Below are 72,089 nucleotides of genomic sequence, written 5' to 3'. Positions count from 1 at the left end.
GCGAAAACGAAGAAATCTGTGATTTCACGAATTGAAAATTTCATAAATTTTATATGAACAGACCAAAAGTTTAAAAACAAATGTTTATCGAGAGTAAAATTTTCGTGATTACTACGGGCACGCGAAAATTCAAGTATCGCGAAAATCAGTGCTTTTACAGTATTCAACAAATAAAGAAGCTACTGTTATTTTAGGGTCATTTCACGGTATTTTTGACATTTATGTAGTCCGTAACGTGACCTCTTTTTGCCATTAACTTTTTAATTTACTGTTTGATTTGCAAATTAATTTAATTTGAGCTGGTGTATTGGTAGTAAAAGCTCAAAATAAAATAATATGCTAATCAAACAGTAAATTAAAAAGTTATGGCAAAAAAAAGGTCACGTTACGGACTCTAGATAAATGTCAAAAATACCGTGACATGATCCTTTAGTAAGACCCCATTTGAAGTACGCTGTGCAGTTTTGGTCGCCTTATCTGAGGAAAGATATTTGTGTATTGGAAAGGGTTCAAAGAAGGGTAACTAGACTAGTAAGGGGACTTTCAGATTTAGATTATGATACCAGACTTAATAGGTTTAATATGTATAGCCTGGAGCAAAGGAGGATCAGAGGGGAAATGATTCCGTTGCTTAAATTTATCAAAATGAATGATGTTAATGGATTAAATTTTAGCACCGAAAGCAGGACGAGGAATCATTGTTTTAAGCAATTCAAAGCTCAAGCTAACCTGGAAATAAGGAAAAACTACTACTGTAGTAGAGCTGTGGGCACTTGGAACAGCTTACCGGAAGAGGTAATTATGAGGAAGGGGGTGTATATAGCTTTAAGAGGGCCATTGATCTTCATTGAGGATTAATAAATTGACTAGGACCAGCCTAGCTGGGCCAAGAGCCTGCTGCTGGTCGTCACATTTGTATTTATTTGTATTTGTACATAAATGCTATAAAGGGGATGATATTGAACTGCACTGGCCGGTTTACAATAAAAACAAGCACTGCAGTGTTTTAAAAAAGGATGATAACAAATATTTTTGGAAAAAAATAAATGGTAGATAATTGTTAGTAATACTCCGTGATCAAATAAGCTAATTTATCAATCTAAACCTTTTTTTGTTGAATCCTCAAACTGTGTGTGTGTGTTAGGGTGGCCAAAAAAAATTCGAAAGTTGATTTTTTAAATCGCACACTTTCTTTTATTTCTTTATACTTCAAAACAATTGTAAAAAAATAGTTTCATATAATTTGAACAACGGCAACCCGTGCGATTCGTGTCTGTAAGTGTGAATTAACATTTGCAATGCTAGGTCAAATAATTATAAAAAAAAAAAAAAAAAATAGAAACTCGAAATTTTTGTTGGTAAAACGTAGCCCTTATACCCCACATGCACCACCAAAACATTTATTCAAATTAAAAACTACTTCTGTATCCTGCACTTGACCTAAAATTTTTAATTTTCTTCAAAAAATTGTTTTTTATTCTATATATATTTTTTAAATGTAAGGTAAATTTTACGAAATTATAGAACTGAAAAATATAAACAGTAAAGTAAGTAGTTGACGTTAAATAGAAATTTTGCTGCAATATTTAGGTCTCCCACGTAGTTCTCAAAGATATGGATTTTGTTCAAGTTTTAAGTTAAAATTTTCATTTTAAATATATTATTTTTTTTTTTATTATTCATTTGCAAATGTTGATCTGAAAATGTGCTCGCAAACAATTTTTTAACTTTATATTTTATTTAAATTTGTATGATTTTTTTAAAGATAATAGAAATAATAATAATTTTTTGAAAAAAATGAAAAAAGCCAAGTGTGGGATATCTCAATGTTTTTTTAACTTTAATAAATGCTTTTGTGGGACATGTGGCGTATAGGGTCAACGTTTATCAACAAAAATTTCGAGTTCCTAAAAAAACTTTTTTTTTTCGATTTGGCCTAGCATACAAGCAGAATACTACTAAATTTGCTACGTACGTCGCAGAACAGATGCCTGAGCTGCAGAACAATTCTGTTCAAATGTGAGAGGAAAACTGATACATTTTCTGCAAAATTCAATGAAATTTCTGCAGAAATCGCGGTGCAGAAATAACTGCAGAAATCGCGGTGCAGAAATAACTGCAGAAATCGCGGTGCAGTAAATCTGCAGAAACCGCGATGCAAAATATCTGCAGAAACCGCGGTGCAGAAAATCTGTAGAAACTGCAAATTTTCTACAAATATCTTCCAATTCAAGATGGAATTTTGCAGAAATTCTGCAGATTTCTTAAAGTTAAAAAAAAAGTCTAAAATCTCGCAAATTACGATAATTTGGCGGAAAGTTCGCGATGTTGAATTCGATAAGTCCTTTGTAGCACTTTCCCAATCGATCTTCATCCACTGCAATTTCGGCCGTACACGTAAACTCCTGTTTGTGAAAATTGCAACAACCTGAAGGAAGCATCATAGTTGAATGAAATTTAATACTCAGTTGAGTGGTAATGGTACAAATAAATGACTACATTTTCAAACCAAATAAACAATAAAAAGAGATAAAAATTAGAATTTTGTGTGGCCACCACGCTCCGCAATAAGAACTGCTACACGACTCGGCATATAGTATATCTGCCTGCGGAAGAGTATTCCATACTGTTTGTGTGCGCAACCGATGTTCGTCTGTCGAAGTAACAGGACGAGGATTACGAGCGAAACGCCGCCCAACGAAATCCCACACATGTTCAATCAGTGACATATCTGGGGAATATGCAGGCCAAGGAAGAAGCTGTACCTGCTGCGAGTCAAGGTAGGATTTGACAGTCCTGGCGACATGTGGACGGGCATTATTCTGCTGGAATACAGCCCCTGGCAATCCTTGCAGGAATGGAATAGCTTGGAGCTGTAAAACTTCGTTTATGTATCGGGTACTGTTCAAATTGCCCACAATTCGTAGCAATTGTGATCGTTCATGATATGCTATGGCACCCCAGACCATAACTCTGGGTGTTCGTCCACTGTTGCATTCGGTAATGCACTCCGGAATGTGCCGTTCACCGGCATAACGCCTGACACGAATTCGGCCATTATGGTGCCACAAATTGAAGCGGGATTCGTCAGAAAAGACAACCTGCTGCCAATCAGCACGCCAGCTCCTATGCACATTGGCCCATTGTAGCCGCAGGCGGCAATGATTTTGCGTGAGAGGAATCCTGTATAAAGGAATTCTTGCGCGCAGCCCACGCTGCAGCAGACGTCTCCGAATTGATGAAGCACACAAAATGAAACACCTGTAGCTGTTGACTACTGTGCTGCCAATTGTCTAGAAGAAGCTGGTTGGTCCGTCAGCACCATACGCACCAGGTGTCTGTCATCGCGAGCTGACATCACATTTCGGGATCCACTCCCGGATTTCCGAGCTGTCCGACCCTTGTCCGTCCACTACTTCCAAACACGCATGATTGTGCTGCTGTTACGCTGCACACGAGCGGCCAATTGCACGATAAGACAACCCACTTTACGAAGGCCAACGATTCTGCCCCGTTCAATCTTCGAAATTTGCTCAAATTTCGCTTTTTTTCGTCGAAGAGACATAGTAAAGATTCAGTTAACGTTTACTCTATCATATAACCATCGATAATCATACACGCCTCGCTACAGCCGTCTATTTACAGTGGCTCCCAAAAGTGTTTGTACACCTTGAAATTTTTTAGTAAGACCAAAATAACGGGAAACTGAATTCGAATATGAAGTCCAATATTTTTTTACATCATTCCTACATCATTCTAAATAAAACCCTGTAGTTTTTTTAAAAAATTGACTGATCTTCTTTTTGAAATGAGTCAAAAAACGAAAAGACAGAGAAATATACGCCACGAAAGTCATCGTACACTCAAACATTTTCGAATGCATTCGTGATTAAAATTATCATATGTCGTTTTTTTGTTATTTTTACATTGTGTTGACCCTTAAAAGTCATTTGGCTTAATTTTTTTTGTTTATTTATTCCTTATTATTGTGCTTATTACTTAAAAATGGCTGGCATTCGTAAAAAACCACAAACACTATTCGAAATTTGAATTTTTTTCCTCGCAGTAGCGCTAAATTGGTTTGAAATGTCTCTAAATTAGTTATTTTATTTCATTCTATCGTAAAGTGCTTGATAAAATGCTTTAAAAAAATAATAGGACCGAAAATAAGGTAAGAAAATGTCAACCAGCAAAGTTGACAAAGCGTGATCGGAGTTTTACAATTAAAAAATTTATGAAAAATACACATTTGAGTGTTGTGAAAGTTTTTTCAGAGTTAAATGAAAATTTTTACATTTAATTTTCCCCTAAAATTGTTCGCCAAGTTCTCTGATTAGATGGATTTAATGGGACCTCTTCCCGCAGAAATTTTCTTGACCGTGCGAAAAACAGAAAGCTTACGCTTTTCGTCGCAAAATCAATGATAAATAAGCTCAAAACGTTTGGGAATTACGTCTTACTTTCATATAAAAATAAATTTAACATTTTTGGTTAAATTGCTGTATAATTGTAAGTAGAAGAAAAAATTTGGAACTTAATCTTAAGAACTTAGTTGGACCAGTTAATCAGGACGGTGAAGGTGTTCTTGTGTGATGGTGCATATCAGCATTAGGACTTGGTACTTTGGAATTTTTTGATGAAATAATGAATAATGCTGTTCGTTTAAATGTTTTAAAAACTAATTTTAAACTCTTAGCCAAAAATTTGATTATCGGAAATTACTTTTTTTTTTTTTTTATCAAGATAACGATAAGAAGCACACGGTTTTCAACGTTTGCCTCTATTGCCTCAAAAATTGTCCTAAAGTTTAGGAAATACCCCTTCAATCTCCAGATTTGAACTTAATGTAACATATTTAGAGATATCTGTAGGCTAGATTACGAAAATACGGCTTTGAAACGAAAATAGAGCTAGAAACAGTAAGACTCGAAGTGTGGTTGAACACTTACTCAGAAATTACGCAAAAAAAAAAAAGACATAAAAAAGAATGAAATCTATTCCAAGACGTTTAAAAGGTGTTGTTGATACTGAATGATATTCCACTAAATAATAACTTAATAAAAAGTTAGATTATTCAATAATATATAGACATTTTTTAAAGTGTACGAAGACTTTTGTGACATAAAATTTCCGGCACTTTTTGGTTTTTGATTTAAAAAAAAAATAAGTTTCAATATTTTTTAAAGAAATGTCATGTAGTTCTGTTGAAAATTGATCATAGATCTTATAATTAAATACCTATTCCGAAATATTAATTCTAACCAATGGAGAGGGTCCTATTTCAGTGAAAGTCGTAGGTGTACGAACACTTTTGGGAGCCACTGTATATTCGGTTCGATCCGCCGTTCAGAGGACGCTGCTCAGCATGCGCATGCGCTACCGGTCTGCAATTCTAATCATTTGCATATCATGCCCTACTTTACCTTTCCAGCAATTTTCAGCTCACTCGCCTAAGTCCTTCGTGGTGTTGCAATTTTCACAAACAGGAGTGTATAATCATTATGACAATATTCCTAAGTAAAGTCGGTCATTGTCTAGCATCTCGGTGACATATTATATTGGGTTTAGTATTTAAGTGGCTTAAAAGGTTAAAGATGTTTTCCGTCCACATTCAAAGTTTTTTCGTGCATAATATTCATGTACTTAGAAGTAGACTCATTGAACTAAATTAATTCTAAAAAAAAAAAAAAAAAAAAAAACACGCTCATTTAAAAATAAAGTCATTAAAACTTTGTTATGTAACATCGAAGGCGGCGGGAAGGCGAGTGCTATTCAATTTCCCATGCCCCCTCCAAAAGATTTTTCTTTATCCGCCCCTGACCAGGGGGGGGGGACGTGGGTTGCTCATCATAAAATACAATTTTTATATTGAAGAATTGAAAAGTAATTTCTGACTGCTTCCCGATCATTAAAAGCAGTAAGATATTTTGTTGAAACCTATTCCGCTTGGAAAAGCTCAAATATACTCTGCTTTTTTCCCTTGATTTTAACGGAGGAAAATCAAAGGAAAAAAGCAGATTAAATAAAGATCTGTATCCGTATCCGTTACTTTTTTGACGGATCTTAAACGGATCTTTTCTATTCTAAAATTTTTTTTATATTTGAATAAAAGACTCTTAAGTTCCGTTTAAATTAAGTTTTATTCCCCATTTAAATTATAAGGTATCATTTCAGAAGCCAACAACTCTCTGAGACATTTTTTTTTTAACTTTTAGTTTAATATTAGTTTTTTGTTATTGCTTTGGGGATTCTGTTATTTTTCATTTTGGTTTTTCTCGGCATCCTTCAAAAAAGGTGACTGGAATATCTTCCGTAATAAATTTTACACTTGGATAGTTGAATTGGGCCAAAAAAAAAAAAAAAAAGAGATCCGTATCTGCGGATCTTGACACTAATGATCCGGATCCGAGGATCTACTTTTTTTTCGGCACATCACTAGTTTGTAAAATGAGGGTGTGCACCTCGAAGCGATTTTTCAAAAATTCGATTTTGTTCTTTTTCTATTCCAATTTTAAGAAAATTTTACCGAGCAAATTATCAAAACGTGAACGAGTAAATTACCTAATTATCATAACGTGGAACTGTAACATGGGCGAGCAAATGACCAACGCAAATTGGCGAGAAATTTATCATCCATTATTTGTAAATATACAGGCGAACCAAATGACCTTTTAATTTTCTACTACGGGCAAAGCTGTGCGGGTACCACTAGTTGAGTAAATAAATGAAAAAGCACATGGGAGAAAATGTGTTGAAACATGCAACGGAAGTCATTCGTTCAGTGAAAAAACTATTTAAAAAAATTAAATCATTATTGATTTTTATTGATCTTTTTTCAAAATTTGTTATATTTTTCAAAACCTCAAAAAATTGTTTTAAAATAAAATATTTTAAAACTGCTCTAGACCTAAAAAAGCGCGTTTTTTTTTTATTTTTTAGAACGACCCGATGGAATCAGATTGCGTAGTGCGGCAGTATTTGTATGAGTACAAAAACGATAATTTCTCTTTGGTTGCGTTCATATCCTACACACACACACACACACACACACACTCGTGATTGCGAAAAACATAATTTGAATTCAAGATGTCATACTTCAAATTTAATCTTTTAATTTACCACCGAAACTGCTTTTTTTTAGTTTTTTTTTTCAGCGCTCGATTTCTCTACCTTATGTTCCCAAAACATAGGTTTTTTTTTTCTTACGCATGGTAAAAATTAATAAAATTCAATTCAAATATTACCAGTCTTTAAAAATTCAATGAAAAGCACTTTAATCTTCAAAATTGATCAACATTTTGTTGATCGAAAACATTACTAAGAGAAGTAATTTTTGGGAAACAAGTGTCTAATTCATTAAAACTTGCTTTTAAATTTCAATCAATTAGTAATTCATTTTTTACATGAAGAATAATGTTGGAACTTTTAAAAATTAAATATAAAATCAAGTTTTATAGAAGGATAGAAAATTAAATGCTTATTCAAATAAAATATGAAGATTAAAAAAAAATTCAAATTTCGAAACAATAAAAAAGTGTTTTAGGTCAAAAAAATAAAATAAAATAAAATAAAATAAGTAAAAAAAATACATAAATAAATAAATAAAACATGATGCTCACCATGATTTTTTTTTTTTTTTTTTTTTTTGAGAAGCACGTGTTCGGTATTGGCATGCTTCCAAAACATAGATTTTTTTAAAATTGAGCGCTGTAGAAATTTAGTAAATTGAATTGAAATATCAGAGATCTTTGAATTCAATTAACTTCATTAAAACTAAGGAAAGTTGTTTTGTTTTCAAAATAGACCAAAATGTTAAAGACTGAAAAATATTAGTAAAAGATTTCTCAGTTATTACTCGTATCTTCTAGCACTGGAAGGTCCAAAGAGCAACGGAGAATGGAAAATTAAGTATTGATCCTAAAAAAATTGTCAATTCCACCTTGCTGCAGAGATACGATTAATGCAGTGGTCGGCGACGGGGGAGGGTTTTGGGGCTCTAAAGTTTCATTAACTCACATAGTAAAATATGCACTATAGGGAAATGTATCAGAAAGGATTCAAAAAAGAAAAAAAAAAACATCGAAAGATTTTGCCGAATCCTCCCCCTCCCCCCTCGGAAGAATCCCACCGAAACCAGGAGCGTTGCAATGGGGTCGTTTTCAAAATTTTAAAAGTATTTTTGTTTCTGAAAAAAACATAGGATCTAACTATTTTTTAAATAATGTTTAAGTTTAATATTTTAAAAAAAAATACTAAAATCGGTGCTCTTTCATCGTTTAACACTTCGGCCGATGACATCACAAACAGTGGTGCCCATCCTCCCCCCCCCCAGCTCAATGGCGCAAATCCCCCCCCGCCAAAGAAAATTTTTTCGCTTTCGAATTGGGTTAAACATAACAGTTTTTAGAGTGTTAAATTTCTAGTCAAATTCACGGGGGGCGGAGGGTGCGCTTACAAATACCATTCGAACTGAAATGTTGTTGGATTGTTACCCGCCCCGCCTTGCCTTCCCTAATTTCAAAACGTGGACCTTGAGTAAACAAGTTTTGGGTACCCCTGAATTTTGGTACACCTTTTTTTTTTTTTCAAACGTATGAATAATTAGGGACAACTTTCTGACTTGATATGGAGTCATTACTAGATGCATACAACATGAACCATGAAACGGAAATTTATTGTCAATTAGATTGGGCGTCCGGGGAGTTTCTTCCCCGGAAAATTTTCCAAATTGTAATTTTAAAACCACAGTTTTATACAATCTCTGGTGATGTTAGGAGAATAAAAGGTTTGGTGGCCCTTTCCCGGTAATTTTTCAATATTGAAACTTTAAAAGCGCAATTGTAAATAGTCTACCGTTGTGTTAAGGAGGGATTTCCTTTGTTTTCAAATTTGTAGTTCTGAAAACACAGTTTTAGACTATCTGTTTTAATGTTTAGGAAAGAAGAGATTCTAGGGCTCGCCCCAGGAAAATTTTCAAACTTAAAAACGCTACCTATGGTTGGGGGACAAGCAGTTTTCTGTAATTGAAGTTCTAAAATCGGAATTTTAGCCGACCTTTGTGACGTTAAGAAAAAGAGTTTTCGGAAGCTCTCCCCGAATTTTCTCGATATTGAAGCCCTAAAACCAAATTTAAGACGACTTTGTAATAATGTTGACGAGAGTGGGGAGGAATGAGAATGGCGCTCCACTTAAATTTCCGAACTTGTAGCTTTAGAAACGTATTTTTGATATATCTTGATAATGTTAGTGGAAAGTGAATTTCGATGCCATTCCCCCGGCAATTTTTTGAAATTGATACTCCAAAAACGCAATTCTAGGCTTGTCTTTGATCGTGTTAAGGAAAAAGAGGGAATCAGGGGCTCTCTCCTATAAATTTTTCAAAATTGCATTACTAGAAACGCAGTTTTAGATCACTCTTGATGATAAAGAGGGTGTCATTCTGGCGTTACAGTGGGAGCGCTCTCCTGGAAGTTTTTCAAAATTGAAGTCGCATAGCCAAAAAAAGATGGATCACACACACCATGACAGATATTTTTCGGAAATCCTCAAAAATGGATTCAACTATTCTGCACACATCGAAAATCATCAGAACTCGAGAATTTTAACAAATCAAATATCCTTCTATACATATCAGATATGGAAGAAAGTAAATATGATTTACGAAAAATAATTTAAACACCTTAAGAACAGACTGTTCTACTTCCATCAGCGAAACCCAACATCACTGAAAGTTTCAATAAAAATCATCTAATGATAAATTGAAACAATCAGTTTAAAAATGGTAGAGAAGATGGGGGTAAAGTGAAATGAAAAATTCTTCATAAGCTTAAGCTAGTTAATGAAGAAAATATATTTATTGTGGATTGAAGGGACTTCAAAACTAGTTCTTAATTATTGTTAAGGTGCAAATGAATCAATGAAAGACTAGAGCATACTGGTCAGAATTGTTACAAACAATAAAACATTTTTGACCTCCCTCCCTCTCATCATTGTCACAGTATTCATCATGCAGAGTTGTGCTACTTCCAGAAAATTTATAAGATATTGAAAAGAAATCAAATCTTCTGATCCAGTATGAGGAGATAATATTTCCGGGCTTATTGGCCGTGGTCTAATTGGAGTAAAGATTGGGGAAGTAGGGATTTTTTGAAATCCCTAAGGCTTTCTTATTTTTGCACTAATTATTATTATTTTTTTTTTTTTTGCTAAACGATCACTATAACCATCTCTAAAAATCTGTGCATTCATTTGCTTATGAGTTTATTAGAAAATTTTCTTTGATTAATTATGTAAAAAATCAAAGTTTTTTTTTTTTTAAATTGGTTTTTAAAGGTTTAGCACGCTCTAAGCATTTGAGTAATTTATAAAATGCTTATCCAATGCACAGATTTGTCAAATATGTTATCCCAATTGCAAAAAGTATTACTTTAAAGCTGTATCTTTAAATAGAAGAAAATCCTTAGGGATTCTAATGACATGAAAACAAAAAATTCCATCATCGAGAAAAAGCAGTTAAAAGTTTTTCTTTTGCATAAGAACACGTAGCGAGCATGGCTTAAAACCACTCATAACTTTTTAAATATTTCAACTAAAGCAATGAAACTTTTTCCCTGTGTTCAGAATAGTTTTTAGTTTTGAAATAAGCAATAAAAATTTTTTTTTGATTGTTTCATCATTTTTGAGGTACTCACTGTAACCCCTTAAAAAAAGAAAAAAATAATATGTTCTTTGTTTTAAGATTTTTGAAGATGTGTTGTTACTATTTTAAGTCCTCCCAAAACTGGGGGGCATTGCCCCCCCCTCCTATAAATCCACCCATGCCCTTCTGAACTAGTCAAAAAAGAAAAAAGAAAAAAATGCTTTTTTAATAAGTTTTTGGAGGATGTGTTGTTACTACATAAAGTCCTCCCAAAAATGGGGGGGGGCATTGCCCCCCCCCATAAATCCGCCCATGATCTTCGGTAATATTTGGAGAACGAGTTTCGGGACACCTCAGGGATTTTTTTTTTTAAATTAAAGTCCAAAGACGAAATTTATTCGACCTTGATGATGAATGATTAATTGAGAGGGCATTCGGAGGTTACGTTGAGAGCACTCTCACGGCTTTTCGAAATTGCAGTCCTAAATACTTCGGGGTAGGGGGTGGGCCATCTTTAATGACGTCAGGCTAAGGGATGGGGTTTGAGAACGTTTTTACGGAATTTTTTCAAAACCTAAGTTTTAAAAACTCACTTCCAGGCCAGCTTTGGGGACGTAAAAAGAAAGGCTTGGAGTTCCCCACTCTTCTTTTCAGTTTGGCTACGTTCCTCCCATCTTCATTGTAAATTTCAATAATTGATAAACTTATTGCGGTAATATTTTTCTCCAATTTTCCTTTGCCAAACACGATTATTTGCTTGGATTTTCCATAGTAAAGTTTTCAATTTCCCGCCTAATATTTTTGTTTTCTTGCAATATAAGCGTTTTCGGACTTAGAAAAAGAACTTTTAACATTTTGAACGGATGTGGTAACTTTCTGCGATACCTTAAGTCTCTATTCTACTTCATTTTATTTTAAATATGCCACCTGCATCTCTTGATTAAGCTACTTACGATTTTTACATTCAAAAATTTAGAACTTTTGGCGTGAGTATTCATTACAATACATTGAATCTCTCTTTTCATTTAACTGTTTTTTTTTCTCTCTATTTCAAATTTATTTCGGCGACCCATACATTTTTCTCCACTTAGCAATGATTTTCAGAACAATATTTTTCATCAAAAAAAAAAACTTTAATTTGAATTCCGAAACTTTGAATTCAAATTATGTTTTTCGCAATCACGAGTTGCGACAAGACTCTACACTGTAACAAATTTCGGAAACGTTTCTGGATATATCGGAAACGTTTTCGAAATAGTAGGAATCCTTCATCCAATAGCGAACTCCTCAATATTCAGAAAGCTTTTTGTTATTTCAAGATATCTAGAAGCGGAAGTGATGACGCAACGCTTCGAAACCTACTTCATCCTTCCAACCAGGCGCCAATGAGTCGGAAATAACGAGAACTTCTTTTTTTCTTATCTATGGTTGCTGCAGTCAGCAACTGTTTAGCATTGGATTGCTTGTTATTTCATGTCTAGAGAGTAGTAAAATGTGTCGAAACTAATTTTACGCCTTTGCATTTTGGACTGCCCTTGATTTTTAGACGATGTACGCAGCTATTAAGTTAGTTAATAACCATTTGCTTCTTTACAATTTCCAATGCGACCATAATTAGATATATATTGTGTGTTCAAGCGTGAATAGTTTCAACACCCGTGTTTATACTTAATGAAACGAAACCCTTTGGATTACTTATTCAGTTGTAATGGAGGTACTTAGATTTTCTTCCGCTCACGTTCACTTGTAAGTATTAATGAATATTTTAAAACATGTTGTTATATACATTTATATTTTTGTTGATTTGCATTTGATGAGGCTCCAACTGTAACTGTTTTTGGGTTTATCGAATTGATTTAAAGTTATCCTACATATACCTATGTGCGCGGTGTACTATTTGTTGTAACCAACTGAAACTGATGAATTACGCAAAAGAAGTAAGATTTATATTTGAGAAGCAATCGCAGAAAAGTTATTTCGAAATACTTGGATGTACATACATTTTGGTTCAAAAAGAAAAAAAAAATCAATTGTTTAATTCATTAGAAATATGGTAATGCAAATATTTTCTAGTATTGTAATATGCTTCACAAAAAATGTGCCGGTATAATTTATCTTTTTTTATTATAATTCATTCATTCATTAAAAAATATTTATACCATTAGAAAATGACCATGTTATCTATTAGTAAGAACATAGTTATGAAATTAATTCATCTACTTATTCATTTTGTTAAATGTGGTTAACAATAAAAAAATTTCTTGACATTAGTTCCGAAAATAACATTTCCTTCGTGGATATACTAGTTTTTAATGTAGGACAGTCAGGAGGAATGAGTCAGTGGCAAAAATGGAACAGCTGCATTTACATGCTGAAATAAAAAGTAATATTATTTCATGTCATCGTTTTAAAAGTGATCAGTTTTTAAATACTATGTTATTAATATGCAATGCACATATGGTGAGAGACTGTGCCATTGACATTTTCAAGGGGTTGCTTTTTTTAAGGTGGGGGGCGCTTTATATCATTTTATGGGTGCACCATCACTCTTATGGTGTGGGGGGGGGGGACTCTCGTATATATGAAATGGAATAATCATGTAAGAGGTGAATGTTTTAATAAATAAAATATATAATGCATTTTGCGCACACTCTAAAAATAAAACCAGTAACCTATTTTGATTAAGTATCTATATTTGTGATAAACTGGAAAAGGGCAAGAACAGAAGAATAAACCCGAATGGTTCCAGCAGGGGGACTTTGGTGTCATATTTAAATTCATCAAATTCTTTGTTGGTACTTTTCGATACACTTTGTTCGTCAAAGAAATTGACTTGACGTGAACGAATTTCGGAACGCAAAGTGTAGGTAAGTTCTGTCAAATTTTATCCGAAAATAAAAGCTATCAAGTTTGATACAAGATATGTTTTTAAGTTCTGCATTAAAAATACAATATGTTGATAATTTTGTCTTGAAAATATTGAGAGAAAAACTGAAGTTTAATATTGTTTAACAAACAATCTCACTTTTGAGAAAGTACTCCCCTTCCCTCCCCCGACGATTTTGTGATTATGAATGAAACTACTATATTATTTCATAAATTTTCAAAAATTTATAACTGTGCATATGTTATGCTGTTAACCATGCTATTTGTCATTAGAAATTCAGAAAAAAAAAAAAAAATCCACGAATGATTCTAAAATTGCTTGTTTCATTGCTCTTAGATATGAAAGAATTGAAACTGATATGGCATGCAATACTATAGTAAAGAATTATTTTTTAGAAAAAATCACGGAAAAAGGATTCCGAAATTCTCAGAAACGTTTTTGAAAATTGTTTGGAGAATTCCGAAATACTCGGAAACGTTTTCGAAACTTTCATGAACCACAGCTGCACAGAATACTCAGAAACATTTCTGGAAATTACGGAAAGAGGATTCCGAAATACTCAGAAACGTTTCTGAAAATTACAGAAAGAGGATTCCAAAATACTCAGAAACATTTCTGGAAATTATAGAAAGAGGATTCCGAAATACTCAGACACGTTTCGGGACATTACAGAAAGAGAATTCCGAAATACTCAGAAACGTTTTTGAAAATTTCATGAACCGCAGCTGCACGATATACTCAGAAACGTTTCCGAATTTTTTTTACAGTGTACTGGTTAGAGTTATTGTTTCTAGAAATGGCTCCTTCGCCCAAGCATGTTCCTCCTCCTGGGTGCTTACGTGTATAGAGTTGTGTGCGTGTGTGTGTAGGCTTACGTGTGTGCACGTAGGCGTGTGTATGTGTGTAAAGTCGTGCGCGCGTAGGCGACTGTGTATGCGCATGCGTGTGTAGGACATGGACGCCACCGCCCAGCAGAAGTGGATTCCGGGGGACAGTGCTCAGGACCAGCCGCGCCGCCGCCGGTGGACGGTGGTGCTGCAGCCCTGGTCCAAGCTGAAAAAGGAACCGGAACATCAAGGACTGTGAAGTGAGAACAATAAGCAATCGTGATTGCTCAAAAAAAAAAAAAAAAAAAAACAGATATAGGAATGTTTCGGCGAACCCTATCCTATGGGCTGTACTAATGAAGCTGTCCTATTTATTTATGTTTTTTTTTCTTTTAACTGAAGAACCATGAAGCATAGTACTGTATGACCAGGGCCGCCAAGGGACAAGGCGTGCACCATGTTAATTTTGTCGCCTTTCCTCCCTCCCACTATGCTAATTTTACTCTATGCACAATACTTTAATTTGAGAAGAGCCCACAGTTTCCGACAAGGCAGACATACCCATTCTGCGGCCTAGTGAAGAGTGTACTGTACTGAATACTTTTTTTTGGTTAATAAAAATGTTTGAAGCGTACATTTCTGCGACTCTTAATAAAAGAGAATCATGGATGTTCCCAAACTGTATTTTAAAATTACATTTTCTATTCAAATTTTACAGAAAAAATACTTTTTGTCGCTATTATTTCAATTGTACATTTATAATTACTATTTTAATTTTTTTAAACAACGAACAGTTTCCCTTTCTCTTTGTTCGTTTTCTTCGCTAAAATGAAATTGGCGGTCCCACTTCTGAAAAACTGGGGGTGTAGCACCCCCCTCCTTTTTTTTGGCGACGGCCCTGAGAGTACGTGAAAAAAGTATTATTGATGCATCTATTTCTTGTTGAATAAGTTTAAATATTTTTTCTTTCCAAACTTTAAAAATTTCATGTTCTAAAGAAGAAAAAAAGTTCTGGAAAAAAAATCCCCCCCCTCCCAAAAATTTTGATGGCGCAACTTGCGCCATAACCCCCCCCCCCTGTGGGCACCCCTGAATCACAAATGATGAAATGCCATTCTGTGTTGCTATTTACAGAGCAAAATATTTAATTCGCATCTTTACTCACTTGTATTGGCAGCAATATGGTTGACAGCAAGCTTAGAGCGCAATTTTAATTCGCTTCTTGATTATCATAACGTGGAAACGTGGTACAAAGATGCGCCAAAAAGCAACATTTGTGACGACATCAAGACCACGCCTTGTTTGATTATTAGAAGTTATGTAAATGAAGTTTTGTAAGTTAAAATTGCCCAAAGGATATGAGAAAAACGAAATATCGGATTGGATATGATTGAAATCAGAAAAAAAAAAAAAAATGTCTACTTTCATTTAATTGCAACTAATTCGGAAAATATTCTTTACAGCAAAATCTATATACATAAGAGCGACGGTCTTTCTTTATTTGTTTGTACCCGATGGCGAGAAGCCCTCATAGCATCTTCAGCTCTGAAACTTGGCACAAAATAGTACCGCATGTTACTCTACTTAGCAAATTAGCTGATATAGGAATAGGAGGGAAAACTTTCATTTGAGTAAAAAACTGGCTGACCGGAAGGAAACAAAGGGTAGTTGTAAGGGGAAATTATTCTAATTGGAGTGAGGTTTTAAGCGGGGTTCCTCAAGGATCAGTGTTAGGGCCTGTTTTGTTCATTGCTTTTATGAACGAAATTCACAAAAATATTTCTGGGAACATGAACTGTTTTGCTGATGATGTCAAAGTTATGGGAACTGTAGAAAATGAACAAGCAAATCAGCTGCAAGAGGATCTAGATCATATTACAGAGTGGGCTGATAAATGGGGTATATCTGTTAATGTTGGTAAATGTCAAGTGCTACATTTAGGGCATGGAAATAAGTGTACAAGTTATGTGTAAGGTTCAGTCATTAGTCAGGCAAAGTTACTGATCTGGGGGTCTTAATAAGTCAGGATTTAAAGTTTAGCTCACAATGCAGCATTGCTAGTAACAAAGCCAATAAGATGCTTGGGTTTATCAATAGATCTATTTCAAACAAATGTAAAGAGGTTCTTCTGCCCTTATATAGAAGTTTGGTAAGACCTCATTTGGAGTATGATATTCAGTTTTGGTCTCCTTACCTTAAGAAATATATTAATGTATTGGAAAAGGTTCAAAAGCTGGCTACAAGGCTAATAAATGGACTTTCTCACTTAGACTATGATTCCAGGCTTAGAAGGCTAAAAATGTACAGTCTTGAGCAAAGAGACCGAGGGGATATGATTCAGTTGTTTAAATTTTTTAAAATGAAAGATATTACGGGGCTGAAGTTTAGCACTGAAGACAGGACAAGGGGTCATTGTTTTAAGCTATTTAAATCTCATGCTAACATGGATATTAGGAAAAATTATTATTTTAGAGGGTAGTGGAACCTTGGAACAGCTTACCGAAAGAGGTGGTAATGAGCAAGGGAGTAGATAGTTTTAAGAGGGCCATTGATCTTCACTGGGGATTGTAAATTGACTAAAACCAGTCTAGCTGGGCCCAGAGCCTGCTGCTGGTCATCACTTTTGTATTTGTATTTGTAAAATTCAAACGTACCCCGGGGGCGTGCACCTTGAACCCGAATTTCTTAATTTCTAGTTAGTTTTTTCTTAATTAAATGTTTTATGTGATTTTTAACCCTTTTTAGTGTTTAATTCGTCACAGATCCCCAACAATCGCGCCAGCAAAATATTTTTTGTACCTTAGTGCAGGGAATTGAATTTCAAAAAAGACAACTGAAAAATTTTTGATGACGGACCGATTTTTGAGTTTTTATGAATTTTTGAAAAAAAACCCCCCTTTATTTTGCGTTTTTCCCCAGGTTTAACTTTTTTCTAAACCCATTCCCCAAAAAGTATTAGATGTTTCTTTCTTAAAATTTAGTATGTTAGTAGTCAAAACATGTGTCCCTCTTCAGTTTTTTTTTTTTTTTTCAAGAATATGCAATAGCTTAAAAAAAAAAAAAATTATGAAATTTTGAAAAAAAAAAAACTTTATTTTTCGCTTTTTCCTAGGTTTAATTCTTTCTAAACCCATCGTACAAACTGTATGAGAACTTTCTTTCTGAAAATTTAGTATGTAGTAGACAAGACATTTCACCTTCTTCGGAATTTTTTTTTTTTCAAAAAGATGCAATAGTTTTTTTTTTACAATTTTTTTTGCAAACTACAGGGTAAAAAGAGAGAGGCTTTTTTGCGCTATTAATTAAACGAATAAAGCGCAGTTTTTTGAATGATCTTTGTTTGCAATTTTGGCGTAAAACGGTGAATGACACAAAACGTAACGTAACTGGAAATAGGTATAGAAAATACGAAAATTATACATCAATTAATACTACTGCCAAATTTATTTGAACAGCCGCCGTAGGCAGCGAACTTGGCATGAAAATAAGGGTGGGGGGAGGCATGGGCATTGCCGTGCGGGTACTACTAGTCTATACTAATATTATACAGAGAGAGGGCAGATTTTTGTGTTTTTATATGTTCTTGGTAATCTCCGGAACCACTGCACCTATATGAAAGGTGCTTTATTACTGAGTAACATAGACTATAATTCGAAAAAATCCGATAAATAGTTCTTTTTTAATTCCAATTTAGGCAGAAATTTCACATAAATTCCCGAATATGGGAGTGAAAAATTACTAGCACATATTAATATTATATATCGTTGAAAAGGGTAGAATTTTCCACGTTCTTTCTCAATTACGGCGGGAGTAATTTGCGTTTTTAGCTCAAACTTTTTTAGGTTTCGCTGAAATTTAGGCACTACTTTCTTCATTAAATCTATCAATAAAAAGTGACCTAGATTCATAGAAACTCGTTCTTTTGCCGCCCAGAGAATATGACTACTGGAGAATATGAAAACTTGTGACAGAGGCTGCAAAAACTATTGCAAGCATGAAATCTCAGAAGGTTTTCATAGTAAACAGCAATCAGATGAAGAACATTTGATACGAAGTCAGAATTTAAATAACTTCAGTGTGATGTATTACACCCAAATTGGTTGATTGATTGGGTAGGGTGGTGAGCTGGACTCGGGGACATGCTGCCACCGCCACCTGATTAGGCTGGTCATTTAGGGGTTCAGGGGTGGTTCGTTGTCCCCCCTCACCACGGCTTTTAAAAATAAATAAATTTACATTTGGGTGGGCGTGAGTTTTGCTGTTTTCCGTTGAAACTGACATTAAATTTGCACCCTTTGTCCCCCCCCCCCCGGGAAAATTTGAAATGGCGGGCCTGCACCGTGGTGAGTCCTGAGTCATTTCAGCATAAGAGAAATGTATGTAAAACATTAAAACGTATGTTTAATAGTATATTTTTATATGTGTACGTCAGCTTAAGAATTTTTGAAATAATATGACTACTACTCTAAAAATGGTATTTCATGTCTTTCTGAGCGAATTCAAATGATCTACAATGTAACCCCAAGTTTTTTTATGTACATTTGGGTAACTACAATGTGTATTTTTATACTATTAGAAATTAAGTAAATTATTTTTTGAAAAAAATATACATCTTTAAAAATTGCCACCTTTTTCTGTTTTTTCACAACTTGAGTGCTCTTGCGCAATTTCAAAAATTGTTCATAAATTTTTAATTATTTTTCCCATCATTAGGATGCCAATCAAGAACACCCATATGGGAGGTGGGGCCCTCAAACCCCCCTTTTGAAATTAGAACTTCCTTGCCTTTAATACTATTTTTTGCAAAAAATGTAAAAACATTTCTTCTTCAGCAATTAATGAATAAGTTATTAAATATGTCAAATTTTAATAACTCTAATCCGTACTGAAATCGGTTTCTATGGGGAAAATATCCTGCTAAATCATGGGGAAACTATGAGCGCCCTTGATGCCAATGCGCAAGTTTTCCCGCACTATTAGAAATTGATTAGGAAGAAAAATTGTTTTTCGACCCACCCTATTGCATACACGAATGAAATCTTAAAACCTTTAAAAAAAGATACCATTGAAAAACAATGGAAAAATATGCTTTCAACAAAAATGGAGCACATATTTGTCCAGGTAGGACAATTTATTTAAAATGCGTTATTAATTTTTATTTGTCTTTTCTACATTAGCCAACTTAAAATTTCGTTATAACATTAATAAAAACAAGTTGCTTGTGAAATTTATAAGAATTTAATTTTTGCATGGAACATAAAAAAGTGTTTAGCAGTAAGTTACCACCCCTAAGCCAGGGCTAAGGCAGAACTACATGCAATGTACCAGACAGCCTGGTTATCACATCCAGAGACTGCAATAATAAGAATAACCGAGCTTACTAGTTCTACTTTATATTTACTTTATCTATCAGTTTTTTGGCATGCTGACTCCAACTTCAATGAGATGAAATCTGCCTCTAGCTTGGTAATTCATAAATCCAGACTAATGAATTCTACTAAGAATGAAACTGCAGTCCCTGGACGTGATAACCGAGCTGTCTAGTGTATTGCATAAAAAGGTGTTTTTTGCGATTGGGGCTTGGGGGACATTATAAGTTTCCACCCCGGGTGCCGTATGCTACCGTTTCCACCCATGCTATGTACATTTTTTACTTTAGTGCATCCTTTTTTTTTAAAATCATATTATCAATGAACCAGTAAAGTTTTAGCAAAAATATGGGTGGAAATGCATAATGTACATGAAATAAAATGATTAAGATAACATGCATAAAATTTTATTATCAAGGAAACAATTCATTTATGCACATTTAATTACACATATTGAGTTTTGTGCCAAAAGTGAATACATAAAAATAAAATACATATATACATCTTCTTTAAATAATTTAATATTTTTAGACACTGAAAATTCATTGGTATGATTCGAAAATATTTGGCAAAATATAATAAAGCAACTGACGAAAAGTAAAAACATTTGATAAAGTATCTGTAAACAGCGTATAAACTATACTAGGGGATGCTTGAATTTTAAAATTAACATTATATATAATCCATTAGAATTATTAAAACTGTTTACCTGTACAAGAAGCATAGGTCAAATCACTACCTTTCCAATCATTTAACAATAAAATCTACAAGCAAACACTTAGAATAGTCAGTACATATCCAATACATACTCATTATCATAACTTGATACAACTTAAAGACCTAAAAGAAGTAACGAAGCTTTTTAAATTCCAAGTCATTGTATGAAACAATACAATAGAAATATTTCATTTAAAAAATCCATAATAAACAATATCCTGGGTCATTATAGCTTAAAAAAGGTTTAAGCTGGGACATGCAGATACAAAGCCAAAAGTCATAACCAGCAACAAACTCTGAACCCAGCCAGTCAATTTATCAATCCTCAACAAAAATCAAAAGTGCTCTTAAATCTTTTCATCTCAGTGGCAAATTATTTCAAATGCCTATGATGCTTCTGAAAGTAAAGTAATTTCTCTTAATTTCAACAACAGCTTAGGATTTGTAATTGCTTAAAACAAAAGGTGTTTGTGCTCAACAAAACACAAGCTTTTAATTTTAATGAATTCAAACTACTGAATCCTACACCTCTGAAGCTAGTTTGTTTGAGGCTGTATGTATTTAGCCATTAAAGTCTTGAATTATTATTTAGTTCTGGAAGTTCGATTGATAGCCTGGTAGCCCTCCTTTGAACACTTTCTAATAACACTAGCTTTCTTGGGTAATTAGATCAAAAACTAAACGGCTAACTGAAAACGAGGTCTTACAAACTTCTGCATAATGGCAGAAGAAATTCTTTACACATACAGTAGAACGTCAAAAATCTGAATGCACTCCTACTAAGTCTCAATAAATGGCTCAACAATTGCTGAGGAACAGATACATTTTATAAAACAAATGATTACGTACAATGATTTAAAAAATTAAACTAAGTAAATATGTAATAGAGGTTGAGATGACAATGCAAAATGGCACAGATTTCACTACATGGGAAATAGGAAAATGCAAAACATTGGGCTTGGTTCGAAACACAGACAGAAAATAATCAAGCTCGACCTTCACTACTAAAGCAAATAAAAGGAGTGGGCAGGTAGGAAAAGAATTTTAAGCTTTCTCAACTGAGAATCAGTGATTTTTTTTAAAAAAAAATGAGTGTGTCAGTTTTTTGCTACATAAAGGAATTCAACTTTCTTTGTGTGAAGTCGATGCATTTTTCAGAAGTTCATTTCATTTTCTTCCTTTAATTACAACATGATAGTTCCTCACAGAGTACATATAATATTGTAAATATTTATAATTTTTCCTTTATATTCAGTAAACAATGAGTTTTTTCCTTAAACTTTGTTAAACGTAATTACACATTTAGCATTATGTTTTGCATTGAATGTCATTATACATATTGTATAACCACTTTATTTGATTAAATGTCATACTCTTTTCGTAAACAGTATTTTCTTGGATAGTTTAAAAAATCCGAACTATTTGAAATCCAAATTACCTTAAGGCTCACTTAGTTCAGATTTTTCCTGTTCTACTGTATTTCTGCGATGCTAAGCTCAAAAGTCATATCTGCATCTGAGTTCAAAATGAAAAATTGCCGTTCAAGTTTTGCACCTCCATGTATTTGATTCAGATGCAACTTTTTGAGAATTTTTTCAAAAATATATTACATTCATAAATGACCATAAAACATTGCATTTAGGTAAAATATGTGGCAAAGAATCATAGCCCAGTCAATAAAGGTTTCGTGTCGCAACTAATTTAGGGAAAGCTAAATTTTTGTAGGTTGTTAATACATAAAGTATATACTAAAAAAATATAAAAGTCCCGACCCCCACCCCTCTTGCTTTCTCCCCCCCCCCCCGAAACATTGCAAAAGCAGTACTATGATTATACGATTTTCGTGTCGCAACTAATTAGGGGAAAGCTGAATTTTAGCAGGATGTTAGTACATAAAGTACACACTAAAAACCCACAAAATCCAGACCTCCCTCCCCTCTTGCTTTCCCCCCACCCCCTCCGAGACATTGCAATAGCGGGTACTATGATTATACGCTTTTTGTGTCCCAACAAAATAGGGGAAAGCTGATTTTTTTTCAAGATGTTGGTATACTAAGTATACACTAAAAAAACACAAAGTCCCTACTTGATTCCCCCCCCCCCCGCCCCGTCTAAAACAATGCAATAGCAGTATTATGATTATACGCTTACAGCTTGAAAACTAATGATGATACCGGAGTATTCCTTTTTTTATTTCACTTCTTACAATATTATAAACCAGTGGTGCTCAACCTACGTCCCACGGGTCACATCCAGCCCATGAAACTTATCAGTGTGAACCGTTGTTTTGCAAAATGTTACAACTCGAGGACTATGTAGCAACTGGTTTCTGAAAAACAGGTTGCATCCAAAAAAAAAAGGCATTAAGTTATTATAACAACAATTTTTCTCTTATAAGGGGTCATTTAACAGTTTGTTTGCTTGGTCTGAAATATTGTTACAATGCATTCTACTACAGTGTCCACACGTAGACGTACAATCGAACCCAGTTTTACGACAACTACAGTTTGTAACACAATGTTTTACAGTTCCAAGATATTAGTAGGAGAATTTCATTTGGAGCAGAGAGGTAATTGTCATGATTTTAGGAATCAGTCTGTTGCTTGAAATATATTTCCGAACCCATTCTTCTGCTGGAAGTTTAAAACCTAACCAAGTTTGAATAAAAGTTTGTGAAAAGCAAGTAATCACAAAAATGTCCCTAAAGTCCACTTTTGATTTATCAAAACTTCTACCAACTTGGCATTCTACTTCATGCAACAGACTGATTCCTAAGTTCATGAAGATTACCTCTGCTTCAAGTGAACTTCTCCAATTAATATCTTGCAATTGAAAAGATTATGTGTTTCAAACAGTATCTGTCGTAAAGCTAGGTTCGACTGCACGTCTATGTGTGGACACTGTAGTGGAATGCACTGTAACAATATTTTGAACCAAGCCAACGAAATATTAGAAGATGGCCCCTTATATAAGACTTAAAAATAAAAACCAAAGGTAATATTAAACGTTAATAATATCTGCTGCGAGAAAATAATCAGTTCAAATATACTATTCCTGATTTATTTAAAGTTTAAATAGTTAGCCAAGCATTAACATCATTTTGTAAACTATCGCCGACACAAACGAATTATAAACTTTTGTAACAAATAATTCCATTATGGTAGTAAATACTTTAAGTGAACGTCATTACATTGTTGATCCATTTCAAGAAAATGACTATTATCATATTATTATCTTTAAATTTTGTTCAAACATTCATTTCCAAGACCGTAATGATAAAAAGCTATTAATTTATTGAAGTTACTTTTTGGTTTTTGTTGTGAGATTTCTGCGTATGATTAAGTTGGTAAAATGGTGAAACTGAGCTATCTACATAAAAAGTGTATGTTTCATAATTTGTGTACAACAGTGGTCCCCAATATTGTTTTCAGAAACCAATTTCTAAATATTTGGCTAACAATTTGTAACATTGTCATTAATCGTGCTCTTTGAGTTGTAACATTTCACAACACAACGGGCAACACGGATCAGCTTCGCTGGCCGGATATGGCACCTGGGCCTTAGGTTGGGCACCACTGGTTTATAATATTGTTAGGAGTGAAATAAAAAAAGGAACAACCCGGTAACATCATAAATTTTCAAGCTGTACTCGTATAATCGTAGTACTGAACTGATCAGTGTGCAATGTTTCGGAAGGAGGGGGGGAGAGCAGAGAGAGGGCTTGGGGTCGGGACGGTCTAGGTTTTAGTGTACACTTCATGTACTAACATCGTGCAAAAATTCAGCTTTCTCTTAATTAGCTGCGAAAAGAAAAGCGAATAATCATAGTACTGCTCTTGATGGTCTAAGTGTTTCGGAGAGCGGGGGGGAAGCAAAAGGGTAGGGGTCGGAACTTGGTGTTTTTTTAGTATTTTCTTTATTTACTAACGACCTACCAAAATTCATCTTTCCCCTATTTAGTTGCGACACAAAAAGCGTATCATAGTACTGCTATTACAATGTTTCAGAGGGGGTGGGGGAGAAAGCAAGAGGGGTGGGGGTCGGGTCTTTGTGGCTTTTTAGTGTATACTTTATGTACTAACATCCAGCTAAAATTTAGCTTTCCCCTAATTAGTTGCGACACGAAAAACGTATAATCATAGTACTGCTCTTGCAATGTTTCGGAGGGGGTGAGGGGGAAAGCAAGAAGGGTGGGGGTCGGGACTTTGTGACTTTTTAGTGTGTACCTTATGTACAAACATCCTACCAAAATTCAGCTTTTCCCTAATTAGTTGCAACACGAAAAACGTATAATTATAGTACTGCTCTTGCAATGTTTCAGAGGGGGTGGGGGAGAAAGCAAGAGGGGTGGGGGTCGGGATTTTGTATTTTTTTAGTGTATACTTTATTTGCTAACATCCTGCAAAAATTCAGCTTTCCCTAAATTAGTTGCGACAAAGCTTATTTTTTTTTACCTTCATTGACTGGTCTATCACCTGGTGGACCATAACTCAATTTTGAGAAAAGTGCAGATACGACTTTTGTGCTTAGCACAGCAGATTTGTAATGAATTTGTACTGTATTTGTAAACTTTAATTTCAGAATATTTTGCTATAAGGAACAATTATTTCTCATAGTATGAAACACTAACGTTCTAAAAAGTTTTCTTGTATTCAAAAAATGTAATGATTTGCAAGTGTTGAGGGCGTGACTGCAGGGTTGCACGGAAACGTATACAAATTATTATTTACTATTATCAAGTACAAGTTTTTTTTAGAATGTTGACACTTCATTTTTTGATGCATAATCCTTTATTCCTGATATTCAAATAGATCATAATTAAACGCCAAAGTTTGAAATCCTGGAAATAAAGTGCAATACTGATATTTCAACACTAAAAATTCTTTTTAAAAATTCTAATTTTTGAAACAGATTATTCATTTTCTAAGATTGCTTCTGAAAACTTAATCTTTTCTTGGAATTGACATTGTACCTTCATTTGAAACAATAAAATGTTAAGGCATTAAATAAAAGAGAAAGAATACAGAGAAAACAATTCTTAGGAAACAACTGCAAAGAAAGATGCAGATTTTGTGATAGAGAGCCTCAAAGAAAAAAAAACGTTTTGTTTACTATGTCTGCTGGCAAGATTCTTATAAGCAGCAGGTCTTTATCGATTTCATATACTTTGATTCTAATCGAGTTTTGATAACAGAATAGAGAAGTTCCTGATTCATAAAATGTGGTTGATTTCAGAATTCACTACACAAAAGCAAGAGTATAAATATTAAAAAGAGAAATTTTCAAAACAAATCAATGAGTATATTTTGCTATCACATTGTTCTATGCATAAACTTTCATTAAAGTAATATAGATTGTAAATTTATGCCTTCATGGCCTAATTCTTCAATAAATATCTAATTCTTTTATAAGTCATTTATAAAGTTACAAAAGAAGTATGTAACTTCAAATATTTATAGATTGTAAAAGTAGGTAATTTTCAAACCAACAATTAATTGAAAGAAGCTTAATGTATCCAAAATATCATTGTTGCTTGAAACCAAACAAGTTAGAAGGTGGAAGTAAAGGCAATTGAGAGCATAATCATATTGTAAAGGGTGTTTTTTAGAGGTATAAAACTTTAAGTCGGGAATACTGTTTGATCTGTGGGTCATTATGATAGTTGTCACTTGTTTTGTGTTTGGTTTGCCATTTCATCATGAACAGACAACAGGACGGTGCAACATGCCACACAAGCCGTGTCACAATTGATTTATTGAAAGAAACTTTTGGTGAACGAATAATTTCGCTTAATGGACCCGTGAATTGGCCTGTGAGATCATGCGATTTAACTACACTGGACTATTTTTTTGTGGAGCTGTGTGAAGTCTCAGGTCTACACCGATAAGCCACAGACGATTGACGCCTTGGACGAGAACATTCGCCACATATCACTCACATATGGCCACTATTGCTGCGAAAAATGGTAGAAAATTGGGCTTCCTGATTAGACTTTCTCCAAGCCAGCCGAAGTGGCCATATACCAGAAATCACATTTAAATAAAAATGGCAAAGAATCATCTTTTGAATAAAACCAAATTCATGGCGATTTATATCATTTAACGGTGTTTTATTTGAACCTAAAGTTCTATACCTCTAAAAAACACCCTTTACCTTCAGACATTTAGCTTGATTCTGGTATGCTTCGGGTTTAGTTTTGCCGTCATTTTCAAATTGAGTCACGTCAGGAAATTTAACACTAGATATGTGAATCTGATATGATATTTGTCCATGCGACAGATCGAAAATGACATCGAAAGAAGTTTGACCATTACAAGAACTGTCCCAATTGTTTTGTTTTCAAACTTTCTTCAATGTGTTAGATTATTTATACATGTAAATAGTTTTGTGCGTTGAGAATAAACACTACACAACTGACACTCCTTTTGCTTTGTTAATGAAAACAATTTTGCAGATGAGAGTATAATCAAATTCCATAATGTGCTTTTGCAAATGAGATAACTATAGATTAAGATTTTCAATACCCAAGTTCATTATTTTCAAAAATATTTTTATAGACAATATAATTTTTAGTTACAGAAAACCAAAGTTAAAACGTCAGTAGTTAAAATTAGTGTATGATGTGAACATAAATGTATACTATGTTTTGAAACACATAGAACAAATAATCAAATATTAAATCAATTGAAAAGAGCAGACTTCTCAATTTTATGATTCTTTATCAATATTGAAGCATAATCCATTTAAGAGCCCGTATGATATAATTTTATTTGGTATGTATAAAAACGTAAAAACATGAATATTTACACAAGCATAAAAATACTTTCAATGGCATTTCAAAACATTTTTCACATAAAAATAAGCTCATTAAGATTCACAGCATATAATATCATTAACTGATGTTCCATGTTACAAAGAGATATACAAAGTTTATGATGTATCAAGACGGATAGTTCGTAATTTAGAACGATCTGCCAAAACACAGGCAGCTTCATTAGAGCCACCACAATATTTTGAGGATGAAAATACAGTCAGCAATTTGCCATTCAGCTGAACCTTAAAACATAAAAGAGAATTAATAAGACTTTTAACAGAAAAAAGTAAAAACATTACATTTTGTACATGACTTTGTATCATACTTGACTTGGTAACTCTGTGTATAATTTAATAAAATTATCAACGAAAGAGGACCATAAAAAAGAGAGAAAAGTAGTAATTTCAAGGTAGGGTTATTTAGCAATTATTCTTTGAGTACAAATAGTATTCTTCATTTGAATTATTTTCTAAGTTATTTGAGATGACTCAAGTAATAACTGGAATTGAAAGAGGAAATGTTTCAATTTATTTTTAAAACATCTATAAGTGAACAGAATTGTGCATCTATTTAAAGTATACAGGGTGTTCCATTTTAACCTGCAAGATCTATATTTTCACAACTCTTAGTCCTAGTATTTACTTCCAGTTGCAAAAATGTTCAAAATCAAATGCAGAGTTACGATATTGAAAGTTCGAAGCAGAAATAAAAATTAGTCAAAAAATACAAAATGTAAATTTTTATATGGGCCCTAGGTCCCCTAACTAATGCTTAGAGAAATAATCTCCATTGAAAACTATTACTGATACAAAAAACTTGACATTTGTACGACCAAAACTCATGGAGATATTCCAGTTCAAAGTTTTAAGGGATCATACAGAAGATGAGATTGGAACTTATCGCTTTTTCAGAAAAATGACAGGTTGTCAAAGAAAAACAAGGTATTTATACTTTTCCTCGCTATTCAAAAATAAATGCAAATGTTATGCCATGATACACAAAAACAGATAATCAAACCTAGAACAATTTGAAAAACTATTCTATGCACACATACACATATAGTTTTAAACACTTGTTAACCGCTATGTTTTTTCCCAAAAGATGTAATTGACGGCGAGTGCAAAGTGCTGTAGGTCACAAAACGCTGGGTTTCATAGCTTGGTGAATGTTGATCGTACTGATTTCAAACTTTTTGTGTTGAAATTATTTTTTAATGGAGATTATTTTCTTAAATATAAGTTAGGGGACCTGGGGCAAGTATAAAAAGTTAAATTTTGTATTTTTTGACTTATTTTTATCTTCAATTCAAAATTTCAATACCTTAACTATGCATCTGATTTTGAACATTTTTGCATTTGGAAGTATACATCTAGGACTAACGGTTGTGAAAATAAAGGTCTTGCAGGTTAAAATGGAACACACTATACGTATAATACCCATTTTAGTTTACATAACCCAAAATGTTTTAAACCTCAGAAAATTAAAATAAAACTACTTAAAGATAATGACTAAAATTTTGCTAATGAACCTCCTGAAAAACTATTCCATCCCTTTGTACTGGGAGTACAAAGCTTTCCAATCTTCCTATTTTGCAAACCCTGTTATGAGTTGACCATATTTATGCATCATAATAGGACAAGCAAGTCAATTCATGTTTAGTTTAGTTTTTTGATACCTCAAACAAAGTTTATAAGAATTTCATTAGATGTTTACTTTAAATAGATGTTAATAGGTTCAGAACGAATTTCGACACTTTACTCGTAATCCATAATTTTTGTATCACTAATTAAAATTAAAGGAAATTGCAGTACTAATAAAGATAAAAAATTTCATATCTTACTTTAAAACCTGCTTGTTGAACTTCATGAGCACGTATAACATGAGATAGGTTATGAGTTACCAAGAAATTTTCCAAAGCATCGACAGAAAAAACATGAGCAGTACCCCTTTTTGAATTCGGCAGAAATCCCATGTGAGCTTTTAATCCTTCTTGAATTTCAGTTGTGATGTTTTCTTGACTAAAATTAAATATATATATTACTTGAAGAAATTTGATGTAGATAAAAGTCATTTGATAGAGCATTCAAGATTAATTCATTACACTAGGGGGCTCGACACCTCAGCTCGCTGATGCTCGCCAACACCCAAGATTGCTTCGTAAAGATTTAAATTGTGAGTAAGAAAGAATCAAATTAAAAACGCGTTACGAATTCTGTTTGGAACAAAAGCACCCCTTTCCTGGGTTTTAAACTAACTTGCAAAGCTACAGATACTAAGGGGTTCCTGAGCATTGCAAAACAGCTTCAGTTTTGTAAGTTTGAAATGTCGCTTTCAAATTCGCGGTCTCTAGTAATATATTTTGCTCTTTAGTTGAGGACTTGAATGTTAATACAGCTCATGTAATTCGAAAGTAAAGGAAAACGCATCGAATTACACATTCCATCGAATTAAATTCATACCAAATTTTAGGGCTGCAGGTGCTATGGGGGCTCCTGGAAGTACGGCCGTAGCAAAAGTAACTTTGAAAGATAGTTATAAAATTCATGCTCTCCTGTAACTTTTGCGCTTTCGTTCCATGAATTGAGTTTAGCCTAGGACTTTTTTTGTACTTTAACAAAAATAGAAACCTTAAAATCTGCGGTTCTAATTTATTAATTAACTTGGAACAAGCTTTATTTGATGCAGAAAAACCCTCTTTTGATCGATATCGAATGTTAAAGGGTGTAGGTAATCTTTCATCCCTTTAATAGGCAATGTATGAGAAATTTCAGTTTAAAAAACTAATTTGAGATTGAAAAAAACAACCCCCAGGTGCACACCCCTGGGACTCAAAGTAATTTTGTATCAACTTTAAGTGCTATGGGGTGCCCTTAGAGCCAGACCTGCCACCGACTTCCTTTCACAATTTCTTTGACCTTACTTTTTTTTAGGACTTGACCGATGCATCGGCGCCGATGGTGCAACAATTTAGCCATCGGCATCGGCGGCCGATGCTAACTTGCCGGAAACATCGGCCCATCGGCCTTAAAAAACATCGAAAAACCGATGGAATTGGCCGATGTTTTTGAAAAAAAAAAAAGACTTTTGTTGTTTTACTTTTTAATACAAAGTAAAGGGAGTTATTGTTTTCATATAAAATTTTTAACTTAAATTTCAGTATGAATTTCTATTTTAGTCACCCCTGAAAGAGTTTTTAATACTGCATTCAGGTACCAAACAAGTTAATTATTGCGTTGTTTCTTGCGACTGGATGTACGTATGTATCTCTCATAAGTCATAACTCAAAAATGGTAAGCTGTAGCAGGCTAGATTTTCGCATGTGGGGTGTGCGTACATTCTAGTTGTGCACTTCCCTTTTTGTTCTAGATCAGGTGTTCTGAAAAGCCAAGTCAGTTTACTCATTTTTTGGTGGCTATTAATTACTTATTTCAATGCGAAACTAATAATAGCGTCTAAAACTGATGATCATTTGATGATATATTGCCGAATTGGAGACTAGGGAAACAAATATGAGATAGCGAAACCGGTTTTTGTGTCATTTTGTTACATTTCGGTTGAACCGACGGTAGTTTTTAATTTTTCGATATTTGTAATATGAATCAGAGTAATGCAGTCTTTTCTGCATCGCTTCGGCGGAGCTACAAGTTTGGGGGCCGTTGAAATACATCTTGGGGCCCTATTTCTCTATCACAGAAGTTGTAAAACATTTATCATAAGCACTTTTGTAACTCCTACAATGTCCCCGTGGTTATGGGGCCTCTCGCGCAATTGCAACATTACCTATATTTTAAATCCACCACTGCACGTCAAAACAAACTCGGGTGCAATTCTTAAAAGCGTTTTACTGTTCAATGTTTATGATTATTTTGAACTCTATTTTTTACGACTATTTTTTGTATTTCCTAGAACACTTGCGTGCCTCTCCTCCCACTCCCTCAGTTTCTGAAATTAAACTCTAGTTGTACTTCTTAGTTGTTTAAAACTAACATCATTCATAAAAATTAGAGATTTTTTTTCAAGCTTTATCTTTTGTTTAGGAAGAATTTAGAGCATTAATGTAAGAAATTGATTTTAAAGACGTTTTGAATGGCGACATAATTCGGAAATCAAAGGGACTTTTGAATTTTTTCTTCGGAAGTGCTGAAGTAGATTCAGAAACTCTTCCGAGGCGTTGGTGGTAGCGGTTCTGTATTAAAAAAATGAGGCAGAAGTTGGGGCCAAAGTTTAATGTTGTGAGTTACTACAAAATCAGAGGGTGACCCCGCTCCCTTAACCTACCCTCATCGTTTCAAGTATTTCTTAAATATTTAGCGATTATTTATTTTGGTCAAGAAATGTCATTTCGCGTATTTCTTATACTTGTTTCACCTATATTTCGTAATGCGCCATCTTTTTTGCATCATTAATAGCGATCGATATTTTTCTGTTGTAAGTAACTATTTTTATGTATTTATATAAAATCAATGAAAGTTATTTTCGTTTTCATCATATTTTTAATAATATGTTATAGAAAAGTTTCAAGGATTTTTTATTGTGCTTTTTTTTTAAATTTTAGAAAATTATTGTTAAATTGAAAAATGTAATTTAAACTTGTTTGTAGTGCTTCATAAAAGATTAAACAATCAAATTGTTCAATATTACGTGTGCAAACATCAGATCAAGTAGTATTTAGCTTTAATATATATGTTATAGCTTTTATGAAAAATGAAAACTTTTCTATTCATAAATTGTAAATAAGTATAAAACTATTCCTATTATGATTAAATATTGTAATTTATCTGTTACCTTTTTTGTTTAATTTGATGGCTAAAAAATGTCTACATGCAATCTTTCCACTTTAATTGCGTAATTTGTTGACGGTTTCATAGTTTTATTCGTAATTTTTTTTGAATGATTTAACAACATAATTTAATGTTTTTTAACTATGTTTAGCGTAACTGAAATCTTAGTTATATGTTCAATTTAAAAAAAAACATTGATTGGTTACTAAACAGTCTCTTTGTTTTTTTTCCTTTTTTTCTTTCTTTTCTTTTTTTTTTCTTTTTTGGATCTTGTTCTTTGTCTTCCATCAAACAGCAGTCAAAAAAGGAGAAGCATAACTACATTCTATACAGATTGTACGTAGTAGGGGAAGCTGCTGTACCCACGGACAAAATTTACTTTTCAATTTTTGTTGGTCTCTAGGAACGGATAATCAATCAGAGTTTCTTTTTGGCAGAATCTATAACTTATCATCTAATTTGGCAATTTTTGTCAAATGAAAATCTCAAAGCTTTCAACTTCAAAAAAGATTTCTTAAAAACCATCTTTTTTTTTTGTCCGTGGGTACAACACCCCGTTCACCCCGCGGACAGGTGCCTTTGTACCCATGGACATATAAAAAATAATATATAAGTAGGTCTGAGGAACTCAATTATACTCAATACATTTTGAAAAGCTATTTTCTGTAGAAATACTTCAAACATCCATTGAAAATGACATTAAATACAATATCCAACAGAAATTAAACTTTGAAAATAAATTGAAGGTTTTTTCTCTTTTTTTTAAATTCTCCTTAGTTTTAACATCAGTGAACTCTTTAAAAAAACCATTACTCTTAAGAGAGTTACTGATGTTATGAATAATTAATATGTGTTGAAACAAAAAATAACTAGATTTGTGATAGTATGGCTCTCTAAACCTTTAACCTGGCAAATTTAAACCTTTAACCAAAATTAACCCATTACAAAAAAAAAAAAAAAAAAAAAAAACTCAATTTAGATTAAACCAACAAAATCTAGAAAAGTCGACTTCAAATGAATTTAGGTGGAATTGACGGTCTGTAGATCCTACAACGGGTGGAGGTTACTTAACATCGACAGGACCAATTTTACAACATTAAATATCAGAAACAAAACGTTCAAAATGTAGGGAATAATGATACCTACAAACAAAAATGAATAATACAATCCACGACGGACGAAAAAAAGAAATTGCTCATGTTTTTTTTTTTACTTAGGTCCTACTAAAACCGAAAAAAAAAATGTGATAAAATCTTAAATGCTCGTTTGATGGCGTTGAAACTTCCTGGGGTATTGGAGAGGGCTGTGACACACATGTTGAACCCCAATTAGGATCTCTCTCGACAATACCCAGAATTTCCCGACCAACGTCCGTAAATCAACTGTCTGTGGATACAGCAGCTTCCCCTACGATCCAAAAGTTCGGGCGACAAGCTGTATAAAACCTTACCCAGAATAGTTCACATTACCAAAGCACATCCACCTTCAAAAGGTCACTTTGAGGGACTATGTACTTCTGCCAGTGTTCATATAACTTTTGGAAACACTTCTGGAAGCCATTTTTCGCTACCTTCTGTGATGCAGCTTTATTTTCTCCTGACGGTAGAAAGCGGCGTCCATGCAAATGTTTTTTTTTTTTTTGCTGGGAACAGGTAAAAGTCACACGGAGCTGAGTCCGACAAAACGTTACGTTATTTGTTTGTCATATCAGAGTATTGACCAATCGAACCGTGCATGCTCAACATGAAAGTCGCCTTCTTCCCCACAATGAAGTTAAAGCGCAGTGCAAGAGGCCTTACAGGAGGTTGCGATAAATGTCATCCAGGAATCCTTCTAAAAGCTATACGAACGTTGGCAGAAGTGCATAGTCGTCCAAAATGACTATTTTGTAGATAGATGTTCCTCGGTAATGTGAACTATTTACGGTAAAGTTTTATACAATTTGTCATCAAACTTTTAGATCATACTACGTACGTATGAGTTTTCAACTGACTATTTCATAACATTTTTGAATGACGCAAGTTTACGCGCATGAAGACATCACAAGAGAATTTGCGATAATTAATTAATGAGGCGTTCAAAATGGATATTTCGGTCATCTATATGTTCTTAGGTACATATGCATGTACAGATTTGCCGAAAAAACTTGTGAAGTTTAAATTGGGTGATCGTAAAATGAAAATTTAGGTCGAAATCCGATTCTTTTTTGTGATTACAATTCTTTATTCGTAGAAAGAAAGTAAAGTGAATTGAATCAATGATCGTTTAAATCCCTGACAATCTTATCAATTTATTTGTTAGATTTTTTTGAGCAATCACGGTTGCTTATTGTTTTCATTTGACTGTCCTTGACGTTACGCTGACTTTATTCCCCGCCCCCGCCTCCCTTTGCAGCACTCCCGCCCACCGTCCTCTGCAGGCGCGCAGCTCCTCCGCTCCTGAGCAATGTCCCCCGAAATCAGCACCTCCTGGTCAGTGGCGTCCATGTCCTACACATGCTCATACACACACACACACCTATGTTCATACACAAGTTTATGCATACACAAGACTACACATGCACAAGTGCCTACACACAGAGAGAGACACACACGCCTACGTGTATGCACAGGTCTATGCACACACAAGCCTACACAATGCATGTGCGCCTACACACACTCACACACAACTATCCACACGTAACCGCCCGGGAAAAGGGGCAGGTTTGGGAGGACAGGAGCAGTTTTAGAAACAATAACTCCAATGAGTAGGGTACTGTCGCAACTTGTGTTTGCGAAAAACATGGTTTGAATTTAAAATATCAGAATTCAAATTCATTTTTTTAACTTTTTTTTGCCATCGGCCAACAGCATCGGCAATCGGCCATTTGGAGGAAAACAATCGGCCATCGGCCATCTTTGAACAATCCGCATCGGCCCATCGGCCAAAAAATGCCATCGGTCGAGCCCTACTTTTTTTAATATATAGAGATTATATCTGCAAGAGTGCCTCCCCCCCCCCCAAATCGAGTGCTCACTCAAAAGAGAAAAATACCCCCTAAAACACCCCCATAAAAATTTTAATGGCGCAGTCTGCGCCATGACCCCCCCTCCCCAGGTGGGCACCCCTGATATTTCGGTAAAGGAGAAAATATTTTGTTCTTTCTTAACAGTATTCTACTAATAAGTACAACTTTCAATAGTATTCACCTGTAATAATTAGACGCAAGACTAAAGTTAACTGAGAACTTTTTTTAGGATTATTAGCAATTTGTTCATTGTCTCTACAACAATTTTTCAACAGCTTTCTCTCTGCTTGCCACTTTCAATTAAACTTGTTACAGCTTTAAGTTAGCATCTAGATACTCCTTTTCTCTTTTTAAACCTCACACATTTTTATTAATAGCTAACAAGACCAATTTAGTTAAAAAAAGTCCAGAATTATCATAAAACCAGAAAATATAAAAGATTGATTGTATAAAACAGAAATTGAGCCACCGCAGGTGTAGCCCTTGAGTAATAAATTAACTTAATCCAAGGGTAAAAGCTAAGAGGTGGGGTGTTGTGCAGAAAAGTACTAGATTAACCTCTTTGTCGTCTGCAACACGTCTTGTGTGTTTTTATGAATTTTCCGCAGATAGTCGAGGACGGTGAAAGGTACTGCTCAATAAAAATTGATAACCACCTCCTTTGAAACACATTGTTCAGAATAAAAAATATTTTAGGATCAACATACAAGCTGAATGTATCTAATATTTTTAAAATTTGACAGAATAAAATTTACTTTTTAAGAAATGATTAAGAGAAAGTTGAAGTGAATTTTCGTTTCACTGTCATTTTTCTACCACTTTCTATTAGTTTGCATGCAAGTACCCCGAGTATTTGTAAGGTTTCAAAGCTTGGTCTCACTGATGTTGTTTGCATCAACTTTAGCATCCATTATTTACTACTATGAGTTCAGAGACATTGAAAACTGGGTGAGTAGATTAAATAATACAGGAGAAAGAATAAAAATTTTATGTAGAAAGAAATGCTATTCTTTTCTGTTAACCAAATTTCAAACTTTTCTTTCCCTTATTAAAACTTGAGTTTCCCGACTTTCTGAATGCTTTCAGTATTTTCTTGAAATTCATTCAATTTTGCAATTTCCTAGCTTTTTCCAGGCTTCTGGAACCTTGTTAACAGATTTTTTTTCTGCATGATAAATTTGGTATTATTTTCTATCTACTCTGAAATTATATTACAATTTCATTACTGCAGACAGGTGTACTTCTCAATTTGAAAATTTTATGGAATAAGGAGAAAATTTACTTGATAGGGTCATTCCACATGAGCTCCCAGGCTAAAGCACTGTCTCTTTCAGGGTCTGGCAATGGCTTGGGTACTGAATTGATTGCATTTAGACCTTCAGATTGCAAATACCATGGTGGTGGAATACCTCCATGAGTACAAAATATCTAAAGAATGAAATGATTCTGGTAAACATTTGGAAGAATCCTTACAAATATTATAAACATGAATGTGAAATTTTTTTTGTTTGTTTATTTGAAACATGTTCATGTCTAAATACTCAACTGATTGTCATGAAATTTTGTACACACATTGTCAGGGGTGCAGAATAGGACATAGGATACCTTTCATGCAGAAAAAAGTATTCTGGCATAAATGTATTAAAGGATTTTTATTCCAATTTTAAAGAAAATTATAAATTAGAGTATAGCATCAAAGAAATATGTTCGCTCAGTTTTTTCAGCATATTCAAGCCTTTAAAAAGCTGTACAAGGTGTATTTTACTCAAAGTTTAAGGAATGACTAGAACACCTCCTAAGTTTTCATTTTAAGTTGTTTGAATTTTTCTTCAGTGATTGGTCTTTTCTGGAACTGTTGTCTTTACTCTAACAGCTTTAGCTATATTTCTTTTTATTTGTTCAGAGGAGACATGGATCATGTGATCTCGGCTCCTTTCTCCGGCAAGAAGTGATGCAAGACTTGAGTTAGCTCCCACAGAGAACTCTGCTGTTGCGCAGGGCTATATCAGACAGGGATCGTGGATTTTGAGGGAAAAGTTGATTTTTTAAAGAATTGTTGACCTTATTTTAATTTGACAGGGAATTTTTTGGTTAGCCCATGCAAACTTCTTTTCCACTTCTATATGTACAGTTGAACTCTGTTAATATGACCGTGGTTAATACAAAATCAGGGCTAAAATGAATATTTTGTTAACCTAGTTTGGTTTACTATTGAACTACATTAAAAATGCCACGGATATTACGTCGAACAAAAAGAAAGTTTCGGTTAAAACAAACAAAACTTCTAACCTCTTTATGAAAAATTTCCTGATTGAATACTTTTTTTTCTGATATTGTGTCATTGCAGAAAGCTCACCATGCATTCCTAATCCTTTGAGTAACTTCCTACCCATCTTTTAGTTATTAAGTAGTGACAGCTGTTCACTGAAAATTTTAACTGACAATGAGTGTGCTCAATGCAGCCACCTACATATTCCTTTCTCATTGTATCAAGTTCAAGCTTGTTAGCTCTCAAGGGAGTGAGAGGTGCTATGAACTGCATTGGGGATGGGCCATTGTTAGAGCCAAGGCATTTCTCCCACTATTGCTATTGTGAGAATGAAAAGGTTGAAACTCATACTGTTACTGTTTACCTTTGAACAGGTAGGTCTACTTAAGAATAAAACAGTCAATCTCTTCATTTGGGTATTACCACCTGTCCCTTTCCCCCACTCTATCATCACCTTTCTTGGAATACATTTTTCAGTTGTGGCTAATACAGTTTAACACAATAAAAATGCCTGTCCCACATATTTTATTCTCTGCTGAACATCAAAAAAGCAGGTTATTTAATGTTGTAACTCAGCTTATCTTTTCTGGTTCATGAAAGAAAAAAATCTGTAGTATTTATCCTGACAGTCTATGTTTTCTATCAATTAAGTGCTGCTTTTTCTGGTAATCCTTTACAAATCAATGGTAAGTGGCGTACAAAGAAAAGGACTATCAACTTGTGAAAGATTAGACTAGGGGTTAGTTTGGTGATTTCAAAAATTTTCGGACACAATTTTGATAAAATTTTAGGACATTTTTAGGACAACAAATATCAAGTTTTGTTAACTTACTAAATGTAATTTATAAGTTTGATTTTCGTAGTGGATGATAAAGTATTTCGTGCTTATTGGCACTCATCAGTCCGGCATAGGAAAGTGACTGAGCTGGAGATGGAAAACCTCTTAAGGAAGCCAAGAGTGCGGCCCGGCATAGGAAAATGACTTGCCTCGCGTTCAATCTTCGAGTTGAACCGAACCATTGCTTCGGTCGCTCGTCTGGTCTGCTAATTCTATATTAGCTACCAGTTTGTTTCGCACTCTTGGCTTCCTTAAGAGGTTTTCCATCTCCAGCTCAGTCACTTTCCTATGCCGAGCTGATGAGTGCGAATAAGCACGAAACTGCAGTCCTCGGCTGGAAATGACTGAGCTGGCCGTGTATTTCACATTGTATATATTTTATTTCAATAAGCTTGAGACTTTTCACCCTTTCATCTCCCCCCCCCCCTCTACCACAGAACTGCAATTTGAGAGAAGGAGGGAATACTATCCCCTCCCTCCTGGTTTCGATATTTTTCATTTCTTTTCAAAGAAGAACATTTAATTAAAAAATATCAGATCCTATTTCTTTCCCCTAAAACTCTTTTTCTGTAAAATTTGCTGCACAGCTGTTTTTAATTTCTTTATTATTTTATTTTTATATCATTGGTTAACTGCATCGCTACCCCTCCCCCCTTTTCTCAAAAAAAAAAAAAAAATAAATAAATAAATAAATAAATAAAATAAAAATAAAATAAATAAATAAAATAAAATAAAGCAGCAGCATAGGTTTTTCTTTTTTTTTTTTTAAAGAAATATTTTTAGGGTCTATGAAGTTTATTTTATTCTAAAATATAGAAATATTATCATGAAAAGTTTCATTTAGGTTGAATTTTATTTTTCTGCACAAGTAAAGAATTAAACAGTAGGCTCCGCTTAATGTGACCACTTTGGGGCAAAAAAAGTTTGATAACAATAACCAATTGATAGCAATAACCGAAAAGAATCCAGGACACACAAAATGATATTTTTTTCAATTAAGAAACATTAGTTTCACAACTGTAAATTAAAATTACAATGATTCAACTACAGTTTTAAATTATAAATTACTAAATTAGCAGAATGGAATAGCTCTTTTTGAAATTGATTAAAATGAAACCATCCGTCTGATGCTAGTCTTTTTTTTCCCATTCAAAATGACTTTTGTCGTGTTTTTTCTTCTACTTTTGGTCCCATTAACAGACCTTTACTTGCGCATCCTTTTCCCTGACACTCCCAAACAACAGCTTCAAAGCAGATTCAACCTAACCATTTTTTCCAGAACAGTTTCGTTTGTTGTTTAAATTTTCATTTGGCCTTACTTTGTTTCCAATAACAATCTTTAGTAACTTACAAAGTAATGGCTGAGAAATGTTTAGTTATTTCAGCATTTCTGTGACTCATTGCGGTTAAATTGTCAAAGCGTTTTAAAATGTCAATTTTTCCTTGACAGTTAAATACACTTTCTCCATCTCTAAACTGTTTGACCCTTTAGAAGAGTAAAGTTTTTAGTGTAAAAAATGCAGGGGGGAAATTCTTCTGCTTAACTGATAAGCAGTGAACTTGTTTTCCCGGAAGATACTTGTCAGGATTTGCCTTTGTATTTCTGTTGATTGAGGAGCAAAAAAAAGGGGGGGGGATTGAAAGTTTATGAAAAAGTGATAACAATAAACAAAGGCACTGATTACAATACCAGGCTTTTCTCAGCACATGTTAATATACAAATGTTCCAGGACTTTGTGATTCTGATAACATTAAGCAAATGATAAGCTTAACCGTGATTGCATTAAGTGGAGTCTACTTAATAATGAAAATTTTAGGAATTTTAGACAAAACCAGAAGTTTTAGGAAATTTACAAAAATACTTGAAATTTTAGGATTTTAAGGACAACTCCTACCTCTGCATTAGACATATAAATGACTAGCAATGTATTATTTTATATAACAAATACATGCATAGTAAATTATGCATATGCATCTTTTCTTCCCCATTTTACATATTCAGGGTTGAATAACTGCTAATACGAACAAAATTCATGGATTTCTGACATTTCATATTAACGAGTTCAACTGTATTTCTGATTGAACAGTGTGTGTGTGTGTGTGTTTTTTTTTTCTTTTCATCCATTTTTAATTCCATTACAATGGAATTTCCATTACAATTAAAAAACAATTATGTCCTGAAGCTTGTTGTAATAGGATTTCATTGCATTTTACATAAACATATATTTTGCTGACACATAAAATTTCTAAAGCTTTAATCAGTTGAGGTTTGGGAAACAGATGATGAGCAGTATAAGGACCTCAGGGTTTGAAAATATCATGATATTTACGAAAATATCCGATATTTTGATATATATCCGAGATTTTCAATTAGCACAAACAAGTCTTCAAAATAGTAAATGCATACTCAAATCACTCTTTATTTTTTTATATTAAAATTACAATTAGTAGACTTAAAATTAAGGTTTCTTTCATTATTTATGTTTGATAATTCATTTTACATTTCAATCAATTTTAATGGAGTTAATTTAGCATTTTAGCTGTTTTACTTATTTTTCTTCTGTTAGCTACTTTTACAGTTATGTGTGTAATTCAGAAGTAAATAATATACATTAGTCGGTGCACAGTCAAAGGACATTTTCTTTTTTTTTTTGCTGAGCAATGTTTAATATTTAAGGAGGCACATTTAATACAAATTAAAATTATTACATTACTAATAATTTTATGAATATAAATTTCAAGTAAAACAGGAATATTATATTACTTTGTTATATTAATGATGTATAAATACATCATAAAAATACAGTACATAACTTTTGGTTATTGTTAATAATAAATGAACAATGTTACTATGATTAATATACGTTTTATATTGAAAAACCGTAGTAGAGAAAATAAGTATCAAAAATATCAAAATATCATATTTTCAAAATAAATATCGGATATATATCATGATATATCGACTGATATAGATTGGCGAACCCTGGATCAAATCCAAACACTCTCATTATACAGGGGTACCTCCCCCTCAAAGCAAGGGTGCACCCCCCTAAAAATTGCAACCCACTCCAAAAAAGAGAAAATACCCTTAAAAACACATTTCCCAAAAATTGACCCCTCGTAGGTGTGCACCCCTGCATTATAATAGCTGCTGGTGGTAAGGGGTAGTTTTGGAGCACTTATGACACTCTTTCAACTTTTGGGCAAAGGAGCTATGTGCTGGTAGGTGAAAAAAAAAAAGAATGGTACGTGCAATCTTTTCTTTTCTCATATTGTGCACCGATTTGTTCACTGTTCGAGTTATTTCGACCATACCCACACAGGACTCAGGTTCTTAGAAATTTTAGTAGGAAATTAATACAATCTAAAACAAGGGGGGGGGGAGATAGTAGCTAAAATCAATGTTATTTTTATTACTGATCTGCAGGGTCTGAATAGAAATTTTGGGGCCCATCACAAATGACTTTTACGGGTCCACCTCCATATTGTTTACCCTACATCCCTACATATATATTTCACCCATTATTTAAAAAATATCGAGCCTTCTTCAAGCTCCGCCAATAGCTGTCCCTTCTCTTCCCCTGTTGATGTGTCATTAATAACAAACTTGTGATAAATCAGTTTTTTTTTTGTAAATACAAGTAAATACATTATATATAAACATGGTACCTGGTTTGTTTCTTGAACAGTGTATAAAGCTGAATAGCACTTAGAATGATGCATAAATATATAAACTAGTTTTGAAAATTAAAAATTACTTACCTTCCCATCAACAACAGCTGCTAGTGGCATGACGTCAAAGCATTCATTCACTGCATTCCATACTTCTTGTCCATATCTTTCACCAAATTTGTTTATACATTCACTGTTATCAGAAAAATAAAAACTTATGTTATAACCAACCATTAACAGTGCATAAATAAAGTTCTTCGTGATTCCATTAACTGTCTTTTTCAATTTAATCTCAAGCAAAATAATGAATTTCAAGTCTACACGCACAATCAAAATTTTATACTTAAGCAACTGTTTGGAAACTTTGAAACAGTTGTTGAACGTTATGAAAACAAGTTTGCAATTTTAAAATAGTTTTTTTTAAAAACTAAACTAGAGAGCTCTGCCCCCTGCTCGCTAACGCTCACCAACCCCCGAAGATTGCTTCGCAATCTTGTTTGATTCACAAAGATTTAAATCATCAGTTAAAAAGAAACAGATTAAAAACGCATTATGAGCTCCCTTTGGATCAAAAAGCACCCCTTCTCCGGGTTTCAGAGCAACTTGTACCAACTTGCAGAGCTGTAAGGGCTAAGGGGCTCCTGAGCATTGCAAAACTACAGTTTTGTATATTCATGGTATCAGTAATATATTATGCTCCTTAGCTCGGGGCTTGAATTGAGTTGAGTCTAAGATTTTCCGTTAAAATCGAAACCCTTAAAGTTTGTGAATAAGGAAAAGAAGAAACATGTGAATCGAAAAGACGTAACTATGGCAACGCCAAATAAAACATCAATAATTTTAATGGAGATGAGGATTATTCAAACTTTAATTTTAATGGCTTGCAACTTTTTTCCTTTGGAGATGAAAGCTCAGTTTTTCGACCACAGGTCGAGTTAGATCTGGAGTAAAAAAAGCCGCTCTATTCAGTGGTTTCGAAAAGAAAACTGTAGGACAATTCCTTCGCTTCCAATAGATAGATTTAATGAAGAAAGTAGTGCCTAAATTTTAGCTAAGCCTAAAAAAGTTCGAGCTAAAAACGCAAATAACTCCGGCCGTATTTAAGTTAGAGCATTGAAACAAATTGCGTAGAACGTGAAAAATTCTACCCTTTCCAACACTATATAATTTTAATATGTGCAAGTAATTTTTCACTCGTTTAATAGGGAATAATAGGCAATTTACACAAAATTTGAGCTTAAAAAATTAATTACAAAAAAACTAATTTGAATTTAAAAAAAATAAAACTCCAGGTGCACCCCCCCTGGGGCTCAAAATAATTTTGTACACAATTTCAAAGCTGTAGGTGCTATGGGGTCTCCTGGACGCCCGCCTGTCACAGACTTCCTTCCCGAATTTTTTTGAAACCTTACTTTTTTTTACTATAAAGAGATTATAATCAGAATAAAGGTTAGATGTATGCTTAATACAAAACAAATTATACAAATATACAAGCACTATAAGTACCCACATGAGAAAATTTTGGATATTTTCACTTTTTTTAGATACTAACTAAAAGTATATAAACATTGTAAAATACTGAATACAAAAATATTATCAATGAAAATTTTAAAACTTTAACTGGTAGGCAAATATTTAAATGAATCTAGTGCTTTACATGTAAAATGTGAACATTTGCTGAACAGGTCTAACTTCATGATTACCACGCAGCAGAAAGAATTTTTCAGGTGCTAAAATTTTCTGAGAGAAAAGATATGCAATAACCTAAAGTAAAAAATAAACCATAATTAAAATCTTACAGTTCTAAAAATGGACATTCATATGAATTTAAATAACGTTAGTATTTGAGCATAACAGTTAGCAATATATTAGTGAATTAATTGTGATAACATGCAAAAAATACATTTTCTTTTAAGAAATCGTCTCAGTGCAGCTTTAACAGAAACAAATCAACTGATCAGAGCAGAGAGGTTGCTGGGAAAAAAACCTTACATATACTTATAGAGTAGACCATGACATTTATTTATGGAGTAGATGTCATGATTGACAGGTTTTTGTGGGGTCATAAAAAAGTAGTTTAGATTACTTAACTTAGCCTGCATTAATTTTAAAAAGTAGACATTTATTTTTTTAAAAGTTAGTTTAAAACCAATTTAAATTTGGTTAGCGGATTTTTTACAATAACCAATCAAATATATTAAGGAATAGTGCTCCATTGCATCCCCTCTAAATAGAAAAAAAAAACCACACACACACACAAAATCAAATTTAAAAAAAAAAAACTGCTGGGACTGATGAAATTGGTTAAAAATCAATGATGAATTTCTCAGGTGTTGGACTCCATTTAAAATATCAGCAAATACCAAAGAGCAATGGAGCTTTGTTTCACTTATTTTAGAGATGTAGCAGTGGATCTTTACATTTGACAGCTGATTAATATATTCACAAGTCGGCGATATATCCTGTGAAAAATGTGTAATGTCTTGTATTTGGTTTTGCACATTATTAAATGTGTAAATGTGAAAACTGACTTTTGATGCTCATCAGGGTGGATGTTGGAAAAAAAGAGGCCTGGCCATTAAGGGGCCTGAGTCCCAGTACAGTGGCGCCGACTCCATGGGGCCTGAGGGGGCCCGAGCCCCCTCAAAAATATTTTTGAGGGGGCAGAGCCCCCCCCCCAATAAATCAAAAAAAATTATTAATTACATTATGCTTTTTTAAACTCATAAATTTATCTTTTATTTTCCTTGTTTGAAGATAGTTTATCTTGTAAAATACATTCAGTAATGAGTTAAAACAAATAATTATTATGGTTGTGTAAGCAGGTTAACTGAAAACGAGCGGTGTGAATAATGATAGTGTAATTTTGCTGCGAGTACTGTAAAAATTTGTCCCAGTGTGCGAATTACGGGTCAAGCCTGTTGCCGGTGGGCAGCGCTGCGGCGCGCACACCTATGTGTTGCTGATCCGGAAAAAATATATGAGAACTTGATTTATACATAAAATGGGAGGCGTGATAATTTTGAATACTTTTAGGAATTGTGTTTAAAAGAAAACCTTCACAAAATGATGATCCTTCCCTTCCTCGGAATCGACGTATACCAAAGAAGTGAAAACAACGAAGGCAGCTCACCGCACACTTTCAAAATCCAAAAGGAATACAGTTGACTCCAGCTACTTTCCCGAAATGGCTATAACTAACACGATTTTTTCTCCAGTATTCAGACCTAACGCGAATTCCGCACCCGCAACACGAAAATTCTCGGGAAGGAATCGTGGTGTGTTCGTATCGGCTTTGGCTACTAACATTTTTTTTTTTTTTTCATGAATGGATCTTTTTCCTTTTAGCATCGCTGAGAGTGGAAGTTCCTTTTTCATTTTAAGTGCGAAAGTTAATGAAATATAATGACACCTAAGAGCGCTGTTTCATTTAAAGTTTGTGAAGATAAAAGGAGAAAGTTTCTGACAATTAAAGAAAAGCTAGAGCTTCTTGAAAAGCTGAAGCTCAACTAAAAAATGCGTTGAAGGTAGCACGAGAATTAGGTATGAGTGAATCTTCCATACATACAACAAGTCAAGAAAAGGAAATCCGTAAAAATTCACCGAGTAGTGAAATTAGTAAAATGCAAATATTTATGAAAATGGAAGCTGCTCATGTATTGTGTACAAATATCATTAATAGATCGACTGTTCAGTACAACTAAAGATGCATTTTGCTTTTCTTACTATATACTGTGCTTACCGTATACCGGTTTATTTTTTCTTTCTTTCCCATTGATCATTGATTTTGTACATCGTAGCAGTATTTTATGTTGAATAAAACGGTATTTTTAAAAAACAAGTAACATTCAGTCCTTTATGTAAGAAACAGGAATGTACAGTTAGAGTAGAGTTAAGAGATGGTTTTAACAGTTTGAGGGGGTGTTTACAAGTATCTAAAATAATTGGGTATGTTTATAAAAAAATTTACACATACCTTTTTCCACAACCCGAAATTTCGACTTACGCGAGGTATCTTGGAATGCATCGCTTGCGTAGGTCGGGAGTCGAGTGTACTACAAGGCAATATACATTGAGGTTTGTAAAATGGTGCAATTTTGCATTATTGGGCGATTTACATCAACTGGACGCACACAGGTCATTGCAGTTGAACAAGAGTGCTTGCTTTTATTAAACAGAGGTGAAACATTTTGAAAAATCAACTGAGTTTTTCAGAAATGACCTAGACATTGAGAGACTGCGTTTACGCTTGAATATGTTAGCCGATATCACTAATGAAAAAACAACTGGTCTTAAAAAGCATGCGTAAATTAAATTACCTTTTTACAAAAATACTGTGTGTGTTCGTATTTATTTTTTCCTTTTTTCAAAGCCAAAAAATATGTGTCGAGCTTGTTGACTTTTCGGGGTTTTAATGACGATTATATGACTTTAAAATGCTTTTAAAAAAAACTTTAAAACTCTGTAAATTGGCATTTTCAAGGCACAAAAAACGATCTTTATTTGGGGGGGGGTAACCTCCGTGGGATTACATAACCCCATAAACCCCACGTGATGACTGGCCCAGCCCCCTCAATAATTTTTCCAAGTCGGCGCCCCTGTCCCAGTAGTATAAACTTGATAAGTTTTGTGGGACAAGGAGACCCCCTACAATGACAAGAGGCCTACCTTGGCACGAGGCTTAAGTCCCACATATAAATATATATTTATGATTGAAGAGAAAGCTTCCCCGATTTTATAATAAGAAAACTCCTTATTTTATAATTAAAATGCTTTTAAAAATAATATAATTTTTGCAAATTTTGCAAAAGCATAATGAATTTAAAGATCAATAATTTTCATTTCTCCTTTCACATAAGGTCAAGGGCGCCCATATAGGGGGGCAAGAGGGGACTCAAGCCCCCCTAGAAATTAGAACTTTCTAGCTTTTAGTACTTTTTTCTTTGCAAAAATTTTAATACATTTCTTCCAATGCCATTAATGAATAAGTTATTAAAAATGTCAAATTTTAATGACTCTACTCTGTCCTGAAATCGGTTTCCATGGGGAAAATATCCTGCTAAATCATGATTAAAATAGCTGAGCCCCCCCTTACAAATTTGCATATGGGTGCCCATGCATAAGGTTGTGGAGAAAGGAATGCTTTGGACATATATATACTGTACATAATCAATATTTATAGGAAAAAAAGAAAAAGCAAATATAAAAACTTTTACAGTCACATACTTCAATGCCATGTTGGCCTCGATCAACATAATCACCAAGAAAAAGAAAACTTGCAGGAGTTAAAAGAGGTCCCATGCGCCACAAAGTTTTCTCAAAACACACAAGATCAGAAAAATTTCCATGAATATCACCTAAAAAATATTGAGACATAAAATCAATAATCAATGGATGTCTACAAGGAATTAACAATTAATTGAATAGGTACTTGAATGGTTTAGTGCATGTTAATGAAGATAAGCAAAAAAATAAGTGGATTTGAGAAAATCAGGTTTAAAATTTTTGAATTATTTTATTTCTCCATTTTACATAAGCATAATTTTTTCTGTAAAATCTTGTTCACACAGGCCTTGAGACCCATTACACCAATCTCAATTAAATAGATATGAGATAATTTATTCATCAATTAAATAGATAAAAGAATAAAAGTAAAAAGCTGTACTTTTAAATATTTGATAAAATGTATACTTTTAAAAATTTGCCATATTAAGTTTTTTAATATGAGAGTTATATTATTAGCAATGGTGTTCCCATAGGGCATACTCCATATGCGCCGTATCCCTCAAACATTTTTTAGACATATAGCGTATACCCTCAGGCTTCAAAAATTTTCATATTATGACACATTATGTATATGATTGCATACACATATTGTGCATAACTGATTACTGTGAGTATACTCCCAGAAAAATTGATGGGAACATCACTGATTGGAAGTGTTATAACTATTATTACGGTAGAACCTTGATTATTCAAGCTTCAATTAATCAAGGTTTCTGTTAACCGAGCCGATAATGAAGTCTTTTTTTTTCTTCTAAATACGTAAGCCCTTAAAAGGACGGGTGTTTTTTTCCCTGCCTGTGATGCCTGCTGTTCTGCCTCAAAAACTAACTTCTAAGAAACATAAAAAAGATCCATACTTAGAGAAGGTGACAAATACTTTCCCCTATAGAAATTTTGTAGCTTAAAAATTTCATGATCGGGCAGCTATTGCCATAAATTCGGGACTTTTGCAAAGAATGGTAACAAATTTAACAACAATAATGTAAATTTAATGAAATGATGAATTTTCAAATTAAAAATAAAATTATTTCTGTAAGTTTTGTGTTTTTTTAAAGGCATCTGTTGATATTTAAATTCGCATTGTAAAAATATCAATTGACGTATTAAAACTTACTACAAGTTATTTTCCTATTTCAGTTTTTTAACTGTAAAACTCATTTTTATCCTTTAAAAATATTCGACTGTATTTCAACTAATACATTTTAAAAAATTGCAATCCTGACATACTTTTATACAAAGTTTATATTCTACTAACTGAGATTCCCGACATCCGAGGCACCATCGGTCCCAGTTAGCTTGGTTAACCAAGTTTCTACTGTATTCAATTTTAATGAAAATACGGTTTCTGTTCTATTGGATATGCTAAGTAAAAGTAGAGTGTCTGATTGTTAATCTGTTTGAACTGATTTTTTTTTATCGGCAAATGTACTACTATGCTACAGGAAAAATGTATTTTCTTTCTTTCAACACTTGCAGGCAAAAAAAAAAAAAAGAAGAAAAAAGGGCATTAAACATATTTTTAATAGACGATTTAACAGCATTAAGAGGTTCATAGGCCACCAGCTTTGCAACAGATGTGAGAGAATCAAGGATAACAGGGGTCCTGATTAGGGAAGTGTCGTTCATGAACAAACGGGTCAAAAAGAACGAATCCTTAAAATGTACGGATCCGTTCATTCACATAAAAAATGAGCAACCGTTCTTTTGAACGGAGAGCAGTTTGTAACATTGTATTGATGCACTTGTGGTAAAATTGTTTTTTTTTTTTTTTTTAAATTTCATTCGTCTCCTACTTTTTAATTCTCAATCAATCTCACCTTTCCTTTTTCTCAGAGGCAGCAAAATACATTCATTTCAAACCATCATTTTTTTAACCGTTGCAGTTCATTTGCAATTTTCCAATGTATCTATTAATAATGTTTTGTGTAACTTGTTTGGGCTACTAAAAAATTTTTTGGACTTTCCATTTCATGTTCCACGCATCTGCTAAAATCCTTTTCACGCTTTCTGTCCCCAAAACTATTTCTAAAAACACCTATTATCAGGGGTGCCTCGGGGGGGGGGGGGGGGGGTCATGGCGCAGTTCCTCCCCCATGGCAGATTTCAATGCCACAGGCTGCACCATTGAAATTTTTAGGGGAAGGGGGTTTGAGGGGTATTTTTCCCTTTTGGGGAAGGAGCTCTTGCTTTTGGAAGGTCTTTGCGATATTTAGGAGAGAGATGCGCCTTTGCTCTTAGGGGGGAAGCCTCTTTGATTTTATTATTTTTTCAATGATCCTTCTGTCAACCCTATGAATTACCATCTACTATATTGATTTGGCCTTATTTTCAACTTGGTTGGCGACTTCCAAGTCGCTTATTTAACATTTAATATCCAGAGATTTTTAATAAGGTTTCTTACTGTATTTTTTTTCCACATTTAAAAAGGTGTTGCATTTTTTCTCCGTTCTCATTGGTCCTGTAGCATAATTTTGAAACTCCCTAGTATTTAGGTGAGTTTTTTTTATTTTTAAATTCAGTTACTCGGTAGTCCGGTTAAGCTACCGATACATTTAGTTTTTTTTTCCTTGATATACATGGTCTACTGGTAATACTATATGTATATATACAGTGCTGTAGCTGTAAAAAATATTTCAAGGAATGTACCTTTTTCTTTTGGGTAGATGTCATGGTTGACAGATGTTCTTTTTGGGGTCAAAAAAGGTCAGTTTCAACAACTTACACCCGTTTTTTTTTTTTAATTTAAAACACAGATTTTTACTTAAAAACAACAGCAACAACAACTTTGTTTTGAAACCAGTTTACAGAAAATTGGCTGTAGCTATGTTAATTCTTTTTAAAATTAATCTCATCTTGTATTTTTTCAAATCGTATTCTGAATTGTTTTAAAGAACATTATTTCTGTATTCACTTCAACATTTGCTTTATAATATACATGGGTGTCCACTTAGGGTGGGAAGTGTTTCATGGCACAGATTGCGCCCTTCAAATTTTATAGGGGGGGGCTGAGGGGTATTTTTCTCTTTTTGTGGGGGTGGTGCTCCTGCTTAGGAGAGACTTCATAATATTTAGAGGATGCACCTTTGCTCTGGGGTACATCCTCTAGAGGGGGCACCCTTGTAATCTAACAAGAAATGCTTTTGCCTTGTTTACTTGCTGACTTGCAACGCGTATTGGCATAAAATATTATTTTATTTATTCTCGGCCCACAGCCGAAAATTTAAAAGAAAATATTTTAAAGTTGCATATTGTAGTTACCTGCTTTTGACCCAGTCTGGTAACGTATATTTCAACTTGTCAGAGTGGGTACTTCAACAGATGTTTCCCCCATGCCATAATTAATGGCGACTGTTTTCTTAATCCCATTGCAGATTGCATGTGGCAATGTATTGATTTGAAATTGTTGAGTTGTCACATAGTGACTTTAATTGAATTCCACTCGTTTAAGACCGCATGTATGATGGAGGAAATACGAAAATTCGCGACCGTGAAATAAACAAATGAGTTTTAATTGAAGTTAATGTTTTGACATCATCGCTACACGCAATCCCATTGGCTGTTGATATACATAGAGGTGAGTGGCAACACTTGCTCTCTCTTCTCTTCTATCCTTCGATCCCACCTTGTTTTAGTTGTGGTGCAAGGCCTAGTATGGCTCACGTGCGGTTTTTTTTCTTCCCCACTATGATAGAGGGAATTTGTGGCGTGTCATTTGTGTGATGTGCGTCACACTGTTTTTAATAAGTTTTTGAATTGAAAGTTCTGGTAATGAAATGAGACCAGGTGAAGATGTGCTTATTTTGTGTCCGGCATATTGATATCGCCAGGGAAGGAGTTCCAGACGTTTCTTTGGATAACTCATGGAATCATCGCATGCGGATTATCTAACCCAACAAGTAGTGTGTTCCTAGGGGCGTGCTTAGAGTTTTAGCGACACTGTGCGAAATTTATTTTATAGTCAATAAATAATCATTTTTGTCATTTATTTATGCTCGCCTAACACATAACCCGCTGTAGTGTGTCACTCAGTTGTATAAGTTAAGTCAAATGTGACAAACGTGACACAAAATATGGTTGCAAAGAAAATTTTTGGAATACGAAAGAAATGTAATTAATGAAATAAAGACTGGTTTCTATATTGTGTTGTTTTCAGCCCGGAGGAAGGGGAGGGGGAGAAATACGAAATTGAAATCTAACTTCAGAACAACGTTCGGAAAAAGAATGAAAAACATTTGACCTTTTTCTGCCTTTTCACTTACTTTTACTACTAGCAAATATAGAAGAGTCCTTCCGTGTCAAGCGACCAAGGAAGTGTAGGAGACCCCGCTCGACCATCTCCGATATGGATGAAATTTTATACAGGTATAGAGATACCTTTGAAACTAACCTATGCAAATTTTCAGCTTCTTAGATCCAAATCCTGAGGATCTAGGATCTCCAAAAAATGTAATCCAAAATGGCAGATCAGCTTTTTATGCCAAATTGCCACATTTAGACTAAGTTAACAGAAACTGTAATCACAGTGAAAGCATGAAATTTTAGGCACTTAAAGTACAATTGGCTGAAAAAAGGTACATTCAGGGGTGCCCATCCCCCCCCAAGCTCGATGGCGCAAATTCCCCCCCCCCCCAAAATTTTCTCGCTTTCGAATCGGGTTAAACATAACAGTTTTTAGAGTGTTTAATTTCAGTCAATTTCATGGGGGAGGGGAGGGGGTAGCGCTAACAAATACTATTTGAACTAAAATATTGTTGGATTGTTGACCCGCCTTGCCTTTCCAAATATTACAATGTGGACCTTGAGGAATAAAATTTTGGGTACCCCCGAATTTTGCTAGACTTTTTTTTTTTTTTTCAAGCGTATGAATATTTTCAGGGAGAGTGGATTCAACTTTCTAGCTTAGGATGGAGTGATTGCTAGATGTATACAGTATGAATCTTGAAACGGAAATTTATTGTTTTTCAAGATAGGGGGTCCGGGATTATTTCGAACTATTTTTTCCGGGTACAATTTTCGAAATTGTACTTTTAAAACCAGTTTTAGACGATCTCTGGTGATGTTAGGGGATAAAAGGTTTGGTGGCTCTTTCCCAGGAATTTTTCAATATTTAAACTTTAAAAGTGCAATTGTAGATAGTCTAACGCTGTGTTAAGGAGGGTTCTCCTTTGTTTTCAAAATTGTAGTTCTCAACACTCAGTGTTAGACTATATGTGGTAATGTTAGGGAAAGAAGATATCTTAGGGCTCGCACCAGGAATTTTTTTTTAATTTTAAGTCTTAAAAAACGCTATCTATGGTTGGGGGAAAAGCAGTTTTCTGAGTTTAAAGTTCTAAAATCGCAACTATAGTCGACCTTTGTGACGTTAAGAGAAAGAGTTTTCGGAAGCTCTTCTGGAATTTTCTTGAAATTGAAGCCCTGAAAACCAAATTTAAGACGGGTTTTTTTAATAATGTTGACGAGAGTAGAGGAAGAGGGGGGGGGGGTGACGCTCCACTTAAATTTTCGAACTTGTAGTTTTAAAAACGCAGTTTTGATAGATCTTGATAATTTTAGTGGAAAGTGAACATCGGTGCCTTTACCCCGGCAGTTTTTTTAAATTGATGCTCCAAAAACGCAATTCTAGGCTTGTCGTTGATCGTGTTGAGGAAAGAGAGGGGGGAATCAGGGGCTCTCTCCTATATTTTTTTCAAAATTGCAGTACTAGAAACGCAGTTTTGGATGACTCTCGTAAGGGTCACAAGTCAAATCGTCTGATCCAGCTTTGAAACGGACACCAACTCTACGCTCCTTTATTGAAAAAAAGACAAGTCATTAAATTTTGGAAAGCGTACCAGGGCCGTCGCTAGGTCCAAAAACTTGGGGGGGGTGGGGGGGTACGCTTTGACGGCCCCTTAATTGTTTCAAACGCATGTTCTAATATGCAGAGAGAGAGAAAGATCTGGGTTTCTGGTTTAGCAGGGATAGTCATATTACTAGACCTTAGTACTAGCAATATAAATTTAATCGTAAGGAGGATAATATTCAGTCAGAATTAGGGGGTTTCGGAGGACTACCTTTTTGCATTATTTCGAAATTGAAGACATACAAACACAGTTTTAGACTATATTTTAAATTGAGAGGAAGGGGAGATGAGGTCCAGGATAGCATCTCCCGATATTTTTTCCAAATTTAAGTTTTCAACATAATCGTAGGTTATATTTAATTTTGTTCAGAAGAGGGGGTCCGGGGGCTCTCCCCGAGAATTTTCAAGATTGTTATTTGAAAAACACAGTTTTAGACGATCTGTGATGATGTTAAGGAAGGAAAAGACTCGGGGTCATCGTTCTATAATTTTTCAAAATGCTAACTTCAAGCACGCATTCCCGATTGTGAATTATTTCTTATTGTGACACATAAAGGGGGGTCCGGGGGTTTTTCCACTGTGAAAATTGTAGTTCGAAAAATGCAGTTTTAGACGATCTAGTGATATTAAGGAAAAGAGTGATGTGTCCCCCGAGCCCCATCTCGAAATTTTTTGAAATTTTGAAGCCTTATAAACGCGATCATTGACTTTTTTTTGTTAAAATGTAGTGTCCCGCCAGTTTCCAGAAAAAAAAGTTCCGAAAACGTAATTCAACCCAAACTTCGATGAAAAGGGGAAGGGGAGTTTTGGTTTCGCGCCCAGAAATGGTTCGTAATTGAAGCACTAAAAGCGAGATTTGAAACATTTTTCGATGATGTTGGCGAGAGAGAGAGAGAGGAGGGGGGGGGGGCGAATTCTCTCGAAAACTTTTCGATTTGTTGAAACCGCAGTTTTAGAAGATTTTTGGTAATGTTAGTGGGTGGAGAGGGAGTCCTCCCATCGCAAATTTTCAAAAAAAAATTGAAATTCAGTTAACGCAATCGTAGACGATTTTAAACACTCTTAGAGGGGTAGAACCCACCGAAACATTTTCTGAGTTGAAGCCTTAACAATGAAATATTGGGGATCTTCGGTAATATTTGGAGAACGAGAGTTTCAGGACGCCTCAGGGAGGTTTTTTTTTACGTTAAAGTAGAAAAGACGAAATTTATTCGGCGTTGAATGATGATGAATGATTAATTGAGAGGGCGTTTTCTCGGAGGTTACGTTGGGAGCACTCTCACGGTATTTCGAAATTGCAGTCCTAAGTTCTCAGGTGGATGCCATCTTTAATGACGTTAAGGTAAGGGATGGGGGTTTCAGAACGTTTTCCCGGGAGTTTTTCAAAACCTAAGTTTTAAAAAGTCACTCACAGGCCAGCTTAGGGGACGTAAAAAGAAGGGTTTGGAGTTCCCCACTCTTCCTTTCCATTTGGCTACGTCCCTCCTATCTTCATTGTAAATTTTAATTACTGCTAAACATATTGTGGTAATATTTTCTTCCAATTTTCCTTTGCTAAACACGATGATTTGCTTAAATTTTCCATAATGAAGTTTTCAATTTCCCGCCTAATATTTTTGATTTCTTGCAATACAAGCGTTTGCGGCCTTAGAAAAAGGACTGATAACATTTTAAATGGATGTGGTAATCTTTTGAGGGACCCTATAGGTCTCTATTCCACTTCATTTTATTTTAAACATGCCTTTTCCACTTGCATCTCTTGATCAAGCTTTGATTTACTTACGATTTTTGCATTCAAACATTTAGAACTTTCGTTGTGAATATTCATTGCAATATTTTGATTCTCCACTTAGCAATGATTTTCAGGATCACATTTTTCAGCAAAAAAAAAGAGGAATGTTTTGGCGACCCCTATCCTTTGGGCTGCTTTAATGAAGCTGTCCTATTTATTTATGTATTTTGTTTAAACTGAAGAACCATGAAGCATGGTTTTGTATAACCAGGGCCGTCGAGAGACAAGGCGTGCACCATGTTACTTTGGTTGGCGGTCCTCCCTCCCGTTATGCTGATTTTACTCGATGCATAACACTTTAATTTGAGTTAGCTCATAGTTTCCGACTAGGCAGACATACCCACTCTGCGGCCTAGTGAAGAGTGTATTGTTCTGAATATTTTTTTTTTTGCGTTAATAAAAATGAAGTGTACATCTTTCCGCCGCTCGTACTTAGATACTCTTAATAAAAGAGAATCATAGATGTTCTAAAATTGTATTTTAAGATTACATTTTCTATTCTGATTTCACAGAAAAAATACTTTTTGTCACTATTATTTCAATTGTTCATTTATAATTACTATTTTAATTTTTTAAAACAACGAAGAGTTTCCATTTTTCTTCATTAGTTGCATCGCTAAAATTATATTGGTGGCCCCACTTCTGAAAAACTGAATGGGGGGGGGTACAGTGATGGCCCTCAATAGTACGCAAAAAAGTATTGTTAATGCATCTATTTCTTGTTGAATGAGTTTAAATATTTTTTCTTTCCAAAATTCAAAAATGACATGTTCTAAAGAAAAAAAAAGCCTTCTGAAAAAAAAATCCCCCCCCCCCAAATTTTGATGGCGCAACTTGCGCCATAATCCCTCCCTGTGGGCACCCCTGGGTACATTCAAGTATTTTTGGAAATTTGAACTCATTTAGATTTTTTATAGCACGCGTGTAAACACGTGAAAAAGCATGGAGGGGAAATTTCTTCCTGGATTTTAAGTTGTCATAAAATTTGAACAAAAATAATTCAAAGGCTCAGTTTCAGAGCTTAAATATCTATTTTCTTAAAGATATTATCATCCAAAGTGGCTATCAAAACCGTTCAAGTAAAAAATAGCTTATTTTCAATGCGCTGTAGCTCAAGTTTGTCACCTCGCATCTTCTTTTCGGTAATACCGTTAGAAAGAACATATTTTTTACTTTCAAAATATTTTTTTTCTTCGATAGTGGTCTTTTGGATAAGAATAGAGAAATGAGTTTGAAATTCTGTCTGTCGTGACAAATTGCCACGTTTAAGCTCAGATTAAGGGAAATTTTAACACACTGGAAGCCTGAATTTTAGCAGCTCAAAATACTTTTGGTTGACACTACGTTCTAGTATTTTTATTAATTTGAGTTCATGAACTTTTGTGTAGCACGCATGCAAACTCACAAGAAAAACGCAATGGAGAAGCTTTTTCCTAGATTTTATAATGTCATATATTTTGAATAAAAATGATTCAAAAGCTCTTACTTTGTATTTCTATTGTCAGTATACATGCTTTCAATGGGTTATAGTTGCAGAGAGTAAATATTGATTTTCTAAAAGATATTGGCATTCAAAGTGGCTGTCAAAATCATTCACATGAAAAATAGCCTATTTTTAATGTGCTGTAGCTCAAGTTTGTCCCATTGCATCTTCTCTTTGTGCATACCATTAGAAAGAAGGTATTTTTTCACACAGAAATATTTTATTCTCTTGTAATATTTTAACGGCCCCTTAACTTTGAAATATGTTAGCGGCCCTGTGCTGCCGCACGTTTGCCACGAGCACCGCCCCTAAGCCCCATGTGTTCCTGGAGTTTGATTAAGTCAACTTAAAGTGTGCCTTAGATTACCGACTCAGGACTACTTTTTGTTATCATCTGCATACTAGTGACTTTTTGAATCTTAGAACTAATGGAACTTCTTTGTTGTGATATTTTGGGGGTTGTTTTAACAAGGATATTTGTTACAATTTTTCTAGTCAAATTTTAATAAATGAATTTTTCTGATATATGCTTTTTACTTGTCTCTGACTTGACATTTCATGGCCATTCAATGTCGATTTAGTCTAATTTTGTCAAATAGAATATATTAACTTAAATTCTAACTATGCAAACAACGTGTCCTGAAACCTATGAGGCTCCTTTTAGGTTATGCTGCTCCAACCCACTGACAAAGAAGTAGCTTAATTGTGCTTATCTGAACATTCTACATCTGACCCCAAATAAAATATTTTTTTATTAATTTTTCATAGACATATTTTCTTACTTTTAAATAATTTTAGTTATTTTTCCTTCAGAGAATATGACTGATCTATTTTGAATGCACATGAGTATGCCGTGCAGAGAAATCACTTGAAACTTCTAAAACTTTTTTTAATTAATGAAGTCGTTCAACTGAACGAGTTAAAAAATGAACGGATCAAAAGAATGAACTATCGTCTGATGAGCGGATCATTAAAAAGAACGACATTGCCCACCTCTAGTCCTGATGTATAAAGGTTTCTTCTTGAAATAACATTAAGAAAATGTTGTTCAAAAACTTTTTAGACTAAGAAAATGTTTTGGCAATGCAAGAAGAACAATGATTAATATCCAAAGAAATACCCCCCCCCCCTTTTTTTTCTGGCTTTTTCTTTTTGTTTTTTAATAAGCAAATCAAAATTTAAGATGCGGTTTTCAAGAAATGACCCTTAAAATAAAACTTTCAACATTAACTTACCCAAAACATATGCAGGCGAATTTATATTAATTAGCCTTTGCTCTCTGTTCAGTATTTCATAAGCTGTTCGACAAACGTTTAGCAAGCATCTTGCCAATGCATCTCTATCAGTAGCACCCCAACTGAATGCTTCTTTTGGAGTTCGACCAACACTTGCTTCTCGTTTTATGCAATGTTCAAAGTAAGACAGCCCTTGAAGCATTTCATTCGCTTGTGATTGCTAGAAAGATTTTAAAAAGTCTTAGAAAATTAAGAGATACTTTTTAAATACCAGAGAAAACAAATGTGTTGATCTATCTACAGGGGTGCCCACCTAGGAGGGGTCATGGCACAGACTGCGCCATTGAAATTTTTAGGGGGATTATTTTAAGGGGTATTTCTTTTTTGGGGGGTTCTTCATTTGGGGGGTGCTTTGCAATTTTAGGGGGAGTGTGCCCTTGCACAAAGGGGGAGGGGTGCACCCCTGCAATCTAACTTGATCTGGTCGTCTGCTTACGAATGGCTTCAAATTCAGGATTTGAAAAATTTCAAGGAAGCAATTTTGAATGGTCTTTTCTGTGGGGTTTAATTCACAAAGATATCAACTAAAACCTATTTAAAAGTATTTTTCAGTAGTCATTATTTTCTTTCATAAAAACAAAGTTTTTTAATGTTTACTTTTAAAATTATGCTTAAAAATGTAGAAATTTAGATTCATACGCAAATCATTTTTGAAATGGGAGGTCTTATCCCGGTATTTACAAATTTTTTTTTCTTTGAAAGGTGGGGTGGAGCAAGAGACTATCTTCCTACACCATTCTAGTGGACAAAGGAAGACAGAGATTTACATTTCAGGGTCAATCTTGGGTGGATTTTTATTTTTACAGAAAAAAAAATTTGCTCTTGTGATAAAATGTTGTAGGGAGAGGGGAGGATTGAGACGTACAAAAAAAGGAGTAAAATGCATGAAAAATGAGAAAAGCACAGCACATTTCTAAACTGCCTAGGGGAAACACTAGTAATCTTGTGTAAAATATACTTTTAATAATGTCTAAAAATTGCTTACCAAGTTAAATGAATCCACAGATAAAATTCTTTCAACTCTCATTTTTGAAGGAAATTTCACATCATTACTACAAGCCATTGTTCCTGGAATTTTCCAAATATCCAATGACATACAAAAACATGTTCTGAACATTCTAAATTTTTCAACAAATTGAACAAAAATAATTAAATGAAAAATTTAAACATTCCTTAAATTTACTTATTTTCAGTACACAGCTTTTTGAATTAATGTTTTGGGCATTATTTTCAAACATAAATGCAATTTTTCTTTCATACCACGCACACAGAATAATTCAGGGATGCAGGATATGTCCAAATGGTCTGTAAAAGTTTTGAGTGGGGCTTGCAATCAGGAGGAAATTTTTGCATATAAATAAAACAAATAAAAAAAGAAAGTGAAAACAATTTATTTCATTTAATTTTAATCATATGCAAGGATATCTCTCTCACTATGTGTTTAAGAAAAAACTTAAAAAACTGGTTTTTTTTTGGCTGCTATTTTTGATTAATGAGTTTTTTAATATTCATAAATTGGCTTTTTATCCAAGAAATTTGCCGACTGGCACTGATTTGGCATGTCAAACACAGCTATGCTGCATAATATCTATCACTAAGTTTCCTTACATAATTCTTAAAATATGATGTAAATTTGGTTTGTGAAAATTTCCAGCAAAGATTTTATGTTTTAGGGAAATTTTATGCTTGGCAAATTTTCTGCACACTAGCCATAATTCATTTTCAGAAAGAATTGACACTACTTATCTTAATCTACCTTACCTACTAGCACAAGGCCTCCCAACAGAACCACCACCAAAAGTGAGAGAAATCTGAACAACCTATTTAGTGAATGATTTTGTAAATTTGTACCTATTATCATTATTTTATTTTAACACTAATTAACTGCCTCCCCCTCCCCACCAGATTAAAAAAAGGGACAATGCTCGTTGACAAAAGGGCATCAACCCTACCAATCTAATCAACATTACCAGCAAGAAGGGACTTGCAGAGGGGGGGAGGGGAGCACATCCCTGCCCCTGCCTACAAGCACAAAGCCTCCCAATAGCTCCACCATCAAAGGTGATAGTTTTCTGACAAACATATTTAGTGAATGATTTCAAGATTTTTAATATTCACAAACATACCTTCCATGTCCCACAAAGAATTTACATCAACTAATGTTCCTGAACGCTTGACTTTAACAGAATGAGTTGCTAGATCATACTTTTTCTCTGACACAGTACCATTTTTATCATTGGAGTTCTTTTCTAAAAATAAAATTCCACAGTGAAATAATTTCATATCAAGGAGATGAAATCTACAGAAGTTATATATCATGAATAGAAATATATATCTTCAACTGAAAACACTTTAAAAAATAATAAAAAAAAAACATAATTGCTCATAAAATTCGTTTTCAGCCTTTTATCATACCTATTGAGCTTTCTCGTTGCCTTTTACGAGTTGATGATTTGCTGATACATCTTTCCCTTGGATGTTCAGTAAAACCTCTATAGGAGCATAAGAATTAAAATGTAAAGACAAATAATGAAAAGATGTAAAAATTGCAAGATTTCTCCTAATTCTTTTAAAATTTTTACCATCAAAATAACTACTAAAATCACAGTAAGAAAAGGAATTGAAAAAAAAAAAAAGAACATCACACACACAAACACTTCAAAATTTTGAATGAATCCTCAACAAAAAGTTCTTGTAAGATATTATTTAATTTTTTTATTTAACCTTGTTTACATCTGTCAAAGGGGGGGGGGGGAGAGGCTATTTTTAGCAACACATGGTTGATTTCAAGCAGGTTTAATTAATTGTGTATTTACTTATTAATGCATTTTTGAAGAACATACATGTCAAATATGCATAACGCAAAAATGCTCATTAGTTGAACCCTAGTACCTTTCAGTGATTATAGCTGAAAGGTGGATAATTGGCCTTCCGAATTATGGTAACACATAAGGTTTTAAAAAACATATAAAATAATAATTTATTTCATTTTCTTGGCCTCAAACTAAAATAAATTTTAAAAAAATTACAAATGAGTAGGCATTAAACAGAAGAATCATTTATCAAGTGTCAGTTTATGAAAGCAAATAAATATGTAGAGGCTAAAGATATAAAACACATACAAATTAGTTTTGAGTGATGGACATTCCTGAGTCAAAAATGCCTGTTTAGAACATCACATTCCAAACTACATTAAATATAATTATTAAAAGGTAATACCTTCTATGAAGGATTGAATAGATGATTGGTTCTGTTGCTCTGAATAAGCTAGATGTACCACGGAACTTCAACTGCCCGACAGTCTGGAGGAAATTATTCAAAGATAGTCGCATTTGTCCTTGAAGTTGGAAAGTCCTAAAATAAAAAAATCTACCATTTTATGCACATGTTTAAATTAAAAAATAAGTATAAGTAAGATAAAAAGCAAATAAATACACCTGGCGGGATGATAAGTAAACATATAAATGAAACAGAGAATATATGTGCATTGTATGTGTATGCATGCATGTTTCCTATACAAATCCAGTTTTCATCAGATCATGACTAAATTTGGCAGGGAGGTTCTTAGACACCCGAGAAGAAATGTAGGGAGGTTTTCAAACACCAAAAAAGAACCAAACCATTCCAATTTTTATTTTAAGGCCAGAAAATTGTCTTTTTCTATAAAATGCTTGCAAAACTTAGAATAAAATATCCATAGAAACCCCTGATTTTTCTGCTTTAGATATAATTTGTTGCAAGGTTCCAAGGTAATTAGAACATGAATTATAACTTTTTTCAACTAATTTCATGCTAAAATGTAGGTAAGACTTCAAATAGAAATTCAATGTTGTACCATTGCCCCACTTAACGGGTCTTGACAATTTATGACTTGATCATGCATCCACAATCAATGTCAACGTTTCAAAGTTTATTTTTGATTGGACGTCGCCCATTTTGACCAAAAGAGGCTCTGAATGGTACCCCTGCGTCCACTAATCAATGGCAACATAATGGAAACGGGTTTCCTGTAGCACCCTCTTTGTTGCCATGAGTTTCAGGGATTGTCACAGCCTATAAGAATTAGCTAGGGCCATGGTTGAACAATGCTTTTATCAAAATTTGTAGGGTAAAGAAAATCATTGAGAAGAAAGATCTGTTGCCATTTTTTCTTGAATAGGAATAAATAAAATTATGGCTTTTGTTTTGAGGCTTCTCTTGCAATCGGGTTATTTAAAGCTTTTCCTTTTTGGTTATTTTTCCACAATCTGTCGGAGAAATTTAACAGATTTTTTGCTCAAGCCTGATTGTTGACCCCCCCCTCACTTGACACAAGTTTTTATTTTGAGGTAGATCATGCAAAGAAGGGCGACACAGCTAGTGAAGAAATAAAATTTTGTAGTTAAACTACATCATACTATTCATGGATTCACAATACAACCTGTCACAGGATGAAATGTTGAAAATATTGCACCTCTTTCTGAGTGTCTCCAATTTAAACAAAATTTTACTTGTCACCTATGTATGTGCATCTAAAAGTCATCAATTTTTAAGCCCTGACACACAAAAGAATAAGTTTAATGCGTCTGTGCATCTGTGTAGCTCTGTATCTGTCTGTGGCAGTCTAGCGCCTACACAGATGGACTGATTTTGAGAAAAAAAAAATTGTTCGAAAGGAGAGTTGATCGAGAGTGTTTTAAGCTAGGTTGCGTCTTTGGATGACATTAATTAATGAAGACATTAAAATTTTGGGTAGACAATGCATTATAAGCTTTTCCTTTTCATCACCTCACACAGCATCAGTCTGCCCTTTTGATATCAATACTTTTAGATGTGATTTTTTATTAAGCTTTTGCAATAAACCTAGGATTGACTTGGCATCAGAAGAGCATCTCAAAACAGATTTGAGAGGGAAGATGAACAGGAATGCGAGAATTATACAAGTTTTTTCAGGATTTATAAAGCAATTTGTAGATAAGAAAAGGAAAAGACAAAATTACTTATAAATTACTTTGTCAAAAAAAGCAGAAAAGAAACTTTTGTGTTCAAATAACTGTCTGTTAATCAGAGTGTTTGCAATTCAGAGTGAATTAAATGGAATCACCTATATTCAAGGATTTGGGCTCACAAAAATGGCCACTAATTAGAGGTGTCTACTATTTAGGAGTGTCTGTTGACACACTTGCTGCCGATCGATACATTGCCCCTCTGTCGAGAGGGTAGGCAAAGGGTTTAATTTATTTAAAAAAATATATAACTGTTTAGCATTATGTGCTGGCATGAGATAGGCAGCAAAAGTGTTAAAGAAGGTTTTACTGTACTATATTCCATAAGAGATTGATAAAAAACTTTTTGCACTTTTAAATGTTACTCCAATAAATTTAGCTTACTTGGAATGAACTTTTACAGCATTATCTAGAGCTTCTTCATTCAATATAGTTCCTTTAAGACGATTAATATCTGCAATCATAGATCTACAAAGTAAAAATAATAATAATACCAAGAAAATATAAGTAGGTGAATGTAAGGTATAGTGAAACAGTGGGGGAAAAGTGAAATGTCAATTTTTTTTTTTTTTGCAGTATGCAGTGATACCATTGAGAAGGAATACTAATGGAGGGAGCCATAGCAAATGTCTCAGTGAAATAAGCTTGGGACCCAATGTTTCCCAGGTCAGGTGACTTGTTTGGCTGGGAAGTTGTTGCATTTTGGCACACAATCGCTCTTTTGGCATTAAATATTTTTCAGACGACGCGACGACGCTTATTATGAAATCGAGGCTACAAATCAGAACAACACTGGCTCCAACTCTTTTACCGCATAATAATAAATAAATAAATAAATAACGGATACAAATACAGGCCTATCATTCAAACTTCCTCTCCCCACTTCTTTCCGGATTTTAAATTATAATGTAATTGTACTTTTCATGTATTTTGATGTTTATTTCCTGAAATGACGGGCATGTACAAATAGTTTAAACTGTTCTGTTAACTGAAAATTTATGGATACATATGTATTGTAATCAATGTTTTGAAATGATTTCATACGCAGGCATACTAGTATTTAAATTGAAGCATAAAAATAGCAAATCTTTATTCTTGCGCATCTGCTGTTCACAGGAGCTTGGCGAGAAGATACTCACCAACAAAGCAAATGTGCACAAAATGCTTAAGAGTTGTTAAAATAATAACTAGTTAAGTAGAAAGTGTTTTTATGGAACTAAAATGTTATTTGCACTCAAGATATACAATGTTTTATAACTTTTATAGGTAAAATAAGTACAATAATTTAAAAATTATAGGCAACTGTGGAATATGTACTCGTTGAATGCATATAAATGTCATTTTTTCTTTATTTAGAAGTAAAAAACATTCGTACATGCTTGGGAAAAGTTACTGGACCTCCTGGTGTGGCTTTTTCCTCACAGTTTACAATGCTAAAATACTGCACTATTACTAAAAATCTAATTTTTCCCTTCTACAGTTAAAGGTTGTTATCATGCATGGCTTCAGCTAATGAAAACTTCTTCAGCGGTTACGGGCAACTCGAAATTGCTCCCCAGGTCACATGGTACTGTTGCCGTATCGGGATAGTAGGGTTGCACTCTCTCCATCTATTCCTTCTCAATGAGTGATACCTATCTAGCGATATAGCTATGTAACATAGTTGATCCCAGTCAAAAAACGAATTGCTCTAAAGATCTAGGTATATACAGTGAAATCTGGTTATGATGAACTTCTAGGGGTCATTTGTTGTTCATAACAGTGGGAATTTTGTTGGAATAGAACTCAAGCAGTGCAATGGAAATTAAACCGGGACTGAAAATACATTTTGTTGAAATGGATAATTTTGTTGTATTGTTATTTGTTGTAATGGGATTTCACTGCAGTTACAAAAGTCATTTTCAAAATTTGATACACATTTTGTGGTTTATCAAAACCACAAAATATTGCAAATATTTTGCAATAATGACAGAGTCAATATTTTGACTTTGTCAAATGTCCATAAATAATGACAAAGTTCTTGTAATCAATATCTTAAATATAAATTGAGACTTAGGGTAGGGGCACCAGTAACAGACAGTTGTAAGTTTGGATTTAAATAATTAGAATTTCAGGAGGGTAAAACTGATGTTGCTGTTACCCATGAATATGGTGCAACTATCTAGTGTTATCAAAGTGAATTTTATGATCCAGTTGGTATATACAAAGTAGTGGAGGAAGGTTATGAACAGTCACCACGAGGTCTGCCAGTGTTTCATATTCATTTGAATTTAATAAGGTTTTAGATCTAAATATAAAGAACTTTTGTATATTTTGAAAAGAAAAGGGGAATTTTGTCCATTATTCATCCTTTCCTCATCCTATCTGTTACTGGATATCATCAGAATTGTTGGTGTCTGTTACAGGGGGTTAGACCTTTTTTCGAAATTGAGTAAATGAAAATAGAATTAGTGCATAGTACAGTACTTATTTTGTTAACAATAAAGAATGTTTTGATTTTAAATGTTTAATACCATTTGTCAAGTGCACACAGGGCAAAGTGAAATAGTTCATTTCATTTATGTTATGTCTGTTACATCAAAATGTATTTAATAACCTGCTTGAGGAAAAAAAAAAATTTTGTGGTTTGCTCTATGATTTTGTTAAAGATGTACAATTACATGCTATTTATAATAAATATGAAATAAATTTGGTCATATTTTGTCTTCATGCAAAATATTCAACCAGTTAGAAATAAATCAACTGTGGCTCCCTTTGCAAGTCTTATGGCTCCTCTATTTTCATATTTTTTCATGCGGCCTCCCAAGGGGAAACGTTGATAAAATTAATATTTTTCCCTTGGGAAATACAAATCGATGTAGATCAGTTAAGAAATATGTTTACCTACACAATTACTAACTCAAACATATAATTTTATCACATGCTAATAATATTTAAGTGTGTGAAACTCTGATACATTATCTAATTTTATTAGGATGTGTTACATATTTTTGCACACTTATTGATCTTATTGTATTTTCATAGTTATGTCAGGTAAATTGTAATGACCTCGATAAGCAGAAGTTTTGGTATATTGATTTTTTACATTTTTTTACTATTTCAGCTTGTCAGTAAAGTAGCTTAGTCAGTAGTAAATGCAGCTCAAAATTATACATTTCCAAAAAAAAAAAAAAAACCTTGTCAGATCATACCTAAATTCACAACTTTCAAGGAAGCCATCTCCATTACTATCGTAAAAGCGAAAAATGTAACGACATCGAATCTCTGCAGGTGACCCGCCATGCTGAGTGCACTGATTCAAAGCAGCCAAGCCCATGACTACATCCTTATATGTTAAATGCCAGGAGCTGTTGACATCAAAAGCCCTAATCAATAAATAGAGGCTTTAAAATTGAAGCACAAATACATCATCAAATCTAATTAGAAATTATTTATAATTATATTTCATATGGTAACTAATAACTGGATTAGTATTTTCATATTGATCATATGGTAATTGGGATTTAAATGAAATAATATAGTCAAACTATAGTTAGGAATTTAGTAGGGAAATAATTAGAGTAAATTTTTATATCAATAGCCATCTCTAAACAACAGTAACTTCCTAAGAATGACAGTTAGTTTACAGAACCGAACACACTTTGGAGAATTAACATAACAGCTCACCTCTATTCCCCACCTCCCATCATATGTCCTTGAATTAACAACTTTTCCTACTCGAAACATTGTTCTTACATAAAATTTTTCACTTGAAGGGTTTGACATTTAAATCATGATTATGAAATATGAAGGGGTGGAATCCATTTTGGTATCAGTTTTTTATCAGCAAAAATATTGATTTTGTATCAGTGCTAAAACTTTCACATTAGGTCAGTTGAGAAACAGGAAAATTAAGAATTAAAGTTTAGAAACTAAATGTAAGCAAACACAAGAAATTTTGTTGTGTGTCAGTCCCAGAGAGTGAAAATGCATATCATCAGAGCTACAGCAAGATATATTAGTGTTATTGCTTGGATTCAATATCTTAGTGTTGCTCTGAGGCGACAATATTTAACATAATTCAATAAATTCTTCTGAAAGATGACTATCTGCAATAGTGATATTCTCAGAAAGCTTTCCACTAACACAAATAGTAAAAAACAATAGTCCTAAAACTGCATCTTGTGGTGTCCACTTGAAACCCAAGTTCACTAAGAATTCTTTCCAACAACTGCTCTTCGTTCCTTCCTGCTCAGCCAATTTCTAAGGCATAGGGCTACAAAGTCTTATCCAGAGGAGGGACCCGCTATCATGCCAATAAAGATAGTACCTAATTTTGACCCAGTTTCTATTTTACTAAAAAATCTACACCTATTTGACATGGACAAAATTGAATCTTTCAGAAGTAAGAACCATAGAATATGTATATGAAAGTATCACATCTAAAGATTTATCCAGATTGATATAAACTGATCTCACTGAATCTTCAGATCTTATATAATATTGTATTGCTTGCTGATGTTGTATTGTACACATGTTCACATGAAATAACACTAATTATTTATGCTTGGTAAAAAGATGGAAATTTCATGAAAATATACTAACCTGAATAATTGTTTTAAACCTTTTGGAGATTTTAAATCTTCCTCAAGCCAAGAAAAGTCTTTCATGTACTTTTTAAATAAGTAAAAGTTCATTGTTTCACAAGGGTAAACATAACACATGAAATCATAATAAATCAGCATCTGAGCTAGAAAATACATAAAAGAATATGTAAATTGAAAGGAAAAAAATACATCTTCAAAGTAAAATTTTTGCAAAACATACAGTTGAAATATTTCACTCTCTTAAAAAATGATTTAAAAAACTAAGAGCAAAATTCTTTTTTCAAATTAAAATTTCTACAGTAACTGTAACAGAGTTACTCACATCTTACAAAATTAAAAAGAGCAAAACATAGGGGAGCAAACAAAAGAGGATTTTAAATTTTTTCCATGTTTCTTTTAGAAATTTTTAGGGAAAAAACATTTAGCATTTTTTTAACCACCATTTGACCGCATGCGAGAGCTATATAACACTTAGTCCCCTAACTCTACTACTGTCTGATCCTCTATCTTATCATAAAGGTTTATTTTCATTTAGCATCATCAAACTTCAGTTTATATTTTTTAGTACAAAGCGTATGAACTAATTAATTGTTGTACACAATTTTCATCATTTTGATTAAAGCAATAAAAATAATATATCGAAGTTCTCATAAACATCACATCACTCAAAATCTATGAGTTCAGATCGAATATAAATTGGAATTTGATTCTAATGCTTCTGTTCGTAATAAATTTGATGTGTTGATTAGCCAATAAGTTGGTGGGGATGTCTGAAGACGGGCTTTTGTGTTCGCACACACTTCGGAAAATTGGGCTGCTTTGGTGAGCCATGAAAGAACAAGAAGTGCATACGTCTGTTGCGCAATGCATCATCATTAAAATTTTTCGCAAAAGAAGACGCCAAACTCTCGGAAATTTTGAGACTGCTTTATGCACAGTTTGTGGAAGAAACACTTTGCACTCAAGTAAATGAGTAGGGTAAAAATAAAAACCAGAGTAGAGTAATAATCATAATGCTATCATTAGGATCTGCTTAGTCCTCAAAATGCCGCCAGGCTAAGTTTGCTCCAAGTTAGTCTTTAAATTTTTAGATCCTTTGTCGCACTTGACTCCCCACACTCACTTCCCCACAAGTTTGATTCACTTTTGCGAACAGTTTTCTGTTATAACATTGTACATGCAAAACTTTTGATAATACAGAGTATGACCAAGAAATATCACAGTTCTAAAATTAAAAAAAAAAAAAAAAAAAAACTTCTTAAATAATGCATTATTGAACTTTTCACTATTATTTTTTTCTCTTGTTCAGTTCCCAGGTATTTTTGTAATAAATAAAATGCCACATAAGTAAACTTCTTACCTCCATAGTAAAACCAGCAGATTCTAATAATATGTCAAAATTGGATTTCGTGGCATTCTTCACTTCCTGTACACAGTTAGAAATGAAATCTTCTGGTTTATATTCACAATAATTGGCAACAGGTACAGAAACTTGCTTTGTCAATTTCAACATTGTGAGAGGTTCTAACCCTCGTAGGTAATCATTTTTAGACATCTTTTGAATTTCAGGAAGGGAATACCAAGAAATATCACAGATCTAAAATAAAAAAAAGAAATCTTAAAATTGTAATTCAGAACTTTTATGTACGTACATCGTCTTTAAGATAGTGATGGGCATGATCGAGTTCTCATAATCGAATCACTTGATTATTCAGGATCATTCAAGAACTGGATTATCGCAAGTTCTCGGTTATCAGATCTCGCGTTCTTGATTATCACAACTCGAGTTCTCAATTAGCATATCTCGAGTTCTTGATTATCGCATCTCGATTTCTCGATTATCACATCTCGAATTCTCAATTATCACATCTCAAGTTCTCGATTAACACATCCCAAGATCTTAATTACCTCTTTTAGAGTACTCGAGCGATGGAATGCTCGAGTTTTCGATTATCACTTTCCCAGTACTCAAGCGCTCAACTGCTCGAGTTCTGTGAACTTCTCGAGATGTCTATCCTCGAGCAGTGTATTTCTCGATCAATTTAATAATGGAATAAACTTCTCAATCAGGGGTGCTCACTTGATGGGGTGTGGGGGGGGGGGGGGTGATGCAGACTGCAACATTGAAATTTTTAGGGTGTGTGTGTTTTGAGGGGTATTTTTCTCATTTGGAGGGGGCTTTGCTTTTGAAGAAAAGCTTCGCAATATTTAGGGGGTGCACCCTTGTAGATTGGGGGGGGGGCACAACTGCTCTCAATAGTTGACTTCTGAAGTTATTCAGTTGCATGGGCGGATCCATCATTTAAGGGGTCAGAGGGCTGGCTTTGAAAAGTTATTGTTTTTACATATGGATAGGCATGGTTTTTGTTGTCTTCCGAAAAAATTTGCATCGAAAATACACAGTTTGACCCCTTCCCCAGAAAAGTTTGAAATGATGGTGCCCACAGGAGTAGGGGGTCATGACGCAGACTGAGTCATTGAAATTCTTAATAGATGTTACTTTTTTTTAAGGAGTATTCTTGATGAAGAGGGAGGAGTTCATAATTTTAAAAGAGTGTGAAAGCACACTTAAGGAATGGATACACCTGTGATTAAAATGGTTTTCTGATCCAGAGAGGCTGAGATAAGGCTTTTCTGAGAGGCTGAGATAATTGCCTCTCAAATGTTTCATTCGAATAGAGTTGGTAATTTATGTATGCTGTTGAATCCTTGATTATCAAATGATTCTTTATGATGATTTGGTAGTCCAATGATATGTTTTTGCATGAAAGGTGTTAATGAATGAACACATGGATGAGTCTGTGGTTGACATGCATTGTGTGCCCTCATAGTGGAAGTAAAGGGTGGGGGGATGCTAATAAAGTTCTAACTTGAAAGGTATTAAAACTAAAATTATATGTTCTTTTAAATAGGAGGAATACTTTAATTGAAAACCTGTGGGGACCTCTCCCCCCTTACGTGCACCATCGAATACATCATTGTGTAATGTACCTTGAAACACATGTCTGTAGTAAATCTGTATATTTGTGCTACAAAAATTGGCTATTTCCTGCTACTTCTCTGCACCAAAGTGTTTATTAATTTATTAATGAAACAAGTGGTTTCTTCCTCATGCAATTTCTTCGTAGAGGGAAAAAAAAGGGGGGGGGGGAGTTTTGACGCAAACTGCGGGATTGTAGATTTTAGGGGATTTTGTCTCTTCTGGGAGTGTTGCTATAGGGGGAGAGCTCCATAGGTTCGTTGTGCACCATCACTTTTGGGATGGATGGATTTGGAGTGGTTTTAAATTCGAATCACTACATCTAATGTGCTTTATTCGAATGGGGTTATAACTAAATGTTTGGGTGTCAAATTTTCAATTATCGAGAGATTCCTTGATAATCGAATGATATATTTTTGAACCAAAATTATTAAGAAATTACCCTATAAGCAGATTTATGGGGGGGGGGGGGTCTGGTGGTGAAATCTTATAAAAAAGGGTAGAAAAACGCTTACCATACTGTTTTGAGCTTGAGTTATTATATTTCATCAACTGTAATATTTCGAATGAAAAAAAATTGTAAAGAAGCTGAGTGGTTATTTGATGCACTAACAACACAATGCGTTGACTAGTTTGGTGTAGGAACTTTTGCTGTCAGCCAAGTGGGGCACCCATATTACTTTTTTCTTTGCAAAAATGTAAAAACATTTCTTCTCCAGCAATTAATGAATAAGTTATTAAAATTGTCAAATTTTAATAGCTCTGATGTGTACTGAAATGGGTTTTAATAGGGGAAATATCTGTCCCCCCCTCCTTAAAATTTTGCATATGGGTGCCTTTGGGTACTGTTATTGCATTTTCTCCAAGTTAGCGAAAGAAAAAGAAAAAAAGAGTGAATCAAGAAAGAAAAGAAAATAATCATGAGCTTCAATGCCACTTTAAGCGCACTTGTACTTCTAATGCGCCGGAAATCCCAAACGTCTGGAAAATGCAGCCAGAAATATTTTACTCTCCCTTCTCATATATTAGTCAGATAAATATAATTCCACTGCTCTCAACAACTGCAAAAAAAAAAAAAAAAAAAAAAAAAAGCAAAGCAATAAACAAGAAAAAATGAGTCCTTTTGCATGGAGCAATGATTTCCCAATTTGTTTAGATTATTAACTTCTTGTTTAAGAGCACAAAATCATTTAAAATAATCAAGTGATAACAGAATTATTTGTTCAACGTTAAAACCGTTTCACAAAATGAATTGTGGGAGATGGTGGGGTGTTGCCCACCACCTCAATCCCTAAGGAGAATCCCCCGAGGGCTACCCAAGAGTCAAGGCCGCCCATTGCCAGTTTTCTAGCTGCTACCTGTGATAAGTTTATACCTATGAAAATTTACACTACACCAACCCAGCTTTCCCAAAGGTCCGGCCCCCCAAGTTTCTGACAAACTAACATGGAATCTCGTCAAACCTGCATTCCCCAAGAATTGAGACCCCTAAATGAAGACTAAAATCTATCAAATTGACCCTCTAAAACAGGCTTGCATTTCGAACTTTTCCGGAGGGTGGGTGGGGGGGGGGGGGCTGTGTATGTGCATATGCACATTTTATCAGAAAACAACAAAAATCTAGGCCCACTTAAAAGTAAAAAACTAGAATTTTCAAGAAAAGTTAGGAAGGAGGATTACTCCCCCCCCCCCCCCCATGACAACCGTAAATTCAAGTTTCAGTGGCTATGTATGCGTCATGACACTCAGGTCCGTTATTTCTAACTTAACAAGAGAGGAGGATGGGGTTAAAAGAGTATCCTACTAGATGCATATTATACCGAATAACGGTAAAAATCTTCATTTATATGAGTGCTATAACTTTTAAAAGCCAGGAGGATTCGCCCTTTCTTAAACCCTTAAATAACAGGCTTTATGGCACACTCCTTTTTCGAGCGCACTCTGCCAAAACAACTCGAGATTTCAACTTTTCTAAAAGTCAAGAGTGTCCAACCTCTCCTCACACTCTTTCAGGTTTATA

At 34.0% G+C, this 72,089-nt stretch overlaps 1 protein-coding gene across 1 annotated transcript; it reads right to left on the bottom strand.

Annotated features, from left to right (window-relative positions):
- Window positions 1-27,226: 27,226 nt before the first annotated feature.
- On the bottom strand, window positions 27,227-67,192 carry LOC129221357 (uncharacterized). The gene is made up of 14 exons (XM_054855830.1): window positions 67,088-67,192; window positions 65,695-65,868; window positions 62,888-62,971; window positions 60,738-60,872; window positions 59,934-60,010; window positions 59,645-59,767; window positions 58,504-58,586; window positions 57,459-57,678; window positions 47,047-47,177; window positions 43,478-43,584; window positions 41,911-42,013; window positions 36,324-36,469; window positions 29,094-29,271; window positions 27,227-27,495 (listed from the first exon to the last, which is right to left on the bottom strand). Exons 1-14 carry the CDS (start codon window positions 67,177-67,179, stop codon window positions 27,370-27,372), a joined length of 1,779 nt encoding a protein of 592 aa, XP_054711805.1. The 5' UTR covers window positions 67,180-67,192; the 3' UTR covers window positions 27,227-27,369.
- Between the last annotated feature and the right edge of the window lie 4,897 nt (window positions 67,193-72,089).

The sequence above is a fragment of the Uloborus diversus genome, chromosome 1, assembly GCF_026930045.1.
Source record: "Uloborus diversus isolate 005 chromosome 1, Udiv.v.3.1, whole genome shotgun sequence".
In the NCBI taxonomy this organism is placed as follows: Eukaryota; Metazoa; Arthropoda; class Arachnida; order Araneae; family Uloboridae; genus Uloborus; species Uloborus diversus.
The sequence above is the reverse complement of the archived record's forward strand: the minus strand, read 5'-3'. Positions and strand labels throughout refer to the sequence as shown.

Coding starts and splice junctions, on each gene's coding strand:
- LOC129221357 (XM_054855830.1), bottom strand. CDS start 67,179: ATGAACTTTTACTTATTTAAAAAGTACATGAAAGACTTTTCTTGGCTT. Junction 47,178..57,458: donor TTCGCCTGCATATGTTTTGG/GTAAGTTAATGT, acceptor AATATTTTTTAG/GTGATATTCATGGAAATTTT. Junction 42,014..43,477: donor CAAATGTTCACATTTTACAT/GTAAAGCACTAG, acceptor TTCTGATAACAG/TGAATGTATAAACAAATTTG.